Source organism: Dreissena polymorpha, chromosome 2, assembly GCF_020536995.1.
Source record: "Dreissena polymorpha isolate Duluth1 chromosome 2, UMN_Dpol_1.0, whole genome shotgun sequence".
Taxonomy (NCBI): Eukaryota; Metazoa; Mollusca; class Bivalvia; order Myida; family Dreissenidae; genus Dreissena; species Dreissena polymorpha.
The window spans coordinates 5,462,631-5,523,578 of NC_068356.1; the positions used below are offsets into that span (position 1 = coordinate 5,462,631).

The following is a 60,948-nucleotide window of genomic DNA, read 5'->3' on the forward strand; positions in this document are numbered from 1 at the left end:
AACACACTTTTCAATAAGTTGGTCTTTTGTTTATAAATAATACTTATCAATAAAACAATAATTCCTCAACTAGGTCTTTGTTTCATGTTTATAGCCATATATAATACAAGTCAATTGTAAAGGGGCTTTTTTACAGCTTGTTTGCCATTGTCCCTTTTGTAAATGTGTGTGCTCCCCATAATTTTTTAGTGAATATTGGATGAAAATGGCTCTTTCAGAACATCACAGGTTCACAGATGGACAACAAGTATGACACTGCCAAAAACTATAAAAATGATAAAACTTAGTTTTATACCTGAAAATGAAAGAGTTTGTGTTTCGCTTTAATTTTTTTCTTTATATTTGTTTTTATTATAAACAATATCTTATGATTGTTTTATGTCTTAATTTTTTTTAATTTTTTTAAATTTTAAACCAATCTTATATAATTGTTTATATTTGTTTAAAGGGGCCTTTTCACAGATTTTGGCATTTTTTAACTTATTCATTGAATGCTTTATATCGATAAATGTAAACATTGGATCGTGAAAGCTCCAGTAAAAAATCAAGAATAAAATTAAGAAAAGGAAAAGAACATTGCCCGGACCAGGTTTCGAACCAGTGACCCCTGGAGTCCTGCAAGAGTCCTGAAGTAAAAACGCTCTAGCCTACTGAGCTATTCCGCCGAGTATACATTCTCGACGTATTTTATACGTTATATAAGCAATCTTCGTAGTTTCACAAAATTTAACGACAAAAGCAGAACTTTCCAAATTATTCAATCGTTTCGCGTTGCAACGCTTTATAATTTTTAGGTTTTAAAATCGTCAAAAGATGCATATAATGGCTATATTAGACCATGGTAAATGTTCAGTATTACTGTTTCCTCACAAATATCATAACTAAAACGAAACTTTGCGAATCTGAAACAACTTTTTTCAATTTTGTCAATTTACCAAAGCGTGAAAAGATCCCTTTAAAACAGTATTTACTTGTTAAATCTGCATATTTAAATAATTATGGTATTGGAAACATTATTTTGGAAATAATCTATTAATTTGTGTACATAAGTTATGCAAGATTTTGATATTTTCATATGATACCATTATATCCATATTCTTAATTTGCAATAAAATAATAAGATGCCAAACATGACCTGTGTTACATTAAACAGTCAACAAAATAACAAGACAATACCTAAAAACACCCCTTTTCACACCACTAACAATAAACAGATAACAATCTGTCAGGCATTCAGAGCTAAACAGGGTACTGATTATCAGGGGCAGATAAGGCTACTGATAGGGTTTGCCCAGACATAAGGCTGGAATGAGGTATAAAACTTTTGATTGGTTCATTTTTTGCACAGGAAATTATTTGAAAACAACAACTTTTGAAAAACAAGCTGGTTTCAGCAATTGAATTGAGCTAAATTAAATTAACATTAAGACTCATAATTGTTCTGTAAAATGTATTGAAATACTGTCAGCATGAAGTATTGTGTGATGAAAACAATGTGTATTTTACTACAATTTGGAAATCAACAATAAGTTAGTTGGAAAAGAAGTTCAACTGTTTTTTTTTTTGGAATACTGAAGAACAGTTTTAACAGGTTTGTATTGTCATTTCTTCATCCTTTTTTTATATAGTTTACTGAATTAATTATGATCATTATTATATTTATGTATTGTCACTGGGAAATGTAAATTGATAAGTTAATGTATTGCAACTTAAAGGAAAATCAACACAATTTGAAGCAAAAATAGATGAACATACACATGACAAAGTGTAAATGTTGTGTACAGTGAATTATTGTGGTTGTGTTTTATGATTATTGTCATCTTTATTGTTATTTATAGATATTTCTGGTTATTACTGAACAGATTTCTTTCCCTCATATTTTAATTTTGAAGGTTAAACTCTTGCCCCAAGAGCAAAAGGGGTAATCATACTACCTGATGTATGGACTTTTACACCAGGCTTTTACCCTGCACGAGCTGGCCAACTTGAGGGGAACTGAAGTGGGCAAACCTCGCCCTGTCCTTGAACAAGAAAGCTGGATTTGTTGAGATGTAAAACTATACAGGTTATTGCATTTTAAAAGCGTCACAATTCTGAGCTCTTGCACTCCATCTAATCCTTTTTCAAAAGGAAATATCAGGGTTTTTGTCCATGTGTATTCTTTAATGAAATCTGAAAGTCAAAATAGCAGATTAAATACCCAAATCACTCAGAATCATAAAACTAGTATCATACCATCACATGCACATTGATAAAACAACACAGCTTGGGATAAATGTAAGCAATGTACAATTCAAACAAGTGTCATGACATTTGATTTGTAATGTAACAATTTCACGCTTTATTCATACAGATATTAAAAAGGGGTTTGTCAGGAGAGTTTTATAAAGTTACTTTTACCACAACATACAAGATCATCTCAGTGTCTCTCTATATATATATATAAATAACCTCTGAGTTTTCCCATTTAGGAATATCCTCAGGTCCCATCCCTACTTGCTTTGTGGGTACCACAAACTGATGGTTCTCAATATCAAACTTGGGGATCTCCTCCCTCGGAACTAAAAATAATACAAACACGATTAATCATCAATAGTGCTGCGTGAGCTTAAAGAAAAGTTACAGGGCTAAACATTTTCTTTTATAATAGCCAAAATACCTTAACACTTTCCCTCTCAGAGGCGACATGAAAATGGCTATGTGCAGACCACATAAAACCAGAACAGCCTGCGAGGAACTTCGCAGTATGTTCAAGTTTTATGCCGTTTGCTGATCATCAGTATCTAAGGGTTGGAAATGACCCCTTTACAACTTGAATCGAGTAAGACCAGTCTTTAATTAAATTTAACTTTCTATCGGACTACGAATGGGTCAAAATACGTATCTAAGTGGTAAAGGGTTAAAACAGTAATTATTTTTATTATGGCAGTAATGTATGTCAGAGGTTTTATAACAATAAGCTGTAGCTAAATACAATTTTCTAGAGTCAAATTTGCAAATTTGTAGCCATAGGCTAATTTGGTGAATGAAAATGCAATTTGATGAATGGCAACGCAAGTTCTGAGGAACAAAAAAAGCCCACAAATAGGTTTCATACTATGATGGTGAGACTAAGATAGATACAGTTAAGTCCGGTAATCTTGCGCGTCCGGTAAACTTGCGCACTCCGCAGTTGGCGAATTTCGCAGACGACGAATGGTTTTCTTTAGTAATGAAAGATGGAATTTCACATTTTTAAGAATTAACGGATTTAAAAAGTACGTATTCCATGCAAAATAAAATTTGATCAATACATTTTAACACCGGTTGTGTCATCCCTACAAATGTATTGTAAACACTGACCTACTCGGCCCTGTTTGTATATAAAGTTCATTGAACATTATGTAGATCTTAATAGTTAGTGCAGCCCAAAATGTCATATTTAGTTATTCTCATTATTTGCTACTTAATTGCTAGCATAAGAAACATACCATTGTAGTTATTTGAATATTTGTTTCGATTTAGTTGTTGCAGTTTCTTACCGCCTCACTGTCACAAGTACCAACACATGTACTCACAGATGTAAATAAGCAAACACATTTTCAACAAGTTGTTGGGTTATGTGTCCAGATTTTTATGGGGATCAATAATCTATTGAAATAAAAAAAAACACATTTAATTGTTTCTATAACAAAAAAGTGGTTTTAAATAATCTTTTTTTGATTTCAGGATCAGTGCTTGTGGAAAAACATGAGTTCCTGATTCAGAGTAGCTTTAAAGGCGAGCCCTTATGATACATGTCATTATCAAAAATGACAGTTGCCTTAAAAAATTGATGGAGAATAAATTGTTTTTAAAAAGCTTAAAACGTTTATTTACACATTTTGTGTCAAGACTTAATTAAACAATTAATATAGTTGACAGAAATAATTGTAACCAATATTATTGCTGTTAATTGGAACATCCTTATAGTGTAAGCAAACACACCTTTCTATATGGAGAGGAAATCCAGGTTCAAATCCTGGTGGGGATCCCATATTAGCAGCAACTTAGATTATGTTCATATTGATTATACAAACAATACTTTTTGTTGTCAAAGTGTGTTGTATTTAATATGCAAATAAAATTTTCATTGTTTTTTTTATAATTTTCTCTATCTCACACAAACTTACGCAGTAATTTTGTTTTGTTTTACTTCATGTTATGTATCATTCGTATTAGGGCACCATTATTAGGTTCACAAGATATCAGATGTCAAAAACAAAAGCCCATAATTACGTCCTGGCAATTAATCATAATTATAAAACTTTTACTTTAAAAAGAAAAGGGTTCTTCTTTGTTTCTACTACAGAATCAAATAAAAACGTTATTTTTCGTACGATATTACAAAATCAGGATATACGCCGAATATCTTTTTAGCTCCACTGGCCAAAGACCAGCAGGGCTTATGTCATGGTACTGTGTTCGCTGTGTGAGCGTGCATCCGTCTGCGCGTTAACTTTTCCTTTAAACATCTTTTATCTTTAACATGAAGTACAAAAAACAAGTACCAAATTTTAATTGTGTTTGTCCATAGTCTTAAACTAAAAATCCAGATTGAGAAAGAAATAGCCCTCAGTAATGACACATTACAAATCTTTGAACAAAAATGGAATCTGATAAAATTCTCATAATGTTTGTCCACTTATATACATTTTGCTCTAATGTTAGTTTATCTTTCTAAAATATTTGCGTATATTTTTTTTCAATCTTATAAGATCATTGTGAAAATACAACAAAAAACAAATGCATTATGCTTTCTTCCCACTTTATACAACTCATCATTTTTCATAACTGTTCTTCTGCTGTTCTTTTCTTTTGTCTTAAAAAAAAACAACACCTATCACAAACAACCAAAGAAAAAACATATTAACCCAGTTTTTTTTTTGTTTTTTTTTCTTAATCTTAAGGAAACCAAAAAAAGTATATATATTAGCATATCTTGTATAACATGTCTGAACTTTATTGCTTTGTACAATCACTTTGTTGTATGATCATATACATGTATACATTGGATGAACTATATTGAATAAAAAAAAATGTAAAAAAAATGTAAAAAAAAATAAAAAAATATAAAACTTTTACTTTGAAAAGAAAAGGGTTCTTCTTTGTTTCTACTACAGAATCAAATAAAATTGTTATTTTTCGTACTATATTACAAAATCAGGATATACGCCGAATATCTTTTAGGCTCCACTGGTCAAAGACAAGCGGGGCTTATGTCATAGTCCTGTGTTCGTCGCGCGTGCGTCCGTCCGCGCGTTAACTTTTCCTATAAACATCTTCTCCTAAACTACAGGTCCAATTCTGATGAAATTTCTCAGGAATGTTCCTGGGGTGAACCTCTTTCAAATTTGTTCAAATTATGCCCCTGGGGTCAAATTTGACCCTGCCCTAGGGGTCACAAAATTGAAAATTTGCTTATATAAGGCCTATTTTGTGAAAACTTTCAAAATCTTATTGTCCATAACCATTGAGCCTAGGGCTATCAAATTTTGTATGTAGAGACATCTAATAGTCCTCTACCAAATTTGTTCAAATTATGCCCCTGGGGTCAAATTTGACTCTGCCCCGGGGGTCACAAAATTGAACATATGCTTATATAAGGCCTATTTTGTGAAAACTTTAAAAAATCTTGTCCATAACCATTGGGCTTAGGGCTACCAAATTTGGTATGTAGTGACATCTAAAATAAACCTCTACCAAATTTGTTCAAATAATGCCTCTGGGGTCAACTTGGACCCTGCCCCGAGGGGTCACAAAATTGAATTAACGCTTATAAAGCATCTATTTTGTGATATCTTTAAAAATCTTCTTGTCGAAAACCATTCGACAATGGCTACCAAATTTGGTATGCAGTAGCATCTTATAGTCCTCTACCGAGTTTGTTCAAATAATGCCCTTTGGGTCAAATTTGACCCTTACCACCGGGTCACAAAAATGAACATTATATATGCTTATATCTTGCTTATTTTGTGAAAACTTTTAAAATATTCTTGTCCTTGACTCTAGGACCTAGGGCTACCACATTTTGTATGTAGTGAGATATAGTAGTCCTCTACAAAGTCTGCTCAAATTATGCCCCTGGGGTTACATGTGACCCAGCCCAGAGGGGTCACAAAAGTGTACATTTGCTTAAATAGGGCCTATATTTAAGTATTTGCACATGCCGAGAATACTTGTTTCAGCCTTTTTTTCAGCAGTGGAGCGATACAGGGCCATCATGGCCCTCTTGTTTAATAATTAAGACTATAAATGGTTTTAAGTTTGTGTTTGACGTCCTTGCTTCTGAAAAGCAGAACGGTTTAGGCATAAATGACTACCCTTTTTTGTTAGAATCAACATTGATGCATTATTACTTAAGCAAAGTTGAACTCTTTAAAAACTCGATGACTGGGGGACTGAATTTTTTATGTTTGTTGCTTACAATTTACTGAATATATAAATGTTTATGGCGAACAAATGCCATCTCTCTTTACAGGGAGATGGTGTTTTTTCATAAATATCCAGGTTATTTTGTATAAATAAGACCACATAACATATTTATATAGTATAAAATGAATTCTGAGCTATACATCTATGATGATGCCATTATGTGTTACGCTGTAAAAAAAATACAGAGAAAATAGACTACAGCTGCATGTCACAAGAGTTGTAAAAGGGCATTTTGACAGTATTGCCCCGGACTTTTGCCCATTTTGAAGGATAATCTTATAAAAAACTGATTTTGGTTTAGGGTGCATAGGGGATGGAGGAGCTTTTATTGGTGCCTTTTAAAAAAGTTGTTTCATATTGTGAAAAATTGAGTTTTAAAATGTATACACGATGCCTTAAATAAGTCAAATTCCAACAATGTCTTTGGTTTTTCAATTAAAAACAAGAGATGTGTTTGTCAGAAACACAATACCCCTTATTGCGCCGCTTTATAGCCATATATTTGACCTTTAAGGATGACCTTGACCTTTCACCACTCAAAATGTGCAGTTATTTGAGATGCACATGCATGCCAAATATCAAGTTGCTATCTTCAATATTGCAAAAGTTAGGGCAATGTTAAAATTTTCAGACGGACAGACTGACGGACAGTTCAAAAACTATATGCCACCCTACCGGGGGCATAAAAAACTGTATTCTTAATTTGTTTATAGGTGTTAATGGTGTCTCCACAGTATTGGAATAACCAATTTACACTTAAGGCTAAAACAGGGCTGATTCATTATATTCACCACGAGGTTCATTAAAATGCTTACTGGGTCAAACATGGGGCATTGGGATACGCGTCGGCCTCTGCCGCGACACTTCTAGTTACAATTGCTGCCTGCACAGCTGACCATATTTAGTGTTTGGGTTGCCCAGCTAAAGAGTATCTGCCTGGCCAGAATAACAGCATCTGGAATTAAGTTGCCTAGGCTAAAATATAAAAAATATCTGCCAGAAGTACTGTTTGGTTGCCATCATCAAATGCACAGAAAGAATTGTTTTTCAAATTCAATCAAGCTCTCCACTTATTCCATCCTGCGAAACCCTTAAGGTGTCTCAATACTGGTAATAGTAAACCCCACTGAGAGCCATATGGCTTTTGTCTGTATACAGTTTGTGATTGCCTGGCTTGTCAATATAATGTTGTTATTTTTTTTTGGGGGGGGATCTAAGTGGATTTTACTATTTCTTATATTACACTGAAGAGTTTTCCCCGTACCACTGTACAGTGTTGTACGATTGTTTATGGTATAGAACCTAAACATATGGATTAAATCTCAAAGTTTGTCGCCCTGCAGAACATCCGCAATGTTGTACCGATAATTAATGCAATTTAAGAAATACTGGTTCTTTAAGTTTGAATAATTGTGTTGTTTACACTTCAAGAAACAACTAATTGGCTTTCTAAACATTTAATTAACATTTGAATATTTTGTATGTAATGACAACTAATGTTTAACAATAACAGAAACAAATATTCTATTATATTACTCCTCAGAGATATTGGTCCTTCTATATATCTACATTATCAGTTAATTTAGTGCAAATTTAATGGTGTGTAACCCGAACTATATTTTCGGTGTAATATCTTCCGCCTAGAGGCGTTAGACATATCCTTCCACCAAATACACCCGAGAGACGATCGCCGTTATGGCGGAATTGTCCGAGGAGTCCCGATTGCTGCTGGTGGTTTCCTTCGGCTACAGACGCAACATAACTCACTAGGGTCATCCACATCAGACTCGCTGGATGAAGAGTTGTATATCCTTGTGGAGGTTGCAGCTTTAGAGGTATTATCAGATGCCTTTAGCGGACTTGTTGATTGTTTGGGGGCCTTTCCTTTACCCTTTTTTTTGACCTCTGGTTAACTTTGTTGATTTTTTACTGTACCCTACGTCTTCCTGATGTTTAAGCATCCGTGCTTCAGTATGGGGTTCAGTAATGGCCTGTCCTGATACAACAGCACTCATTGTGCGGCGTGTCTTCTTGGAAAGTACTCCCTCTCGTTTTACGTTGAATAATTTGGTAACACGACTGTCAAAGAATCTTTTAACAGTTCCTGGTGTGTGAGAAGTAGAAGCTGATGTGCCACCAACTAGGTCCACCACAGGTTCAATATGTGCATCATCCGTATGTAACGGTAAGTCTGTTCTAATACCCCCTTCCACAGTCTTCTGAGAATCAGTGTCTTCTTGCTTTTCTTTGTCAAGAGCATCAAACACTTCTGCTGGCTTCAAAATGTCTCTATTTATAATAGAAGCATTGAAAGGGAAAATACCTGACTTTTTGAAGGCTGAATGCAAATTTTCAGCTGAAAGGGCCTTGATATATACCTTTGAAGCAAGCTCACAAACATCATAACGAGTAACAGTACATGCAGATTGACGCGTAAACTTATGGCATTCCGCATTGTACATTCGCTGAAAGGGTCCGTAGATACCAACATCCATAGGTTGCAATATATGGCTTGTGTGGGCTGGTAGGATGAAAAGTATGATATTATGGGACTTAGCCCATTCCACCAAGCCAACAGACACATGTGATTTATGGCCATCGAGCAATAACAGGAGATGTTGGTTGTCGTTCCTTGAAGGAAGAAATTTCATGAGGTGGTTCGTGAGATATTTTCGAAAAATCTCTGCATTGGACCAGCCGCTGTCACTCATGGATGAATCTGCACCAGGTGCAGCCCCTTTCATCAGGTCTGGAGTAAGCCGCTTTCCTGCAAACACAAAATATGGGGGGACAGCCACGCCACTAGCACTTCCACAACCTATAATGGTAGTTGTGCAGGATTTCCCAGCTGTAACAGCAGGAGGATGGAGATTGTGTCCTGCAACTACTGAAGGTGGAGTGTGACACTGGGTAATGCCCTTTTCATCAATATTGAAGATTAGATGCGGCTTGTCTTTTAAGTCATACTTATCCATAATCTTATCTAGTTCAGCAAAGTAGTTGTGAACAACAGTGGCAGAAGCAGATTGAACCCTACACTGCTCAAGTCCTCTTGGTTTAATGACACGTAGCTCTGGCCACCTATTAAGAAAAGAGTAAAACCATGTCATGGAAAATGGATTTGATACAGTTCGTCTGTTTAGCTGTACTGCAAAATCAGATGCAATGCCAATGACTTCCTCACGTGTGTATCCATGCCCAGAGTGGCAACGGACTTGAGATGATCAACCAGCCTGGATTCTTCTTCACAGGACAAAATAGGAACACGTCCTGCAGCTACAGTGTCAATGTGGACTTTTCCCAGGACACGATCCCTCAAGGTCTGCATTGGTACATTGAACTGTATGGATGCTTTTCGGACAGAAACATTGTCCTCAATGACACGTTTAAAGGCATTCGTTAGTGTGGTAGGCGAATACAGCCTATATTTCTGCCTTATAGGCTGTGGATGAGCCTGAAAAAAGTGAGGTTATTTTAGCCATCAAATAGTAAATCCATCTCCTAATTAAACAATTTGAAGCTTTTGGTCAAACAATATATTTTGGACCAATTTATAGTAGTAAAAATCACAATGTTGTGTACAAAGCAACGACTATGTAAAATGTCCAATATGAAAATATTAAAAAAAAATCCTTAATATTTCGTGTTTTTTTTTAAACCTAAAGTTTAGTTGTACTTGGCCTTTTTCAAAAGGCGTTGTCACGTGATCACAAAAACCGAGCCTTCTGCTCGCAGACGGATATTTAGGTCACAGCTGTCATTCCTGTTTATTGATGAAAAACACATTTTTAAGACAGAAGGTCAGTGGTAATAGTGAAAAAGGGCTTTTTTGCTCTCATAATGCAAAAACCAATCGTAACTAACCTGTTTAAAGCGCATTCCGACAAAAAAATCGTTCCAATGCACGGCGAATGACAGTTAGTAAACAAATCGTCAGACGGCTTTCCCGGAAAACCCGGATGTTCACGTGATACACAAAAATACGCAACGTCACGAAATTGCAAGTCTAACGAATTTGGATAACCCGACGATAGCTGATTTGAACTTGTATATTTGTTACCTTATTACCTCACGCCGGGTATGCGAATACTTCGTTTACGGATGGCACTTCACTTACAGAGAACAACAAACGCCACGCGCGAGAGGTGAGTTCTTCAGCTTTTTTGTATTTATGTTCTGTTTATTTGGTTTTTAGACACAGAACATTGTTTGGGTGATTAATGGTATAGCACTTCGTATTGCGAAGAAAGAAATTCGCGCAAAAACGGTGAATTATTTAAAAAAAACGATAAAATTTCATCGATAATCAGCATGAATTAAATGATCAGTAGATATTTAAACAAAATAAACATACTTGGAAATAAATCAAGAACGTGCTTACTATTCGAAATAAAAGATCAATATATCCAGTAATGTTACAACATGTTACATTTTAGTTTACTAATGTATTTGAAAAAATTCAAATGTTTTAAGAGTCGCATGCACATTTTTCATCTGCACTTCGTTTACCGATCATCTAAAAAACAATGGCACTTCGTTTCCTGACATCTAGACACTTTTTTCCAGATATAACACACTCGTATTTTTTTAATCAAAAATGCAGAATTCGCTGTGGAATACTGTTAAAGTAAGCAGGCAATAAATAAAAATGTATGTACTTAGTACGCAAATAAAAAACGAATAACCGAAGCATGTTCTTATCCCTTTGAAATATGATTATGATTTGGTATAAATGTGAAAGATAAATGTTAAACAAATTGGATATGTCTAATGAGTAAAATCTATATGACCATATATTTTAAATTACGTTCTAAGCGGTTGATCTGAAGCATTTATCTGTATGTCCAAATGAAGGTACTAAGGCTATTTTCTTTTATATTAGATAGCATGTCATGAATAATCACTCTGCTTAAACTGCCTCTCAGAGATTAATATCAGCAGCGATGCAGGTTCGAAATTCTATTGGAACTTTTTGGCTCAATGCCAATAAACGAAAATAGCAATAACAGAACGGGCGGGGTTGATTTAATCACACGATAGTGGTGTAAAAATTATGCATATCCGTCTTTTTTTTAATATAAACACAACACATGCTGCATATGAAGTTCTATCCAATATAGCACCCTAAACTTCGTTTGTGTGGGTATACTAAGTACTGACTCCATAATATGACATTTAAACATTTTATGTACGCATTCCTTTTTTTCCAGAATCAGTTGATTTTACGATTTAATTTTAACCGTGATTCTTAAAACTCAACCAATACAGTGATTTAGGGTCAGGTGAATCGCACTTCGAGCAAACGTTAGCGTTGCGTAAAGGGAAGTGCTCCCTATAAGCAGGGCTCAAAATACAGGGAGTTTTACCATTCTCTTTTTAATTTTGTTGCTACGCATACGTATCGTCTTGATGATGCGATTCAAATAAGCACAACCGACATAGGATTTTATGAAGAACAAATGTGTATTTGCGTCATAAAGACCCCTACACTACCGTTATCTAGAGCCCTGCTATAAGTAAAATTAAACACGATTGTGTTGATTCGCATTATCCGTACACATTTATTTAATAATAAATATTATCTTATTTGAAAATTGCAATTATAATAAACATAGTATAAATTAATAGTCATGTGATTTTTGAAAAATATATTTTAAAAATGTTTCGTATGAATAGCCATAATATAAATAAATGCATTTGAGGTAGAAGATAAAACTCAGTTATTAGAGTGCCCGCTTTGTTGAAAGTCTCCGTAATCTGAAGTGCCCTTTATCGGTAAACAAAGTGGCTGCAACTTTATGTATGCCACCTATTACAAAATGTACTATCTTTGTTTATATTTCATTGAATGCTATCAAAATTTCAGTATTTGAAGCACAGTGATTACTCTACATGCTGGAATAGCAAAAAATTTCTTGCAATAATTCTAAGTAGTTTTATTTTGTTAAAATGTTTACTGTTCATCCAGTTTATGCTGTTTTCCGATCAAATTTTCTATTTTTTGGGCAAAACTGTTCCATTCTTCCGTGAAATTGTGTATTCCCAATACAAAAGGATACACCATTTATCAACTCGACCATGTGTCTTGTCTTAAAAACTAATCTTTAGGATATAACTTGAAATAAAACAGAGGAACTTACCTCTAGCGCATGGCGTTTGTTGTTCTCTGTTAGTGAAGTGCCATCCGTAAACGAAGTATTCGCATACCCGGCGTGTACCTTGTTATGTATTAAATAAATTCTCATGATAAATGTTATTGTTTTTATTTAATTCAAACCAATTTCGACACTTTTTGTTTCCGCATGTTAGGTATTTGAATGCCCCTTTCTTCAAGTACTGTAAACTTACCACTCGTTTCGTGAAGCAAAATAATTCCAGCTAGCGGCGATACTGAATTCAAGGGAACAAAACTTGCGGCGATACTGAATTTAAGGGAGAAAACTGCAGAAAAACTGCAGACGCTAAAAGAGTGCACAATAACCTAGAAGCAACGTTGTTGCAACATACTTCTCAAACGTTCGACCAACGTTTCGCATACAACGTTGCAGGGAGCCGTTTCATCAACGATTTACGACTAGTTGTAAATTACGATTTACATAAATTACGATGTTTCAATGAAATCGCGTTTCATCAAGCAAATCGTAAATTAAAATTACATAAATTTCATACATAAATATACGACTGGGTAAGGGCACCCGTAAATTAACGTAATGGCGGTCGTTTTTGTCATCCACGATGACAGGAGACGAAAAATAACCAATGCCAAGGCTTTTTATGGAGAGAATTGTTCTCGAAAACCTAAGAGATGAGGTGGCCCAGAGATGAGAACATTGCTTCGATATATCGTCTAAGTAAGGGCGGAATTGAGCGATTGTTGGTTTTGATCGGGGAAGACATAGCACCAACTTGCCGGCGATCTCATCCCTTTCATTCCGTCGCTTAGGTATGTAAATAAGGCAAAGAAATCATTGATTTAAACAAGTATAATTATAAAATTGTATTTATTTTCAAATAGCAAATAGGTAGAATTTAACCCAAAAACTTAAGAGTAGTTGCCCTTTGTTTACTTAGCATTTGACAACTCACTCTGGATCAGCAGACGATTTATTTCATAAATCAATCTCTGGGTTAATGGTCGCCATCTTTCGAACTACTTTCAAAAGTACAACAACAACAATAACAGTAGAAGACAAGTTTAATTGCGAAAAGTTGAAAAATTGAGTACATGTGTCACGGTTGTTGAGTGAAATAGTGTTATTTCCAACTGTGTATGAAGCATGTGAACTGGTAGTGGAATAACCGAATTGTTGGTGGAAATGGAATTTAGAAATACGTCTAATAATTCATCATCGTGTAGAATTATCATCAGCATCATTTCTGTGGAACATTGCACTATTCAAAATACAAGTGTTTCATAGATATGGTGCTTTTGACATAGTTCACTAACCATCAAGACTGGAATGATTCATGCACACAGGTAAAGTAAATAATTGAATTTGTGCAGAATGTTTATTTTTTACAAATTGTTTAATTTGACCAATTTATTTTAGATAGATTGCACTGAAACTCAAAGTCTAAAGTTTAGTAAGACACTTAAGTCAGTTTTCTGAGAAGAAACAATACTTATTCAGAGTATAGCAGGCTCATGCGGCCTCTGGTTTATTTATTTTGCCTCGGCCTTTAACCTGGGTCGCTTTGATTTCAGGTGTTTAGCCCCCATATCAACAAGGCTCTCGACCCTATATGTAGTTATTCATATTGTTTAAAGATTTTGAGAACACTCACTCGGTGCCAGTGGGGATAAAACAGGGACCTTCTTATAGCTAGATGAATGCATCAAATATGCCAGCAACACTTTATAATCAATAACTTTATAATTGATGATCCTGTTCTTTTAACTACATTACTAATATACCAAAACAATGTGAAACACATTTTTATGCCCCCAAAGGAGGGCATATAGTGATCGCACTGTCCGTCTGTCTATCCGTCACACTTTGCATTTAGGTTTCGAAAAAATGCTCATAACTTCTATGTCGCTTCAGATGTAACATTCATATTTGGTATGCATGTGTATATGGACAAGGCCTTCCCATAAACACACAAATTTTGACCCCTTTGACCATGAACTTAGGGTCGGCGTTTAGGTTTTGAAAAATGCTCATAACTTCTATTAAAGCGTTTATCGGGGGCGTATGTCATCCTACGGAGACAGCCATTGTTTTTGCTACTGTCCTCTGCACAAACCATGATATATCTGCATATATGCATCCAACCAAATCAGTAAAACTATTTGTCACTTAATTACAGTAAACTTATTGCATGTTAACTTTTCAACAATATATATATACATGTATGTATAATTATATATAACAGATCTTGAAGAAAACACACATCAAACTTCAAATTGTTTTAGTAAATTATAGGCTTTAATTGGTATTGTGACATTGACACCACTCATGCATGCGACTATACAACTATGGAACACATTATTTATGAGAAATTCCAATACATCAACATATCGTCTCAGATTTAAGGCAGATAATCTAGTGCTTTTTTGCTGCCATTTTTACTATTACACATATTTTCATTTTATGTTATGATGCATTGATCTTGTTTCTAAATTAACCAAGCAATCATGTTAAACTTTTGAAGAAAGATGTTGTCTGATAAATATAGAAAATATAATCACTACAAAGTGAACAAAATTCAGTTGAATACTGTGACCAACGAAGATTTGCCAAAGAGCAATTCAGATCATGATTTAAATAAAATACAAGTAATATGAAAGTCTGCCTATTGGATCCCAGTTAAGACTTATTTGTCAAATCTGAACATTAATTTTCCCTTAGCCATGTAGAATTGGGGACTAAATACCATCAAGTCATGTAAAAAGGAGCAGGGTATAGCACGCTGCTATTGATCTCTTGAGCTTTCACATGAATTTTACGGGCAATTTTCATACAACAAATGATATTATATAGTGTAATGATAAAGCATTATGAGCACAAATTATATCTCTTACTAGTGGTGCAAAAATCTGTTAAGTGTCACATTTCAAAAGAAAATTTATATAAAAAGGTATTATTAATTGTTAAAACGTTATAAAAGGTTAATTCAATTCACTAAAGCATTTAATTACAAGAACAAGTGCATTTTATGTCCATTACAATACATGTAACAGTATTGGCATTGTATTTATCTGCATTTGATGTATTTAATACACTTAAAAATGCAGACAAGACACACTTCTAACAGAAACAAATGTATTTTTTTCTGCATTTTTCCAGCATTAATACTCTTCAAGTGTATTTTTTATCATCCCAAATACACTTTACCAGGAAAAAGGTATGTTAAAATGCATTTTTAGTTTGTTTTAAGTATATTTTCAAATGCATTAAGACACTCTTTTCTTTTGCAAAAAATGTTGAACAAAAACTTGAAAATATTTAATATACTAAAGTGTTGTAATAATTAAAGTTTTGTATGAGCATCAAAAAACAGTGTCAAATTCATACCAATGCCTATTTAGTAGCAGTAGGCCTTATATGGTCTACTTGTGGTAGAAATAATGCATTTTGTATAATACAACATACATAAATTAAAAAATATAGCTGCCCATACAGTTCAATACAATGTTCAATTAACTACACTATGCAAAGTTGAAATATGACATCAAGCTTGGAATAATCTTTTCAATAATGAATAATATGCTGTTTTAATTTATAAGTGAAATAGACACTTGCATATAAAAACTGATTTTACATCAAAACTAAATGTTTAATTTGATTTTTAGCTCCACTGGCCAAAGGTCATGTGTCCATCGTGCATCCATGCATAAACTTTTCCTTTAAACATCTTCTCCTAAACTACTGGTCCAATTCTGATGAAATTTCTTAGGAATGTTCCTGGGGTGAACCTCTTTCAAATTTGTTCAAATTATGCCCTGGGGTCAAATTTGACTCTGCCCTGGGGGTCACAAAATTGAAAATTTGCTTAAATAAGGCCTATTTTGTGAAAACTTTCAAAATCTCCCGTCCATAACCATTGGGCCTAGGGCTATCAAATTTGGTATGTAGAGACATCTAATAGTCCTCTACCAAATTTGTTCAAATTATACCCCTGGGGTCAAATTTGACCCTGCCCCGGGGGTCACAAAATTGAACATATGCTTATATAGGGTATATTTTGTGAAAACTTTACAAATCTTCTCGTCCATAACCATTGGGCCTAGGGCTACCAAATTTGGTATGTAGTGGCATCTTATAATCCTCTACCAAGTTTGTTCAAATTATGCCCCTGGGGTCTAGTTTGACCCTTCCCCGAGGGTCACAAAATTGAACATATGCTTATATAAGGCCTATTTTGTGAAAACTTCAAAAAAAATCTTGTCCATAACAATCCGGCCTAGGGCTATCAAATTTGGTATATAGTGACATCTAATAGTCCTCTACCAAATTTGTTCAAAATTAATCCCTAGGGTCAAATTTTACCCTGCCCCGGGGGTCACAAAATTGAACATATGCTTATATAATACCTATTTTGTGATAACTTAAAAAAAATCTTGTCCATAACCATTAGGCCTAGGGCTACACAATTTGGTATGTAGAGACATTGTATAGTCCTCTACTTAGTTTGTTCAAATTACGCCCCAGGGGTCAAATTTGACCCTGCCCCGGGGGCCACAAAATCAATTATATGCTTATATAATGCCTATTTTGTGAAAATTTTAAAACTCTTCTTGTCCTTAACCATAAGGCATAGGGCTACCAAATTTGGTATGTAGTGACATGTTATAGTTCTCTACCAAGTTTGTTCAAATTATGCCCCTTGGGTCAAATTTGACCCTGACCGGAGTCACAAAACTGAACATACACTTATATGGGGCCTATTTTGTGAAAACTTTAAAAATCTTGTTGTCCATAACCATTGGGCCTAGGGCTACCAAATTTGGTATGTAGTGACATCTAATAAACCTCTACCAAATTTGTTCAAATAATGCCTCTGGGGTCAACTTTGACCCTGCCCCGGGGGGGGGTCACAACAATGAATAAACGCTTTTAAAGTGCCTATTTTGTGAAATCTTTAAAATCTTCTTGTCGAAAACCATTTGGACTATGGCTACCAAATTTGGTATGCAGTTACAACATCTTATAGTCCTCTACCAAGTTTGTTCAAATTATGCCTTTTGGGTCAAATTTGATCCTGAACCGCATGTCACAAAATTGAACATTATATACGCTTATATCTTGCTTATTTTGTGAAAACTTAAAAAATATTCTTGTCCTTAACTCTAGGACCTAGGGCTACCACATTTTGTATGTAGTGAGATATAGTAGTCCTCTACAAAGTTTTCTCAAATTATGCCCCTGGGGTTAAATTTGACCCAGCCCAGAAGGTCACAAAAGTGTACATGTGCTTAAATAGGGCCTATATTTAAGTATTTGCACATGCAGAGAAATTTGTTTCAATCTTTTTTCAGCAGTGGAGCGATACAGGGCCATCATGGCCCTCTTGTTTAAATACTCAAAAAATGAAACCGGTTTCATGCTTGCATGAACACAGTTTATAAATGCTGTCAGAATTATAAAATATGTAAGTACTATAAATACAAATGCCAGGGAAAAGTGCTTTTTGTACTAAACAATTTGAATGAATATTACAATAATACATTCTGAATACTTTAGTATGTAATAAACAGTTTTGTCTGAGAAAATCACTAAATTTTATATATTTATTCAAATTCACATAAATCATATTTCAAAAAAACATAATTACTTCAAATCCTTTCACACAATACTGAAAAAAATGCACAGTTTCTGATTGTTATTGTTTCTTTATTAATTTATACATGTACCATTTTTTAATCTTGATGCATCCTCAATTGTATAATGCTCTGGAGGTCACTGGTGTGATCCCCAGTGTGGGAGCATTCTTAAGAAATCTCCAAGAGACACCCAAGTACTGGTTCTAGGCCCAGAAAACGAACTCAATAGCATTTTACATACATGTACGTAGTTAGTACTTTAAATTTAATCGAACTAAAAATGGGTTAAAACTAACAACTGAAACCCTTATTAATACATTTTATTTTGAATCAAGCAAATGTGCAAATTCATTAAAAATAATGAGTAAAATTTAAAAATTCTACTTTAAAGTAATCATGATAATTTAGATCTTCAGAATATTTAATGATGATAATGATACAATTATATATTCCCTAAGTGATAAAAATAAAACATGTAATGTTAATTTATGAAAAAAACGTTTTAATTTTATCAATATCATGGTAATTACAACTAGATACAGGCAATTAGATCAGAAACGTGCATTAATTATATTAATGAACAACCCAGACATTTGTAGTGATTTATGGTCACTATTTGATTAACGTTCTATACATGACCTGTCATAAAAGGTATTTTTTAGCCAGTATTACAATCGGCAATGATAGTCTGTATTGCATACATATTCCAACGTCTATTATCGATTCGCTTCCTCAAACTGAACAAATATTTAATGTTTACATCGCGAAACGTAATGCATCCAGTTTTACTTTCGGTTTGGTTGGTTTTGTAAACACCGTAATTTCATCTTAAAAATTGGATGATAGGGTGATTAAATAATAATGGAAAAGTAAATCACTTGGATAATAGGTCAAAATGCAACACAAATGAACGTTAATAGTGCTATTAATATCAAAGTTTCGGTAAAAAGTTTGGCGCTAGTTCAACGCGCATCGTATACAGCCTCATAACAATAGACTGACAACCTTTTGGGTAGTAAAGTAGTAATACAAGGCAATATGGCGACCGTTAGCCACGAGGCCTATCTTACGGAGGAATCCGAGATAGCCGATGTATCACGATTGTTGACAACTCGGATTTTGCAAAATGGTTGAAGAATAAGTCATTGTTGTATCTTTTCTTAATAAAAGCATTCGATGATTAACGGTATTAGTTTAATCATTTATTGTTGTGTTTCTTTACAAATGACTTTATGTAAAACTCATTCTATTTTGTGTCGACGTGTACTTATCGATGACATTAAGTGCAGACTGATTTACCCCACCCGCTAATGTTGAACTTGTAGTTGTTCTACTTCTAAATGTTGTGATTGAACAATACTTTACCTCGAAATTGTTGATTATAACATCATGATCATGAACATGAATATGACATCATGCTACTGTTTGTGTTTGCTATTTTTAAACAAGTTTATTGTATTGGTGAGTTAAGTAGATGCTGATGGTATCCCGGTGTGACCCAAATTCGACGATATAACGGTTTCATAAAGCAATATTTCGCAAATAATGAAAGAAATTATATAGAAAAAAAAATAATTTTTAACTCGGCTGTAATACTTTGAAATGATTCCAAGACATTAATCATCCATTTAAATTTAAATCGATAAAAATAGAACATCGTCGAATTTAGATGTCGTCGAATTTAGGTTACGGTAGGATACCTTATGTATTTAATAATTGTAGAAAAATCACCATAATTGTTTCTATATTGTTCTCATTTGATTACAATTATGTTCGATTGGTCATTGTCAGCTCGGATACTACTAACCTGTACCCCGGGTACTCTTTAAGTATACTTACATGTAGAGCTAACCCTGTGACAGTTAATATACCTTAACATAGTCGGAAATTTAATGCTAAATGGGTTGTTGTAGGTTTAATTTTTTTTAAATATGTTCACATTTATGTCAATTTTTTTCTCAAATAGTCTTTATATCATCGAAATTTATACTCAAAAAGCATGTTGATGCAGTTTTTTCAAAAGGTAAGTTTTATTTAGATAAACAATATCGCTTTACATTAATCTGTAGTGCACTGTACCACATCGGATTTTGGGCAGGAATACAACTCGGGTACAGTCTAATAAGGACCGGGTACGTTTAAGTATATTAACCTTACCCGAGGTACATGCAAGTATGCTTAATGGTACCAGGGATACATGTAAGTAGTACCCAAGCTGTGAATAACCAATCGAGCGTGAGTAAAGTACATTGTACCTTATGTCTTTAATAATTGCAGAACAATTACCTTAATTATTTCTTTATTGTTTTCATTTGATTACAATGTATTTATTTGTCAAATTCAATTCTGCAGTGCTATAAATATACACCCCCCATCCAAAAATTGTATTTCGTGCATATTGATGGGGCTTTTTTTTACTCCTTTGCTGCATTCCTCCCTTTTGTGTTGGTAATGTGAACATGAAATGATGAGCACTCTCATGTTAATGAATAACTTTTATTTTGTATAGATTTTGGCATATTGCATTACGCCAAGGGAGATGTTTACTTAGGATTCCATGCCATTAATGTGCAGGCTGTTGCTGACGCCAGCATGAGGTAAATGTAAATACAGTATTATGATTCATTACCTTATCATTAAATTTGGTATAAAAGCAGATGAATACCATAAAAGGTTGAAATAAGCGTAATGCTTATCATCTTTGACATCTAATAATAATTAGTTACGTACATGCGCAAAAATCATTAACTACCACAATAAGCACCATTAGCACTGTGTGATCAAGCTTTTGTTCTTTTATGTCTTAGCCAATGCAGCTATCAGTATTATCTTTAAATATTGTCTTAAGTTACATTATTTAATCTAGGTAACTAAAATATAGTGATTTGATAATACTTAAGCTAGTTTTGTGAAACTTATTGAGATGCTTTCCTACCTTAATCTAACAATATTTACTGTGGACTGCTGTTTTATCAAAGACAAAGCAACTGCCCAATAAAATATTTCAATTTACAGCAATATCTGAGCACCAATGATGAGGGTCATCTGCTGGGAGATAGTGGGTATCCGTTAAGGACTAACCTGATGACCCCTTAACCTCATCCCTTCCATGCTGCGGAACAGGCCTACAATGACCATCTATGTAGAGGGTGGGTAGTAGAAAGGGCATTTGGAGTGTTGAAATCACGAGATTGGTAACGTATTATATAGGTTGTGAAATATAAGTCTTATTAGTGCGAGATCAACTTACCACAAAGTATTTAAATGAAGTATTAGTGCCAATCTCTTTCTTGTGCTTCACAGTGTCTTAAATCAAACGTAACTCTTAAAGCTTGATAACGTACAACTTTAATTATCAAATTTTAGAATTTATATGCAAATTAACTTTTATTATAACTGAGGGTTGTTTGCATGTGTGAATATGATGTTTCATAAAAAAAATGTCCGTTTAAATAAACTGATGTTTTATTCATTTTATTTTAAATCTTAAAAATTCATTTTGCTTATCCTCAGACTCTTTGTATGAAAAATTGTTTACTAGTGCATTTAAATGATATTGTGCATTAATAGTGAATACAGGCACAAATAAAGTGTTTTGTAGGCTATATATTATATATAATTAATATTGAAATTAAATTAATGTCAATGGTATCAGGACAATTTAGTCACTTAGACAAATGTCTATGTTAAAGAAATACTTCTGATATTTGTTTAGATATCTGCATGCCACTGGTGAATGTTGGCCTTTCAAGTCCAATAAGTGCTGTGAAATATCAACTGTGTACATGCCCCTGCATAACCTGTGTTTGGATTCAAACGTTCCACTGACAGAGGAATTGGTTGGAAACGTGATGGAACCGGAAGTTATGAACAACACACCAGTACATCGAGCAGCATGTGATAAGAGGCAGCAGCTGATCAAACTGTTTCATAAAAATGTTTAAAAAGTTTAGTTATAAATGTTATAAAGTGATAGATGGCTTGGGTCTTCTCTGAATAGGCAGAGCTACACTACTCAGCCAAATGGCGTAAAGTTGTGTCATAGCTGATTTGGAAGGATTGGTATTCCTGGTCGTCTAGACACAATAGTTACAACAGCCGATGTTTGCATGTTTTATAATTGTGTATGCATAATTTGTCTAATATTTACTTCAAGGTTATAGGTTTGTGAAAGAAAAAAATGCCAATGTTCTGAGGACCAACAAGATGCGTTTGTGAAACACAATGTCCCCCTATATGACGTTTGACCTTGAAGGATGACCTTGACCTTGACCCTTCACCACTCAAAATGTGCAGCTCCATGAGATGCACATGCATTTCAAATATAAAATTGCTAGCTTCAATATTGCAGAAGTGACATTACATGAGCAATTTTGACCCATTTATTTGACCTTGAAGGATGACCTTGACCTTTCACCACTCAAAATGTGCAGCTCCATGAGATACACATGCATGCCAAATATCAAGTTGCTATCTTCAATATTGCAAAAGTATTTATAAAATAAGCGATTTGGGCCACATATATTTGACCTCTGACCTTGAAGGATGACCTTGACCTTTCACCACTCAAATTGTGCAGCTCCATGAGATACACATGCATGCCAAATATCAAGTTGCTATCTTCAATATTTCAAAAGTATTCATAAAATAAGGGGCCACATATATTTGACCTCTGACCTTGAATGATGACCTTGACCTTTCACCACTAAAAATGTGCAGCTCAATGAGATACACATGCATGCCAAATATCAAGTTGATATCTTCAATATTGCAAAAGTATTCATAAAATGAGCGATTTTGGCCACATATATTTGACCTCTGACCTTGAAGGATGACCTTGACCTTTCACCACTCAAAATGTGCAGCTCCATGAGATATACATGCATGCCAAATATCACGTTGCTATATTCAATATAGCAAAAGTTATTGCAAAATGTTAAAGTTGGCGCAAACCAACCAACCAACCAACAGACCAACCAACCAACAGACCAACAGACAGCGCAAAAACAATATGTCCCCCACTACTATAGTGGGGGACATAATAAAAAAAGTTATGTGTTAGATATTACCAAGTGCTTGATTTAATATTTATTTTAAAGGGAACTTTTCCTAAATTTTGGCAGATATTTAAGTTTTTCATTAAACGCTTTTATATTGATACATGTAAACACTGGATCTAAAAAGCTCGTAAAACGTTTGATGCCCACTGGGAAGCTTGTACGGGTCATAATTTTGTCGTTCATTATGAGATATTAAAATCATTTGGCACATTTGTTCACCATCATTAGACGGTGTGTTTCGCGAAAGAATTACGTCGATATCTCCAAGGTCAAGGTCACACTTTGAGTTCAAAAGTCAAAAATGGCCATAAATGAGCTTGTCCGGGTCATAACTATGTCATTCATTGTGAGATTTTCAAATCATTTGGCACATGTGTTCACCATCATTGGGCGGTGTGTCTCGCGAAAGAATAACATCAATATCTCCAAGGTCAAGGTCGCCACGACTAAAAATAGATTTATCTCGAAACAAGGGGGGTAACTGAACAATCAGTAACAATGTACATTTTGAGTTGTCTCCCTTTATCATTTTTTCCAATTTGAAATCAAGGTCGCCACGAATAAAAATAGATTGAATTTTACACAAGGGGGTAACAATGCACATTCTGAATTGTCTCCCTTTATCAGAATTTTTTTTTCAAATTGAAAACCTGATTTTGTGACAATTTTGTTCCTTGTTCTATTTTCAATCTACGCTATTTGTATCATTTGTCCCTTGGTGCAAGGCAAGTTATGACTCCACGGGCATTATTTGAATGTGAACAATATTTGTTCGGTTTTGCCGTGTCTGATATGTTTTTACATTTCACCATAGAGATTTACGGAAAACAAGTTACCACCTTGGGCGGGTAAGCTACAGTATTTTAACACACTTAAAATGATGGATTAATTAAAAATGAAACGATATTTAATTACAACTAACAGGTTTTGAATGTTTGAGTTGCTACCGCCATGCACAAATAATATCGTTAAAACTTGGTCAGAAGATTTATCTCAATAATATCTTGGATGAGTTCAGAAATGATGCCCTTTGGTTGAAAAACATGGCCGCCAGGGGGCGGGGTATTTTTTCTTATATGGCTATAGAAAAACATTGTTAACACTTTAGAGGCCACATTTATTGTCCAATCTTCATGAAATATGGTCAGAAGATTTGTCTTATTGATATTATGGATGAGTTCAAAAATGGTTACCATTGCTTGAAAAACAAGGCTGCCAAGGGGCGGGGCATTTTTCCTTATAAGGCTATATATGGCTTTTGTAAAACCTTGTTAACACTCTATAGGCCACATTTAATGTCAAATCTTCATGAAATATGATCAGAAGATTTGTCTTATTGATATCTTGGATGAGTTCGAAAATGATTACATTTGCTTGAAAAATATGGCTCCCAAGGGGCGGGGCATTTTTCATTGTACGGCTATATATGGCTATAGTAAAATCTTTTTAACACTCTAGAGGCCACATTTATAGTCCGATCTTCATGAAACTCGGTCAGAAGATTCATCCCAATAATATTGGACGTGTTCAAAAATGATGCCGGTTGGTTGAAAAACATGGCCACCACGGGGGCGGGGCATTTTTCCTTATATGGCTATTGTAAAACCTTGTTTACACTCTAGAGGTCACATTTATTTTTCGATCATCATGAAACTTAGTCAGAAGATCTGTCCCAATGATATCTTGGATGAGTTCGAAAATGGTTTTGGTTGCTTTTAAAACATGGCCACCAGGGACGGGGCATTTTTCCTTATACGGCTATATAGGGCTATAGTAAAACCTTGTTAACACTCTCACATTCATAGTCCAGTCTTCATGAAATTTGGTCAGAAGATTGGTCTCAATGATATCTTGGATTAGTTCGAAAATAATTATCTTTGCTTGAAAAACATGGCTTCCAAGTGGCGGGGCATTTTTCCTTTTATGGCTATAGTAAAATCTTGTTAACACTCTAGAGACCACCTTTACTGTCTATCTTCATGAAACTTGGTCAAAAGATTCATCCCGATAATATCTTGGAGGAGTTCAAAAATGATGCCGGTTGGTTGAAAAACATGGCTGCCAGGGGGCGGGGCATTTTTCCTTATATGGCTATAGTAAAACCTTGTTAACACTCTAGAGGCCACATTTTTTTCCGATATTCATGAAACTTGGTCAGAAGCTTTGTCCCAAAAATATCTTGTTATCTCAGGTGAGCGACTTTGGGCCTTTCATGCCCTCTTGTTAAACATTTATTACCAATATGGCTGTCCTCGACACACTAATAAAAAGATTATTTTTTTGAACACGCGAGAGTCGACAGGCGATATTATTACAGCGGAATTTGAACAGTACAAATATCGCGTGTCGCTTCGTGTATCGCGTATAATATCGAGTATCGCTTCGTGTGTCGTGTGTCGCAGTCTGAAATTAGAGCTCATTGGGTAATTGTCGACCTGAAATGGCTTGAAGTCACCCTGGGGTGACTAGAAGCCGATTCATGTCACCCTGGGGTAACTTTAAGCCGATTCTAGTCACCCGGTCGGCTTGAAGTCACCCAGGGTGACATGAATCGGCTTGAAGTCATCCTAGGGTGACAAGAATCGGCCTCTAGTTACCCCCGGGTGACTTCAAGCCATTTCAGGTCGACAATGACCCAATGCGCTATGCTCATCCCATGGTGACATAAATCGGCTTGAAGTCACCCTAGGGTGACAAGAATCGGCTTCTAGTCACCACCGGGTGACTTCAAGCCATTTCAGGTCGACAATGACCCAATGAGCGAAATTAGACCGCGATACACGAGATTCGGATAATATGGGCGATATTTGAATAATAAAATATCGTGTATCGCTTCGTGTGTTGCGCAAAATATCTTGTGTCGCTTCGTGTTTCGTGTGTCGCCCTTTGAACGAGAGACACGATATTTTGCGCGATACACGAAGCCACACAGATTTAATAGTTTACTTACATCTCATCAACACAATATTACACATTACAGGGCATTACAATATTATCGTAAAACACATGTATTGCCTCTCAGCATTCTGAGCTATAAGAGATGGTAGTGTTGTACAAATTATGTCATCCACTAAGCAGCCCCGACACAAGTGCTCAAAGAGCCAGACACACAAACACAGAGAGCTGTTTACTGTTTGATACAACTTGCACAAAATATATCATAATATATGTATAAAACACAGCCATGAAATATTTACACATATTGCTAGGAGTATTACTTCAATTTCTTTGTGTGAAGAACGATGACTTGAGACAATCCAACAATCCTCACATAGATAATGAGTTTGTTCAAACAGCATTGCCGTAAGATCCGGCAGGTTAAATCGAGCAGATCGTATACTAGATATGGCACTAGGATCTACATAGGATCCAAAACACCATTTACCAAAAAAGACATGGTAAAAAGGAACTCTAATCGTTGTGATTTGAAATCTGAGTGAAATTACAGCAAACCAAATATAGGTGTGGACTATGCCTTGTCATTGTTCTCCACTATATTACAAAAAATTGGGTCTTATTTACAATAGTATCACAAAACACATGTATTGCTGCTCATCATTCTGAGCTAAAAGAGATCATAGTATTGTATAAATTATGTCATCCATTAAACAGCCCCAGCACAAGCGCTTAAAAAGCCAGACCCACCAACACAGAGAGCTGTTTACTGCTTGACACAACATTGCACAAAATACATCATAATATAAGTATAAAACATATGTATATATGTATGTTTATATAGCTGTGGACTATGCCATGTCATCGTTCTCCACTATATTAAAACTTTAGGTCTTATTTACATGTGTCTATTGAATTATAGTAATATCAAATGTAAAGTAATGGCACTTTACCATGCCATAACTCGCAATAAAATAAAACCAATTAAGATCTTATTTACATATATAAAAATTTCTCCTTTGTAAAATCAAATAGCAGGTTTTGGCACAACTTCTTATTAGTGACAAATTAGTGAATAAAACTGACATTTTATCAACAGAATGCAAACCCTGAAACTCAGGCACCATAGAAATTGCCTTATCAATCAAATCAGATCTTATATCATCACATAATGAACACTCTAATATGACATTTTTTTCATCTTCTAAAACATTACAAAAAGGGCATAAACGTTGATCTGTTGGTAGCCCTTCATATCTACCAGTCTGAATTCTAATAGGAGCAACTCCACATCTAAATTCACAAAATGCTGAACGATGTTTTACGGGCATTATCATGGTGCAATAGTGTTCAACATTAAAATCTCTTTTAAATATACAAAAAGTTCGGAGTTTGTTACCTCCTCTTTGTGAGGGCCCAGTTACAGAATTAATATTTAAAAACCAATCATTCTTATACTTATTAAACATACTTTGCTCTAAATTTTTAACAAGTAACAACTTCGAAATAGGTACATCTATATTACAATAGCAATCTAAATTGTTATCTTTCAGCTGTTTACGAACCTTGAAATACCAGTTTTTCAGTCTATCAGGTCTACTTGCTGTCCAGAGTGCTATTCGATTGTTAAGCCTAGATGTGTTGGTACATGCTATTCTCGCCCAAGAATTTGCAATTACTTTCCATTGTCGGACAAATGGGGGAATCCATCTCATCTCACCATACAAAGCTGAAACAGGCGTATACCTTCCGACACCCAAGAAAAATCTCATGGCTCTGTTTTGAACAGCCTCAATGCAAGCAAAACTTGTATCACCCCAAATAGTCGCGCCGTATGCTATACAGGCCAAACTACTGAATCATACAACTTTGTATAAACAAGGGAACATCCCCAATTTGCTTGCATTTGGCAATTACTAAACCTAACGCACGGCTAGCACTCTGAGCAACCATTTTTGCAGTTACAGAAAAATCCAAGTGTTCATGTAAAACTAAACCTAGGTACTTGTATCTGTCGGTATAATTTAAGATGTGATCACCACAAGTAAAAACAAAATCAGATTTAGCAAAAGATTGTGGACGAAAATGAACAATATTGCTCTTGTCAATATTAACAGACATATTATTTTGTGAACACCAATCATTGAGAGCACTCAATAGAGTTTGTAGATTCTGTTCACTCTCTGCTACTAAAATTATATCGTCTGCATATAAAAGGCTACATTTCTTATCATTGCCTATTTCAATACCAATATCCAATGACTTTAGTTATATTGCTAAAATAAATGAAATAAAATGCAGCCCTGTCTTAGACCTGAATGTACAGAGAACCAATCTGTTTTGTGCTCATTTATTCTCAAACAGGATGAAACTGAGTGGTACAGGGACCGTAGCGCCACCAACATTTTTCCTGAGATACCATTGGATTGCAAGCGTTCCCAAAGTTTGGAACGGTTTATATAATCGTACGCTTTACTGAAATCAATAAAAGATATGAAAGTAGATAGTTTTTGCTCCTTTCGCGTGTCAACAATGTTGACTAAAGATGTTTTATGGTGCTACGTTTTTTCCTGAACCCATTCTGTTCATCAACTAACAAATTTTCACACTCTGCCCAGCTTGATAGTCTATTGTACAAAATGCGACAGTAAATTATATATACAGCTGAAGCCAAAGCTATACCCCTATAAGCTAACGGATCTCGTGCATCAGACATAGACGATTTGGGAATAGGGTTTATGACACATTTACCCCAAATAGTTGGTACTATACCATTGTCAAAACATAAATTATGTAAGACATGAAGGGAGAATATTACTGTATCATTTTTCAAAACCTCTGCAGGAATCTCATCCACTCCAACCGCCTTCACACGATATTTCGCACGATACACGAAGCGACACGCGATATTTACGACGATATATCGCCTTTTTGGCTACCTACACTAGGGCGATATTTCGTGGTACATTCTCGCGCGTCGCTTCGTGTATCGCGCAAAATATCGTGTGTCGCGCAAAATATTGTGTATCGCTTCGTGTGTCGTGTGTCGCCCTTGATGAAAGAAGGGCGAGCTTATAGACGGCACTATCCGAATTCCGTACAGAAAAGAAGCTGAAACAATAGTATAAATTATTGATATACTTAACATTTATTATATTCTCAGTTATAATACTAACAATATATACGAAATGAAAATAACACCAATACCAACGTTAACTGGGCGAGTAAGAATTATTTATGCGATAGTGCACATACTGGCCCCGTGTTCACAAAACAGTTTTTGCAATCGGAAATCGATTTTGCTTGTTTACCCTAACAAGTAGATTACTATCGATATATCGTTACACATTATGAAATCGTTATATCTAACGATTGGTAATTGGTTTTCCCAACTTCAATGAAACTGAAGAACGTATCTTCAAAACAGCGGAGTATTTATTAAAAAACGGTATAATTGTGATATCTTCTTGTTGTGATATGTAATGTAAAATGTTAAAAAAAAATACGAATACAATCACCACTTGAATATATAGATAATTTTCGTTTTTTGTGTGTGTATTTTTAACGTGCAAAATGTTACGTTTCTTAAGTTTAAAAACGAAAGTTGCAGTGTTTGTTATTGTTTGCTAAATTAACGGTTTGTATTGAAACGTAATTTATGTACAACTAAATAAAGTTCTTTTGGTAGAAATTTAAAATAGAACTAAAATCAACAGGTGTTTGTATACCTAATACTTAACACGAGTCTATATTAGACGCACATTCTATGTCATTGTAATTCGGGTATTTCTAACTCTTGTATGTGATAAATTTAATAAATCCACAGAATTAAAACATACAGTGTATTCTATTTTGAATAATCAATGATATTCAACAAATCCAGCAAATCGATCGGTCAAAACAAACATTTCATTATCTGTATTCAATTTCAGCCATGAAGTCGTATACAGTCATACATGAGCGTCGTGTTTGTTGCAGTTTTATTAAGCTGATGGTGAGTCGCTATTTCAAGTCGCTTCATCAACAGTACTCGAAATATTCTAAGTGTGCTTATGACAAGCTTACGTGTTTCCTCGTTCTTGCGGATATATTTATGCCCCCCTTCGAAAAAGAGGGGGTATATTGCTTTGCTCATGTCGGTCGGTCGGTCGGTCGGTCGGTCGGTCTGTCGGTCTGTCGGTCCGTCCACCAGGTGGTTGTCAGACGATAAATCAAGAACGCTTAGGCCTAGGATCATAAAACTTCATAGGTACATTGATCATGATTCGCAGATGACCCCTATTAATTTTGAGGTCACTAGGTCAAAGGTCAAGGTCACGGTGACCCTAAATAGTAAAATGGTTTCCGGATGATAACTCAAAAACGCTTAGGCCTAGGATCATGAAACTTGATAGGTAGATTGATCATGACTCGCACATGAACCCTATTGATTTTCAGGTCACTAGGTCAAAGGTCAAGGTCACAGTGACCCGAAATAGTAAAATGGATTCCGGATGATAACTCAAGAACGCTTCGGCCTAGGATCATGAAACTTAATAGGTAGATTGATCATTACTCGCAGATAACCCCTATTGATTTTCAGGTCACTAGGTCAAAGGTCAAGGTCACAGTGACCCGAAATAGTAAAATGGTTTCCGGATGATAACTCAAGAACGCTTAGGACTAGGATCATGAAACTTAATAGGTAGATTGATCATGACTCGCAGATGACCTCTATTGATTTTCAGGTCACTAGGTCAAAGGTCAAGGTCACGATGACCCGAAATAGTAAAATGGTTTCCGGATGATAACTGAAGAAAGCTTATTCCTTGGATCATGAAACTTGATATGTAGATTGATCATGACTCGCAGATGACCCCTATTGATTTTCAGGTCACTAGGTCAAAGGTCAAGGTCACGGTGACCCGAAATAGTAAAATGGTGTCCGGATGATAACTCAAGAACGCTTATGGCTATGATCATGAAACTTCATAGGTACATTGATCATGACTGGCAGATGACCCCTATTGATTTTCAGGTCACTAGGTCAAAGGTCAAGGTCACAGTGACAAATAAAATATATTCACACAATGGCTGTCACTACAACGGAGAGCCCATATGGGGGGCATGTATGTTTTACAAACAGCCCTTGTTTTCGTTTGTTTTCCACGTTAACGTGTTGACGTGTATGAATTTCGCCAACAAGACAACACGCAAAAATGACACATATACCACACAGACGGGTCTATTTGTAGTTCTTTTTCGTTTTATTTTATACTATCATGAAGTTTGAATATATATATATATATATATATATATATATATATATATATATATATATATATATATATATATATATATATATATATATATATATATATATATATAATAAAACGCTTTTATTAAATTTGCCGTAGCTTTCGACCTCTCGGTCTTCTTCAGCGGCGTTTATTTGTGAATAAGCATATCATCTTTAGCGGAAGTGACGTTATATTATCGCACGTTACATTGCGCGCCAATTTTAGTCTTTTGTGTTTAGTCCATATGGTTTGAACGTCCTCAGTTTGCGCTTCCAAAGTTGTTCGATGGTCTTCCGGTACTCGTCGGTTCCAGTTAATTTTTCGAGTCCCATGACCAGGAAGTCTGCGACGCTGTGGCCATTTGTGTAGAAGTGCTCGGCTACCGGGTCGTTGTGTCGAGTCCGTATGCGGGACAGGTTAAGAAGATGTCGCTGGTACAGGGTATCTCCCGTTTCTCCTACGTATACGGACTCGACACAACGACCCGGTAGCCGAGCACTTCTACACAAACGGCCACAGCGTCGCAGACTTCCGGGTCATGGGACTCGAAAAATTAAATGGAACCGACGAGTACCGGAAGACCATCGAACAACTTTGGAAGCGCAAACTGAGGACGTTCAAACCATATGGACTAAACACAAAAGACTAAAATTGGCGCGCAATGTAACGTGCGAGAATATAACGACACTTCCGCTAAAGATGATATGCTTATTTACAAATAAACGCCGCTGAAGAAGACCGAGAGGTCGAAAGCTACGGCAAATTTAATAAAAGCGTTTTATTTTATATAAACGGCTAAAAGCGACTTTATTATATATATATATATATATATATATATATATATATATATATGGCAATCTTATTACAGATATAAGATAATTTCGAAAAAATTTACACACAAAGTTTGGATCGATACATTCATTAATAATGATCTTCAATAAACTAGATTTAAATTTAGTTTATTGAAGCTCATTATTAATGAATGTATCGATCCAAACTTTGTGCGTAAAATTTGTCGAAAGGTAGAATTTTATTCCGAACAAGTAGTACACACGAAAGCATTACATTTTGAATAAATTATTCTTAAATCTAATTATTTTACATTTCAGGCTGTCGTTTGTCTGTGTTCACGGGTAACCGATTGCAAAGGTAATATTATGTGTTCCTGTCACACAATATTTTATTGCAATGTGAAGTTTAAAATAGCACGAAACACATGTACGCATTGGTAAAGCAAAGTACGGTGGCATAAAAGGGACATAGGCAATATTTTATTTAACAGTCTCTATGACGTGCGCACGTCATAGTTATGACGTGCGCACGTCATAACTATGGCGTTCGCACGTCATAACTATGACGTGCGCACGTAAAAGCTATGACGTGCGCACGTCATAGCCTTGACGTGCGCATGTCATTGAAATAGTTAAATAAAATATTTCCTATGTCCCATTTATGCCGCCGTAGTAAAGCGATCGTTTTAACCGTGTACATATGTTCGCAGAACACCCATAATCTCATAATAGTGCATTGCCATATAAAGCTTAATAGACATTATTTGGTTATACCTTTGGCGTTAGGTATATGCTGCCATACAGCTTAACTATATTATACAAAGACATGTACTTCTGACAGCAACTATATTTATTTTAAGTTAAACCGAAACCAACTGATTAAAAGCTTGGTATTTCGGAATATTGTGTGTGTGAAAATAATACAGTATAATAAAATAATGATGCAAATGAGTTGAGTTGATGCAAATCATGAGGATTTTTAATAATGATAAAAACTAATAATAATAATAAACAGCATACGATGCGATTATTATCATTATTATTATTAAACACATGCTTCATGTTAGAAGTCAAGATGTATACAGCGCCCAAAATGAATCAATAGACAATTTGTAGCGTGTATGCTATTTTGCTCACACCATGCATGCATTTATATTCATTGAAAGGACTGCATTTTTTTAATAAACGGTTCGTATAACATAGTCAAAATAATTAAGCCTATGACCTGGAAGATTAAAATATTTAAAACAAAATTGAAACAATGTGTGTTTTATAAAACTTTATTAACGAAGTTATACTAAAACTTTTTATTAGCTCGACTGTTTTCGGAGAAAACCCGAGGTATTGTCGTAGCCAGCTCTTCGTCCGCCGTCCGACGTCCGCCGTCAGCCGTCCGCCGTAGGCGTCGTGCTAAAGCCTTAACATTGGCTCTAAAATCAAAGTGCTTCCACATACAACTTTAAAACTTCATATGTAGATGCACCTTGATAAATTCTACACGCCACACCCATTTTTTGGTCACTAGGTCAAAGGTCAAGGTCACTGTGACCTCTAATATAAAACTTTAACATAGGCTCTAAAATCAAAGTGCTTCCACTTACAACTTTGAAACTTCATATGTAGATGCACCTTGATAAGTTCTACACGCCACACCAATTTTTGGGTCACTAGGTCAAAGGTCAAGGTCACTGTGACCTCTAATATAAAACTTTAAAATAAACCTTTACATTCGCTCTAAACTCGAAGTGCTTCCACCTACAACTTTGAAACTTCATATGTACATGCACATTGATGAGTTCTACACGCCACACCCATTTTTGGGTAGTGACCTAGTGAGGTCAAAGGTCAAGGTCTCTGTGACCTCTAATATAAAACTTTAACATAGCCTCTACAATAACAGTGCTTCATCCTACAACTTTTAAACTTCATATGTACATTCACCTTCCTCATTTCTACACGCCACACCCATTTTAAGCTTGGCTGTTTTCGGAGAAAACCCGAGGTATTGTCATAGCCAGATCGTCGTCCGCGGTCCGCGGTCCGCCGTCCGCCGTAGGCGTCGTGCTAAAACCTTAACATTGGCTCTAAAATCAAAGTGCTTCCACCTACAACTTTGAAACTTCATAAGTAGATGCCCCTTGATGAGTTCTACACGCCACGCCCAATTTTGGGTCATAAGGTCAAAGGTCAAGGTCACCGTGACCTCTAAAAAAAAATCTGACAAGCTTTCGCAGCCGAGCGTTGGCACCCGTTATGCGGTGCTCTTGTAGTTTTATATTTAATGTTTGGCGGTATGATTTAAAAATAGAAAGTGAAAAAAAAACAATTACGATTTCGTGTAAATAATAAACAGTGTATGTATATTTAATTAAAACAATATTTTCTTACATCGCAGAAAATGACAGGTCACTAAATATTATATATATTTTTACGGTTATTTCAGTTACCAAAGAAGAAGAACCAGAAATCCGAATACGAAAAATCGAATGGGGTTCCACGGCAGCCATAGAATGCTCTGGAAATACTGAACTCACTTTTCAATTTAAGAGAGCTGATTCTAATATAACAATGAACATAGCCGAGTGTGAATCAAAGGTTCAGTCATGTAATCTACTGGATAAGAAGTATAAGGAGTATTACACTGTTGCGCACACAGGTTCGGGAGGTATCATGTTTGTGATCAGACTAAACGAAGACACATACGGGACATACACTTGTGTTGCAACGTACAAATCCAGCATATCAGCAAGCGTGGATGTGTTGAAAGGTACGGATTGAGTATATATTCGATTCAAAACCCTTTTGTTGAGATTGTGTTTTATCAGTGTCTGATTAAACTTGTTAAGTTAGAAGAATATTTTTGATTTAAACGTATATGATTCGTGAATAATTGTGGGATAATTATTTGTTTAGGCTTTCGCATACAGTTTTATACCACAATGGGTTGTAATAATGGCCCATTTTAGGATGTCACCTATGTTTATCTTTTAAATGTATTTGTGATTGCGGTATGCATATCATAGTGTCATTAAATTGTCTCAGGTAAATACAAAAATACTACGAGTGTATCAAGCGTTGTTAAAATGAAACTGGTTTATACAAACAACCATTTACTTAGACACTACGACGACAATTACCAATTAACATTCACGAGTCCTTATGTGGTATTGTATTAGCATTTATGTCCATGAAATCATCATTTTAAACGGTATACATTGGGCTTGAGCAACTGTGGTTGCACCTTTTTAAGTACGTGCATTCGTATTTATTACTCGATATTAAAATTGGTACGATAGGATAATACCATAACGGATGATAAAATAAGTAAATATTTGACTCGTTAATTTTAAATGTATATCTTAAACAGTACCAGCGTGTTGGTCATTTCGGTCTTCGTCAGGTTTGCTATTATAAGCACGACATGCGTTTAGTTGACCAAACTCCGGAGGCAAAATCAAAATATTTCATTATAATTTGAACTTGTTTCAAATACACTCATGTACAAATATTACTATATATATATATGGTTACCCCAAAACTATCGTTACTTATATTTTTAAAATTATACAGTACTAGCAAAAAACGTTTTCTTTTTCTTAACACTTTTTTAAAGACAAAATTTTCATCATTTTAATACCAAATATCTATCTTTTACATATGAAATAGTAAAATCTAACTTATTTACATAATTATGTATATTTTGATTTATGTGTGTGAGTTAATATACTATTAAAGGGAAAACGCTACATTTTTCTAGATTTTTTTCCACAACAGAAGTTACGATAGTTTTGCATATAAAATACTATTCAAATGGTAGGAATGTTAAGTTGAACAACTATCGCATATAATATATTTTTAATTCTCAGCTGATATATATGTTAGAAAGATTCATACTCTTTAATTTTTGACAACCTTAATAATAATTTCTAATGACAAGATTATATTCATTACTGCAAGTTCGGAAAAATCTAAACAGATAGTGTTAGTATCTTGACGCTTTTTGTTAATAACTCTTTGAACAGTATGAACCATTTAATCATACAATATGGCTTGTTAAAAACATTGTTTTAACTTAACGATTGAAACATGTAAAGAAATAATAGACATTTTTCGAAATTAATCAGTAATTTAATTGATCATCAAATGTTCTGGTCTCATTTAGTTGATGTTGTACGATCATACTTGTGATTTTATGAATTTACTTTGAACATGTATTTCTGAAGATAATAATGTTATAATATTCACAGAAACCTAAAACAAAAATGGCATTATTAAAAAAAAAAGTTTTTAAACCTCAAATCAAAAATAATTATTAACATACAATTTGTCACGGCTGTTATCATAATGATTTCATCATTAAAATGATAAATTTCTGTTGATGACTAAAATCTGACTTATTTAAGAAGAATAAGGAAATAATAGCCTTTGGAAATCCTATTAAGTCGATGTGTATTTCCGTGCTATTCAGCCACTTTTACAATGCCTTCAACTAATGCTTACCTAAAGTTCATGACTACCCTTGTTTACACAGTCATACTTCATTAGTCTCTGCCTTCAGCATTAAACAACACTATTCCCCTTTTCACATACCTCAACGTTAGTATTTCCTAGTTTACAAATATTTTGTCGCTATACTCTTTATCGCCTTTACTTTACCCTCTTTTACCTTTCTCTTCAGTCTTCATGTTTCCGCAAACTTCATCTGTACTTTTTTTATTTCCATGTTTACCTACCTCAACTTCACTTTATCTAAGCGTACACATGTCAACTTGACTATTGTCTTGGCTGCCTCCCTCAATCTACGTTTTTTAGTTTACGTACCTCAACTTAACGACCAGTATACATTAGATTACAATTGTCAACTTCACTATACATGTATGCAATAATTTACAACCATCAACAGTACTGCACTATTCCCGGTGTGAAAAAAACACCATCATTTCTATTTCAACTTGCTTGCAAGTTTTTATATAAATTGAAATAAATTTCTGATTGATGGGAATTTGAGAAGTCAAAAGTCACTGCTTAGAATAAATTACCAAAAAAGACGGTTATTTAATCAATTACAAATATTAAATTATCCCTACTATGTTACCCTACTCATGAGAAAAAAGTAGAAGCCATTCATGGTGCACTCTTTCAATGACTTAGTCTGTACAAAGAAATATTAAGTCTCAAAATGTTGGGTCTCGGTGTGTCTCTTGATTATGTAAAGCCACATAGATTTCAAGTAAATGGCTCACCTGTATGAACACAACTGCTACTTGAATTGATTTGCATAATCGATCTCCATTTTTATAGTTTTAAATCCAAATCAATCTACGTTTTCCCGCTCTGTTGTAAGATTGACATTTTTGATAAACAAGCAACTGCTTCACAACTTTCCTCACCATTCCATAGACTATCAACCTCAACCTAGGTATTCTTTTGTCATCCTGTCTCACAATTTTCTAGACTTCTGACATAAACTTCACAGTTCTTTTGTCTACCTGCCTCACTATATTTTAAACTACTAACCCCAAACTTCACTTTTACCTAGACTATTGATTTCAACATCACTATTTCATTGACAAGCTGCCTCATTATTCATTAGACCACTGACCTCAGCTTCACTATTCCATAGACCACTGACCCCAACTTAACTATTCCTCTGTCTACCTGCCTCTCTTTTCCCTAAACTTTTGACATCAGCTTCACCTTTCCCTAGACACCTTGCCACTCCATTCCCTAGACTGACCTCAACTTCATTTTTCCCTAGACATCTTGCCTTAGCATTCCATTGACTTTCAACCTCGACTTCACTATTCTTTTAAATACCTCGTTTTTAATAACACTTCTGACCTCCACTTCACTATTGCCGAGACAACTGTCCTCAATATTCGATAGATTTTCATCTCAACTGTACTATTCTTGTCCCTATCTACCTCGCTATTCACTTGATTACCAACTCCTTTTTAACTATTCACTAAATTACCAACCTCCACTTCACTATTCCATTGTCCAACACCCTCATGTGTCAATCTCTAATCTACTTACTTCCTGTTCACTGTTCCCTAGACTAATCCTCCTCCACCTCCTCCTCCTCCTCCTTTTCCTCCTCCTCCTCAACATCATCATCATCATCATCATGATCATAATCATCATCATGATCATCATTATCATCATCATCGTTATCATCATCATCATCAGCAGCAGCAGCAGCAGCAGCAGCAGCATCATCATCATCATTATCATCATCATCACACATTATCTGGATTATTTGAATCATCGCTATCAAAACAATCTTCTTGATCATCATCCTCATCATCATGATCATCTTGATCATTAGCATTAGCATAAGCATTATCTTTTAAATTTTAAATTTAAGCGTAATAGTTATCAACAACTCTATAATTCTTGGCATGATCAGAAAATTGACAGCTACATTCTTTGCACATGCATGTATTAAATTCATCTAAGTTTTCTAGGTCTGAATCCTGGTAATGATACATTTCTGATACATCCGAAACATCTGAAACGTCTGGTTAATAGTAACATGCATTTTGTACCAAACAAATTTAGCAGGCATATTCACCCCCACTAACGTCATACTTAAGGCTTTGTAAATGGTAACCGTTAATGGCATGAAAACCAAGTAAAAAGAAACAACAATCTACTCTGTAAATCAACAAAGCTCTTGGCTCAAAAAGTGATAATTGATTTAATTTAACACTTGATAGTCCAGTTAATACATAATGAAAATATCTTACATACAATTGCAGTAATATTTTACAATGAGTTTACACACCCAGCCTTTTTTGTCAGCTTTTACAAATTGATTTCAATCTTGAAAAGTGAGAATTTAAAATGGAGTAAAGCTAAGATTTAAAAATAACATGATTAACAAATATGTTAATACTTATCATAATATGAATACATTATTAATTTATTAGTTATTTACATGTTTTGAAAGGCTACAAAAGTATCAATATACTAACTTTTTATTCAAAATAGTCTAAGCATAGGTCCTCTTTAATGAAAACAATTAATATCGTTTAGCAATGATGTACAGCCTTTTATGTTAATTTGTTCTTGTTGTTGAAAATAACAATCCTCTTTAAAATCGACAAATATTAACTCATATTGAAGAGTTTTTTTAAACAATGCTTTGCCTAATATAATCAACATACATTTCAATGATTAATAACAGAGTTTACAATCTTATCGGAGACGTATGACAGAGTTTACCGATCAACATAATACATCCTTATATGGCCTTTATGTCGTATGCTTGTTTCAAATGTGGATTTTATTTTAAAGGGGCCTTTTCACGTTTTGGTAAATTGACAAAATTTAAAAAAGTTGTTTCAGATTCGCAAACTTTAGATTTAGTTATGATATTTGTGAGGAAACAGTAATACTGAACATTTACCATGCTCTAATATAGACATTATATGCATCTTTTGACGATTTAAAAACCTGAAAATTATAAAACGTTGCAACGCGAAACGATTGAATAATTTGGAGAGTTCTGTTGTTGTCGCTATATTTTGTGAAACTACGATGATTGCTTATATATAGTATAAAATACATCTCGCTTTGTATGCGGAAGAATGGTCGAGGGGTCTAAGTTGGAGACTTTTTACGCCAGGACTCCAGGGGTCAGTGGTTCGAGCCCTGTTGAGGGTTACTTTTTTATTCTTGATTTTTTACTGGAGCTTTTTAGAGAAATGTTTACATTTATCAATAGAAAGCATTTAATGACAAACTTCAAAACATGCCAGAATCTGTGAAAAGACCCCTTTAATAATGAATACTTTTAATTTGATTAGTTTCTTGAAGAACTTAATACATTTGTTTTGCAAAATGGCAGTAGAACTAAGTAAGGATCCGATGTTTAATTTTTCACAATATTACCGTAGGTTGCAGGAAACACAAAGCCCCATACCAACACATTAACTCGTATAAGTCGCAAAACTTAAAATATGACTTTGTGTCGGAAAAAAGAAAACAATACATCAAAATAGGTATATAATCTCAATAACAATGATCAGAACAATAAAGAAAAACACATTAATTTAACTCCTGATTGTTATGTTGTTTGAGCTCACTTCTTATTTTGAGATTGAAAAATAAACGTCATACAAAATAATGCCTCATTCAGCTTGCATAAAGAACGTTCTTTACGCGTGATGAAAGCAATTATCCAGTCATATACCGATAACGATGGACCGTGTTCTGTGAAAAGAGTGGTTAACCCATGTGCGTAAAGTGTCGTCCCAGATTAGCCTGTGCACTTTAATATTCTACTTCTTTTTTCTTTCAGCAATCAAAGAAGAAGAACCAGAAATCCGAATACGAAAAATCGAATGGGGTTCCACGGCAGCCATAGAATGCTCTGGAAATACTGAACTCACTTTTCAATTTAAGAGAGCTGATTCTAATATAACAATGAACATAGCCGAGTGTGAATCAAAGGTTCAGTCATGTAATCTACTGGACAATAAGAAGTATACCGAGTATTACACTGTTGCCCACACAGGTTCGGGAGGTATCATATTTGTGATCAGACTAAACGAGGACACATACGGGACATACAGTTGTGTTGCAACGTTCAATTCCAGTATATCAGCAAGCGTGGATGTGTTGAAAGGTACGGCTTGAGCATATATTCGATTCAAAACCCGTTTGTTGAGATTTTCTTAAACTACTGTCTGAGTTTAATTGTGATGACAAGAGGAAAATGTTTGTCTACACATGCACATACATTGTTCGTGAATAATTCTGGAAACATTATGTACTTCGAAGACAGTTAAAGATCACAATGGGTTGCAAAAAAGGTCATTGTAGGACATTTTTTTTCTAACTTAATTCATTGTGCGTGTAATATTATTATAAAAATTCTCCTAAGTAAATACTTAAGGGCGTCATCGGTCTTTCTGACAATGAACATGTTTTAAACACAAAACATAAAATCTTTGTTCTGAATATACGACGGCAAAATAAATAGAGCAATTTATTAGTCCTCATGGTTTTATGGTATAGGCACGTTATCAATGGATTCGTCCTGATTAACATTTTCCATTTTGTTAGAGTAATTTAAATGTCACCTTTTTAACTAAGTGAAGACCTATGTATTACAATATACATACACGTTTATGTTAGGATAGTTGTATTACGGATGGTAAAATGAGTTAATAATATTAACTTAATATTAAACTTGACAATTTTTTATGTATAGCTTTAGCTTGAAAACGTTTCGGCCATATTGGCCTTCATCAGGTTTGCTATTATTACCACAACATGCTTCGACGTCATCAAACGTAAAAAAATGCTATGATGCAACTACACACATAAATTATTATAATGGGGCAGCATTGCGTGCAGTTACCGGTGTAAAACCGAAGATGTACAATTGAAAATTACAGGAAATAAAAAGAGCCCTAAATGAATCATAATGAGTTGTGTATGGATAACGAGCACAAGAATCACAATACTGAGTGTTTTTTATACTCATTTAAATGTCTTTACAAGTTGTATTAAACGGTATCTTTGTTATAACAAATACAATCAAGTCTATGACAAGCGCCATTAAAATATTCCAAATTAACTGTACACATTATGTTTAATATAGATGACTATACGATCGTTTATTAATTATTTTATTGTTTCATGCACACTATTTCGTGATTAGTTTAAACATTGAAAAAAAAAGTCAACTCTATATATGCAAAACGATTTTGTCTGAATAATGTAGCAATACTTTGTATATATATATATATATATATATATATATATATATATATATATATATATATATATATATATATATATATATAATTGCTTAACTATTAGACAAAATCGTTTTTATCCCCGCCGAAAAATTTTCGGAGGGGATATAGTAATTGGTCCTGTCCGTCTGTCCGTCCGTCTGTCCGTCCGGCTGAAACTTTGTCCGGAGCATAACTCCAAATCTATTCAATGGATTTACTTTAAACTTAGAATATAAACAGATGGCAACTAGGAGAAGTGCAGTGACCAAGAACCATAACTCTATCTACCTTAGTTTTTGAATTATCTCCCCTTTTATATGATTTTAAAGTACATTTTTGTCCGGAGCATAACTCTAAATCTACTGAAGGGATTTACTTGAAACTTAAAATATACACAGATGGCAACTAGGAAAAGTGCAGTGACCAAGAACCACAACTCCATCTACCTTAGTTTTTGAATTATCTCCCCTTTTATATGATTTTAATGCAATTTTTTGTCCGGAGCATAACTCTAAATGTACTAAAGGGATTTACTTGAAACTTGAAATATTAGCAGATGGCAACTAGGAGAAGTGCAGTGACCAAGAACCATAACTCTATCTACCTTAGATTTTGAATTATCTCCACTTTTATATAATTTTAAAGTATTTTTTTGTCCGGAGCATAACTCTAAATCTACTGAAGGGATTTACTTGAAACTTGAAATATAAACAGATGGCAACTAGGAGAAGTGCAATGACTAAGAACCATAACTCTATCTACCTTAGTTTTTGAATTATCTCCCCTTTTATATAACTTTAAAGTAAATTTTGTGCGGAGCATAACTCTAAATGTACTAAAGCGATTTACTTGAAACTTGAAATATAAACATATGGCAACTAGGAGAAGTGCAGTGACCAAGAACCATAACTCTTTCTTCCTTAGTTTTTTAATTATCTCCCCTTTTATATAATTTTAAAGTAATTTTTTGTCCGGAGCATAACTCTAAATCTACTGAAGGGATTTACTTGAAACTTCAAACTTAAACAGATGGCAACTAGGAGAAGTGCAGTGACTAAGAACCATAACTCAACCTACCTTAGCGTTTGAATTATATCCCTTTATTTAATTTAAAAGTAAATTTTTGTCCGGAGCATAATGAATTATCTCCCTTTATTTGTTTTTACAAATATTATTCTACTCTCTCAAACAAATATTGTCATACAAGCAAACACATTTCGGCGGGGATTTGGCACTACTGTGACAAGCTCTTGTTCATTTAGAGTTTGCTCTAATTACCACAACATGCGTCGACGTCATCAAACGTAAAAAATGCTATGATGCAAGTACAAACACAAACAATCATAATGGAGCAGCATTGCGTGCAGCTACCGGTGTGAAACAAAGATTTAGAATGTAAAATTACAGGAAATAAACAGGCGCATAATGAATCATAATTAAATGTGAACTGAAAACGAACACAAGAATCACAATTCAATGTTTTTACAAGTTGTATTTAACTTTATCGTTGGTTTAACAAATATAATCCAGTCTATGACAAGCGACATTAAATTATTCAAAATTAATTGTAAAACGTGTGTGTCATATAGATGAATCTACGATGATTTATTAATTATTTTATTGTTGTATGCTAATACGCATACATATAATAATATATGCTACTTTGGTTCTTTTAGAGATCAAGGAGGAACAACCCGAAATCCGAATACGAAAAATGGAATTTGGTTCAACGGCAGCCATAGAATGCATCGGAAATACTGATATAACTTTTCAATTTAAAAGTGATTATTTTACTACAACGATAAACATAGCGGAATGTGGATCAAAGGTTCAGTTATGTAGTCTAATTGATGAGAAGTATGCCAAGTATTACAGTGTCTCACATACAGGTTCTGGAGGTATTCTGTCCATACACAGTCTGAACGAGGACACATATGGGACATACACGTGTGTTGCAAAATACTATTCGAATATGTCAGCAAGTACACAAATATATCCACCGAGAAGTGTCGTTTCACCAGGACTGAAAGGTATGCGTTTTCGCTTATGGCAACGTTAACGGCAAATATTTGCTAATTAACTTATATTTAATTAAACATAAACCATTCCAACGCTAGCAGTATTCAATATGCGTTTCCAGTACAACAAAAAAGATTTTTTTGTCTGTTTTTACAGGGGCTGTAACGACCTTTCGGACTTTCAATGATGTGACCAATAACTACACGAACGTACGATACGCATATGCATTTGTTATATTGTTATGTATAGGGGTTGCATTAGTTTTAGCTAAATTTTGCACATGCAAACTGCCTCGATTCCTTCCCGGAACCGACGCTGGTAAAATTTAACATACCATATGTGGTATAAGACTTCAGTAATTGAAATTTCATTTTTGTGTGTTTAATGATCAAGCTTAATGTTTCTTGAGCAATGCCTTGTATGTTTATGTCAAAATGTTGTAAATACATTTTTGGATTCTAACGTTTCGGTTTTATCTCCTTGTAGGGTCTCTTTATAGTGTAAAAGTTACCGTTTAACTACCATTACAATAATTATTAATGGTTACTCCATCGTATAACTCTATAATCTAATAGACTTTTGCAATGTTTCACCTTAATTTGATGTAAACTTGTATTGCATGTGTGTGCGTGTGTGCTTATGTGGTGCTTGTGCATGTGCAGACGTGTGATTGCACAACTAAAAAGCAGTGATATTTGCCCACCATAAATGTTAAAACGCTGCGTGAGTTTATTAGGTTATGAAACATGAGTAAAGTGTGGACTACAATGTACAATCGTTGTTAATATCAAACTGTACTTTGCCTTAGTGTGTATGTTTGAGATGTCACTTAAGTTGTTGTTGCATTAATTATTAATTAATTAATTACAATATTTATGCATTTTGTGCAATTCTAACGCATTTGTATATATGTAAGTGTGTACGTTTTCGTAAATTATCATCGTTCAACTGACGTTTACTTTTATCATTTTCATACAATTTCTACTGTATTTTTCAATAGTATATTATTTGCAAAAATGCGCGGATTCTAAGCTAACTGTTCAGTGTAGGTTATTATAATGCTCTCGTTTATACATCCAATATAACTTCACATACTTTTGATAAAGTATGGCACAAAAGCGTATTACACAAACTTAAACAAGCTGGCATTCGATGGAATCTATTATCTTTCTTGTCTAATTTTCTGATCATAAACAAAAAGTTAAGTTACTTGGAGCGAAGTCCTATTGAAATTCTCGCCGGTGAACCCCTTTGATTTAATTTCCCGGTGTATGTAAATAACATTTACACATACATTTGTTTCCTGATGATTCCATTCTTTCATGGTCGTTAACTCGCCACACGAAACCTCGGCCGTATTGCAATCAGACATAAATAACATTTCCAGCTGGTTAGTAACTTTTATCCCCTCAAATTCCGCTTCAATGCTTATATCTCGCATTATAAATAAATCATCTCATTCACCATGTACCATGCAGAACATTATAAACGGAGTGTTCATGTTCATTAACCTTTAGATGTATTAATGTTCAATTACTGTACTTGTGGAGCAAATATCTTTTATAAAGGAAAACGCACGGAAACGAGTTTTTATAATACGTCAACTTAACAGGAAAACTCTCGTGAAAATATACTTAACGATAATAAGACCAATTGTCAAAATTCAGTTTATGATTTTGATAAATGTACGCAATGTATAAAAAAGACGAACTAGATAAAATCCAAACCGAAGCCGCGCGAATATAGTCTGGTTGCACACGATTAGATTCATTAGAAGATATTCGCTGCGAACTCAAAAATTCCATATCTACATAGTCCGTCCTCTGCATCCAAACAATATTATATATGGAGATGACACTCGTAACTTCTTAACCAATAGAAAAATACCTGATGCAATTCATAAATTTAGTATAAAAAGTAAGCGATTTGGTGCGTAAACATGCTACAGAACGAATCCCAAACGCTTTTTGTTCTTTCAAGTCATTCAAAACCTCCTTCCTTTTCCCCATACTTCTGCCACTTTATCTCCTACAACTTTCAAATGTTATCCTATTACCTATAGCAAATTAAATTCTATCATCTGAGTTTCCCTTTTAACCTAGAGTTATTACGACCTAATTATTTAACTTCCGATTATGTTCGTACCAAAACATGGAGAAATGCCATTTGATCTTTTATGTAAAAAGCAGCATGCCTCTGTGCACAGGTCATTTGAAGGATGTTTTACCATTATCGTCTTAATCAAACGAATATAACATCCAATGGTGTCATATACTATGCGACCTACCTAACACCGATGCACACATTAAGGTCACATTGTCTGTCTATGTTATATTTTGGTCCAGAAGGTAATTCTCGCAAAGCTATTATAGGAAGCAAACATTTGAGAGATTATTTGAATTTATTGTTGATATTGCATCCAAAATCGGGAAAGAGATAAATTAAATTTGTGGGTAGTGACTTTAACTCTCATACTTAAGATTTGCCTGATTTTGTTAAAAATTAAAATACTAGTAATATGTATGTTTTGCCAAACGACTACATCCTAACGTGTGTATGCCGCGCTACTCGCAAGATTAAGGGCGGATTAACAATAATGGTTTTATTCTTCTGCTTATGTAATTGATCAAATGAATGCATGGCAAAATGCTGTTAGTGGTTGAAGTTCTGCAAATAATATATAGATTTGTGTATTTCACAATTTAGTGATATTATTGACGAAGTTGTTTCCACTTTATTCAAGCGCAAACTGAAAACTAAAAAATGCAAATTGTGTTGGTTCAGGTTCTAGCAATGTATGGTTTACTTCTGAGTGTCCGAAAATAAGATCGAATTTATGAAAACATTTAAATGTATTTAGGAAAAATAAAACAGATGCATATCGGTCATTATTAACTAACAGTAGAACTGAATATAGAACTTGTTTTAAGCAAGCTTATCTCAAATTTGATAATAATCAAATCGAAAAATTATTAGATGCAATATTTAAAAATATTTAAAAATACCAAATTGTTCTGGAAAATGTTTAAACAGTATGTTGGCTTACGAACATCAAACATAACCATGAGAGAATTTGCGAATTACTTCAAAAGTATTAAAGCCTGGATAACTTGTTTTTTCTCCTGATGAAGACATTGTACACTTTGTTGAAAGGTAAGAACAAATGAGTTTAATGTTATGTTTGAGGAATCAAATATCCCTATATCAGATCAGAAAATTAACAAAGCTATAACCGAAATAAGCTCAAGAGTGCAGGCCCTGATGTTGATTTAAATGCATTTTTATACCAGAAAAAGTATATTCATGCCGTATTTGCATGCTCTATAAAATATTTCCGTTAGGGTATTTTCCAACAAACACCATGGTCAGATGGCCTCGTGATTTCTTTACACAAGAAAGGCAGTGTTAACAAAGTAGGTATTACATTGCTAAGCACTGTAGGAAAATCGTTCACCAAAATAGTTAAAAAATATTGTCCAATTGGGCAGAAATTTACTGTGTATTTATAGAGGTACAGGCCGAATTCAGGCCTCTTATGAGTACAGTGGAAACTATTTTTTGTGTTTCATGGACTCCTAGCTCACATTTTAAATCATGGGAAGCAGTTGTATTGTGATTTTATAGATTTAAGGCATTTGACTATGTTGTCCGGGATAATTTATGGAAGACCTATATAAAATTCTGTATATGTGTTCAATACTGGATATAATACGGTCGATGTATACCGCAATTAAGTCCAAAGTTGAACATTGTAACGAATTAAGTGATAGATACGAATTCATGCTTGGAGTGAGACAAGGTGAATGTTTACTCCATTTTCATTTTCCATGTACTTAAATGATTTAGAGTCATAATCTTCTACTTAAGGAATAGAAGGTATGTTAATGCTTTTAAAATGTTTCTTTTACTTAATGCTGATTGTATGATTATTTTCGGCAACAAGGCAGAAGACTTACAAAAAGGCTTAAATTTTACTTCAAAATTATTGTTAGCGCTGGAAACTTACTGTTAACACTGATAAAACTAAAACTATAATTTTCAGAAAAGCAAGACGAACAATTTCTAAACACCTTTATGATAACGGTAAACAGATTGATATTGAAAGTAAATTTTATTTCCTCGGAATCGTTTTTTTACGTCCGGAAGTTTCTTCCCGGAAGCACAAACTACGCTTTCATGACAGACATTAAAAGCAATTTTTAAAATCAATAAAAAATCATATAAATTAAATGATATTTCTTTGAGCCACATATTAAATCTCGTTGATAGACTTGATATAACTCCAACTTTGACAATGGCAGTGAAGTTTGGGGCTTTGCTAATGGTATGTCCGCTAAGCGTGTTCATATGCAATTTTGGAAACAAATCCTTGGTGTCAAAAGATGTACTCAAAATAACTTTGCTTATGGTGAACTTGGTCATATTAATTGTCAATTTGCCAGATAAATAAACATGATTAAATATTGGATTAAATTGATAAGAACATCAGAAAACAAGTTTATTAAAAAAGTTTATTTAATGTTGGTTAATGATTGCAATATTCTTCTTAATACAATCAACCGGTGTTCATTACTTAAGGACTTGCTATATAACTGTGGGTTTTACGATGTATTGCTCTTTCAAGACGTCGGAAATAATCACATAGGTTGTATGTAGATAGTGGAAGATGAACCAAACTTTCTCCCGTTCCTATAGGCGAAAGAAACGTGTTATATATTGGAAGATGAATTTCACTTTGTTTTAGAGTGTATAATGTATTCAGAATAAAGATCACAGTTTATACCATTTTATTACAGACACCGACCTAACATTAACACGTTTATTTAATTACTAACAACTGAAAATAAAACGTTGCTACACAAACTATGCTGTTACATATACAAATAATATTTATTATTGGATATAAATACATATGTTCCGTGCTGACCTATGTATTTGTTAAACGGTCGCTTTAAATTTACCGTAAAAACTGTATTTGAATGTGTGCTTTTTGTTTTATCAATTGAAAGCATTATCTTTTCTATAAAGGCATTGTTATAAAATCTTGCTTGTTCCTCAATACTTATACGACATAACGACTTTATTATAATATTTGTATTGCATTGTATAACAGCTATTTAAAAAGATTCAACTATTTAACTGAGAACTGATATATTGTTAATTATTTATTTTGTATGGCATATTACATGACGTTTTGACCATGTTGCGTATTTGTTTATCTACACACACCATGTTATATTATCAGTTTTGTTGTAACTATTGTACTGTTACTAGAGCCTTTGTGCTTCCTTTTTTTCGTTGCGTATGTAGCCAGCAAGGACAAATGCTATGCTATTTTTACATGCATGGGCTATTATTGACATGCATTTTAATGCAGGTAACTGTAATGTAGATTAATGTACGAAAGCAATTCTATTATTGTCATATTATTCTCAACATGTACATACCATACGTATATATATATTATGCATTTGCCTAGTGCAACGGAAGTTGTGACTTGAGGTTAGTTCAAAGTATTACTATATTATTTCACATTTAGACCTAACATATGTACATAATAATATAGTTCACATATGGTTGCAATTAATAAGCCCCATTACAATTTGAATTTAATTCACGTTTCTAATTACATATATGCTATCTATAGTTGTTAATATAAGAACCTAGTATTTAATAATACTTGTGTGTATTGTGTGTATAGTTGCAATAACATGTACTATTACTTTGTTAAATCAAAAACTATTTACTTTGTAAATTTTGAATGCTTACTATGTCCACTTGGGCTTTTGGCCTTCTTTATGTATTGTTTTATAAACTTGTTAAACTCGTTAAACGTGTTTGAAACCAATAAACGCGTACATTTTTTAACTTACTTCAGACAATCTACTGAACGACTGTTTAAATTTCAAGGAAATGGCCTTAAAATGACTCTTCGTGTGGTAAGGTTTCTCCTATTGAAACAAAAAATTCCTGTTTCACATCTTACAATAAAATATAGTTTAATTTACTGGTTCAGAAGACTTATATTTATGTCAGGCAGTAGATGCGTACCCTCTTTATTTCTATTTAATCATTAGTACAAAGTAACCAGATATGGAAATTGTGTTGTTTTCTTTTTTGATGGTTATTCCATGGTCTTCTTGTAAGTACATTCTTGTTGTACGTTTATATTTAAACTGCAATGTCAAAGTATACTCACATTTCAAAGTTTCGACCTTATGCAAATATAGTAAAATTAACAATGATGGGAGTACTAATGGAGACAAAATATTTGTAATATTTTTATGTTTAATTTGTATCCTTGAACAAACCAGACTGAATATTTTGCATTTTATGTGTACTGTTTGAGGCGTAAACATAACCAAAGTTCAACACGCATCCGTACTCAAATAAAGTTGCCCTTTCAGCCAATCAGAATCCGAAGATAACTGCTACAAGATTGAATGAATATACAGCGCAGGTTTCATGCACGAGAGGCGTCCATAACATGCCGATTAATATATATAGAAAGAGATCGGAAAAAGAAGGTTTTATAAATGTGGTTCAAGTCTCGCACACTGAGGAAGGTTGTATCGAAAAAACGCAGGAAAATGTCAAATGCATGTGCATCAGTAAAAATGGTGTGGTATGTAATATATCGGAGAATGAACCTTTTGCTGATGGATACGTGTGGAGATGCTCAACGTTCCGTGCTGAAAAGCAAGTTAACAGCAAAGCTGTCAATACCTCTAGTATTGGTATGTGTAAAATTATTTTGAAGTTAATATTGTTCATTCAACAAACCGGTTTCGTTTTGGTTTAAAGTTCTGTTTTGAAACACACATATACAATAACGGATTCTATTTGACATTTAATATTAATTGTAAATATATAATTTTCTGCAGATTAGCCTGTGCAGTCCGCAAAGACTACTTTTTCCGCTTAGATCTGGATTTCGTCAATGAGATATTTCCTATAAACAAAAAATCCCATAAAAGCGAACAGCATAGTCTTATCTGGAACGATAGTTTCTGCACATGCATTAACCCGGTTTTCACAGAGCGCCGCTGGAATACACGCTGAGTGATCATTGCGTTTACCGAGAATATTCCTCCTTCTTAAATGAAATATCAATCATCAGTTTTTACTATACCCAAATCAAAGTGATAAATGTCTCCATGCAGTCAAATAAAAAGTACTCCTGATCGCGTCGATTTACATTTTTAATAGAACAATGTTTAAACGTTGGTATACATACACACACACATATATATATATATATTTGTAATTCATCAAAGAATTTATATAAATAGTTATTGGTTCAACTTTAAATCATTTTGCGGACGCTCATTCAAACCCTCATGGGGCACGAATTATTTCGCGGAGACTTACGGTGGTAACAGGGCGCTATAAAATATAAACACTGTTGATAAGCTGACGTGTAGTGAGGGTATGAAAGGTTATAACCTGCTACCCATCTAGTACATTAAAACACCGAAATTGCTTTTATATATACAGTGTCGTTTATGTATAGTAATCGAAATATGCAGCGGTTTATTATTTTGCATTCTATAATTTAAAAAAAAAAACGTGTTGACAATTCAATTAGCCGTAATTTTCCCGCTGCATAATTACAACAAGGAATCTTTGTTAATATTGACACAAGTTAGAAACGTTGTACTACTGTGAGATTTAATGTACAAGAAATCTGTGTCAATAATTAGTATAGCCAGTTCCAACGGAAAATAATATCAACATGTATGTGCATTAATAGAATAATTTATATTGAAACATGTTTAAAAAAATAATATTATACATCGACTTTTTCACATTCAAAATTCAAAATAACATGTTATACTTCATTGAAGAAAAACACGTATAATTGGATTTTTTAAAATAATTATTCTTATCAAATTAAAGACAATATATTTGAAAATGAGATGTTAACATTTATTCATTAGGCTAGTGGGTTTCTGTTGAAATAAGGACTATATACATTTATAGTATAAAAAGACTAATATCAAGCTTATGCGTTTGCATTGTGTACTTGATCTACCTTGCTTCAGCACGCAAATTATTACCATGTGTTCTTAACACAATGGTAATCAAGAGTGTAATACACCCTGTCATATTTAATTAACATTGTTGTATATTTTAGCCATTTTAGCTAACAGCTTGGCGTTGAGCACGATTGAGGTCCCTTCGTCCACAAGACGATACATATCAACTGACCCCAGCCCAATGGCTCCAAGATGGAACGACCTGGGTAACGAGTTTAACAATAAGACTGTTGTACAATACTTGAATGTGACTTTTCAATGCGACATAATTCAGAATAGTACATCTCACATATTTAATTTTCCAGAAAACATATCATATCGTGGATGTTATAATCAGTACGATAGTTACTCGGTTATCGATTGGAGGTATTTTCCCGTTTAGTAATATTGTGGTGTTGTTGCAAAGTGGCCTCCCCCCTAAAAACAACAACAACAACAACAAGATCGTACAGTTTTCACAGTATGCCACCACGGTAACCGTAATAATGGCATAGTTACCAAATTTATAATGCCAAATCTGTTCTAAAATATCGGACTTCAGAACTGCCCAAAAAGAAATCTTTAATCTTCCCACATCTAGGTATATATCCGCATTTTCAGGAAACGATGGACATACATTTGCATCACATAACGACAATTTCTCAACGAAGTTATCATTCTTAAGTACATATAGCGACGAGGAAACGTATCGCAACCAGGACCATGGTAAATATTCACGCAATTATTTGCATCTTACAATTAAAACATATATTTTATCCATCTATCAGGAATAAATCAATAATATATGCATGTGTTTAGTTCTTTAGATACAGCAACTACGGATGCACCAATTACTTTTACCCTGGGTTCGATCGGTTGGCTTCTAATGTTGGCTGGCATTGTATCGTTCTGTGTGTATAGGAGACGCATCGTAGGTTCGTCCGGTATGTAAATATGTATAATGTTTCAATACACTAGGTGAACTCAAGTCAAGTTATTGGACGGTGCTAACTATACCAATACACGTGAATAATGTTTTGATATATGTGATTTCTTTGAAATTCCTATATAATTATTTTTCAATACACAGACCGTGAAACGCATGCTGCTTATACTGAGAACGTGTTCAATTTCGATAAATTATTCTTTATTTACATCTTTGATACAATACGTAATCGAGGTATTCAATGTTTTATGCAGATTGTATAACACATGATTTATATCTTTACGGTTAGTTTCAGAGCAAAACGCCAATACATATTACATACAACCAATATTCAACAATTTAAGACGTTTCAAAGCACAACATGAAGATGCAAACGAGTTAACAAATGTAAACGGCTTGATGGCGCCGCCGATTTGTACACAGTCAGATATTTTAGAAGTACCTCAGGAAGGAACCAACACTTATTCGCAACAATACGAAAGTATCCCATTCTATCACTTCTCGGCTATAATGGAAACTGATGATCAAATACCAATCAATACCAGTGTTTCTAAAAGTGCGCATGTTTGTATTACGAATTTGGAAGTTGAATGCGAATGGGATGATCAAATATCAACAGATGGAACTTCATCAAGTTTTGGGCATGGCCAAAGCAGTGTAAGGAGCTTGCGTAACTGTGTGTCGATACCAACGGCAATATCAGATGTCTCGTTTGTCATTGGTAAATAAACCATTTTATACAAAAAGATAAACGTTTGAACAACAAAAACCATTCCCTTTACCAATCTCACCAGCCCAGCCTTACTAAAGACTACGTATTGAAAATTCAAATTATTTTTTAATATCCATTTAATGCATGTCATTTTTCTGTTCATCACTGCTCATCATGACTAATCATTAAAAAAAACAAGTAGCTTAATTGAAGTACATTTCAAACACACAGTTACATGACGTAAATACTTGTTAACACTATATATTGAATTCGAAATTATTGAAATGCTCAGTCACATTTGTTACCAAAGTGATTGCAAGACAATTTCTGAAGGGTTTCGATTTAACATAACAGCGATAGGAGGTGGTTATCTTGATAAATGTAATGTTTAAATCTATATTATCTAATTACCAATGCATGACTCAGAGCTCAACTATCAGCAAGGGATTTTCAAGCTATCTTTCAAAAGCAATTAGGTCGACGTTTCAAAATAAAAAGAGAGGCAAAAAAGTTAACACAGTATGAAATTACTTTCCGAACACCTTTCATCTTCGAAACCTGTGCATTTCAATAAGCATAAATGCGTTTGCCTTGCTTACAAAAATACTTTGACGTTTTTTATTTTGTATTAACGTAATGTTTGGTGGCTGTGGTAGAATTTTTACATTTCTCTGCTCGGGTGAAAACGACTGAAACCATTACGGTAATAGTCATTTCGCCTATTGGAAGAGCCAGAAGCAGTCTTAATAAATAACGTCTGCAATCCGCGGCAAATATTTGGCGCTGGACTGTTTATTTCTGTATCCAATTAATACAGTTTATATTAATTAGAAAATATTGCGGTAGTTCGACATTTAAATGTTACTTAAATTAAAAACGAAAATAAAACACGTTTGATTTCGGAGTGCTATGGTTAAAAAATGTCAGTTTAATAAGAAAAAAATAACAAATTTCCAGTCGTGATCCATGTTACCAGGCATTATGCATTATAGTCTGTTTTGCATTTGAAATTTTTAATATGTTCGAAATGACTTTTTAAATGCACAAAAGCGCACCCATGTAAAGTATTTTGAATGATCATTATTTACAGATAGTAAAGAAACACCAGACACCAAAACGTGAGTATCCTAAGACGTTGATTTAGCACGAAAGAAAGTATAAACAAGTATTAGAGGCGTTGGGCATACTTTTTGTGAATGAATACTGATTTTATAGGAACATTCTATCCATACAAACATAGTTTAATCTGTAAATACTTTACGCTTAATCAGTCATACAATAAAGTTTATCTGTTTGATCAATTGTTTGTTTCTTTCAAACATGCGATGTATACTTAATACTATAAACAGGGAGTCCTAGTTAATATATATATATATTTATCGGTATGAAATCATTTATTATTTAAGACAAAACAGAATACGACGATAAAATGTCGCAGAAAAGTGCTATTGCGGTTAGAAACAAGTAAGACGCCATGTAACGTGCACAACTTTTCAGACTTTCATGTGGAGAAGCTGCCAAATATTAGTTGTGACTCATGTGTTAAAAACAAACACGAATGTCATTGAGATTGCTCAATCAGATACCTTAATAAACTAACTGGCTCATAATGATTGCAAGTAAATACATTGTTTGGAAGACATATATATTATCAAATTAAGTATCCATTCACTGAATGGACTAAGTGTTATTATCTTGCCGCGAATTGGCTTTTACTTAAACATGTGAAAGTGTATACGAAATGCTTAAAGTTTTCAGGAACTCGAATATGTGCTAAAATTATTCAAATGGTTCTTCTTCATTTCATTGCAGGAATTCAGAAGCTATGACACGTTTACAGTAATTTTAAGTCAAACAACATTGGATTCACGAACTCGGCAAAAAGACAAGGAGTTGTTTATGGAATCTGTTGCTGATTCATAATTTATTGGTACCGTTTCAATACTGATTCTATTGCGTTTTGATAAACAACTATTGTGTTTAGAATTTTCGTCGGATTATGACTAATACGGTTTTCATCAGCTGCATATTATTCCTTTAGAACTATTTTCTTGGAACATCCTTGAGAGTGTCATCTTTAGTTATGAAAAGAGAGGTAATTTGAAAAGGAAGAAGTAGGCACGAATTTTATCGAACTTTCAAGGGACGACAAGTTCTCCCAAATAGCATGTGCACATGTAACAAATGAATTTACTCATTGTGTCGGCTGCTACGCACGAATACTTGAATTATTATTCCATTTTAAAATATAATGATAACAAGGAAAGCCGACATACTCAAACTGGCGGCTACATTTAAAATTATGCAATAACGAAAGCATTGCTAACATGTGCTTCCAACAAAGTATGGCATAATTCAACCTGTTCAAATGTTTGTGCTTTTGAGTTTTGGGATGTTTCGCTCTTTCAACATATGCATAAAACGTTTCCATTTATTGATAACATGTATTCCAGACATTTACTTGTGTACGCTAATTGACAACGGAATTTATGTGTTTCATATATATAAATATTCATGCTACTGTACTTTATGCGGTTCTGTTTAAAAGACTAACTTTAAATTATTGTTCCGATTAATGATGTCACCCTTAAGAGCCACTGTATCAGTTTTCCGCTCTACCCATTATTACTCACTTTTAACAATTACATAGTCATGACCGCTTAAGTGCAACTATCGTATACACATTGTTCATTGTATAATGAGATTAAATTCACTGCTGTCGATTGAAATGTCGCTGCCAAGTTGGCTTCTTCTGAGTATCGAGCGTGATTAACACACCTTAAAAACCCGGACATAATTTAGTATCACTAGGGTTTGTGTTCATGGACGTTTTGACTTGGTGCAGAAAAGTCACAATTATAATTGTTCATCCCATTTATCCTTATCAACCATCACTATCACAAGAAGCAGTAACAGCAACACATACAGCAACAATTTCCGGCTTTTTTATTATAAGTTATACGCTATATAATATTTCTACTATGAAAATCTAGCATGTTATTTATCATGTAATTCAAAATCATCTCATGGATATTTTATCAGCATACATGAAACGATTTGTATTAAAACTAAGTTTACAATTGTTGTTTATTGTGTTCTATAATTTGAATTTATTTATTTATTTCAATATGGACATATTGTCATTTTCGACAAGTGAAGCTAGACCTTTTACTTTTAAGTGCATTTATATATCGCACTTAAGAGAAATCTAGCGAATTAAATACCATTGCATCGTGATTGATAATGACTTACAATGTAAAAATTTAAACTGTATATATATATATATATATATATATATATATATATATATATATATATATATATATATATATATATATATATATATATATATATATATATATATATATATATACAGTTTAAATTTTTACATATTTTATATATATATATTATGCAGTTTATTACGTGGCGAATATGGCAAGTCAGTCCCGTTCCCCTAAAGTCAATTCATCCGTATAATAACGTTACGTGAAATATATTACAACAGAGCCATAGATGAATTCCAGTCCAATTAAATATCTATTTCTTTACATATAGTTCATTTATCCAAATGTATACTATTCTACATTTGCAAATTCATCCGTGATTAAGTAAAATAAATACAGTTTCAATGCTACATGATTTGACCTTTCACTTTCCGTTCACATCTAAATCCATGCGAAGAGATTCTTAAAGCCACACACATTGACTCTGACTTTGAAATGAAATACATGTTAATTAATATATATAGATGCAATTTGAAAGTGTGCAGAATTGTCATTAAATCTATAGCCTAAATAGCAAGTAATATATTATTTTTCAAACGGTACCGCTTTTAAAACCGAAAGTATGATTTCTAGACGTAAACGTCCATTTATTTCGACAAATGCGATTATTTTTAATTTTTAAAGCGCAAACAATACGAATTTGTACCGTGTAACCATCAGATATATTCTAATTGGCATATATAAAATTTAATCTATAGCCTAGTTAGCAAGTAATTTATTATATTTCAAACGGTACCGCTTAATTAACCGAAAGTAGGATTTCTAGACATATACGTCCATTCATTCCGACAAACGCGATTATTTTTAAGTTTTAAAGCGCAAATAAGACGGATTTCAACCTTGTAACCACCAGATATATTTTAATTGGCAAAGATTCAATTAAATGTATAGCCTAGTTAGCAAGTAATTTCATTATTTTTCAAACGGTACCGCTTTTAAAACCGAAAATAGGATTTCTAGACGATTACGTTCATTTCGACAAACGCGATTATTTTTAAGTTTTATTATACAGAAGTGAAACTCGAGCTGCTGAAGCAGTTTTGAATTCTTATTACATACAATAAGTTGGTCCTTTATTTAAGGCAAGTGACCGATTGCCTAAACAGTACAAAACAGCACAAAACAGCACAATACAAGACATCATGAACACATATTAGAATAAAGCTGGGGTCACCGCCTTTGAACGGTCAATGCAAAGCATTGGGGGTTTAAACCGGTTTTAGAGCGCTCAACCTCACACTTAAGTTTTAAAGCACAAAATGACGGATTTCTACCCTGTAACCACCAGATATTTTCTAATTGGCATAGATCAAATATGTTTCTTATTTATACTTAAATTTACTATGCAAAATAAGGTGTGGGGCTTTAAACGGTGAGAAGAAGGTACGGTTCCATTGAAACAAACTCGGCTTTCTGTGTGATACGTAATCCTGTAATGCCGCATTAAAATAAGCACAATATGTCTGTCAAACAGTTTATTATATTAATGAAAATAACGAATACCCATGCTACATAAAGATGATAAATTAAGAAAAAGTTCAATAGAGCTATATATTCTTAATTGTATACATTGAATTTTACCATAAGTGTACCACTAAAATAATCGCATCAACTATTTTATGTGATACTATTTAGTCATTAAAGTATATGATTAAAAACTATATGGTCAATATTTGAATTAATGTGCCCCCTTTTACCTTTTTTGAAGGAGAACAAGATCCCATGGACAGTTACCCCAACAAATATCTATTTTTCACACGACATATAAAATATTAGTAGACGCCATTGCTACCCATGCATCGGAAAATCACCATAATTATTAACATTATTAAAACAGCGGCTGTCATATTAACTTTATTGGCTTCAGTAGTTCATTCAAGTGATATTTAACATAAAATAATGTTGTTGTTTTTTTGTAGTGTGAATAATCATCGAAGGCTATTTGTAATCCCAATTTCGCCAAGTCCCTACAGAAAAAACGTTGTAACAAAAGAAAAGCTTGGCAATTATCCAACGCCAACAGTCCTTTCATTGATTTAAAGGTTGTTTTAAGCTGCATTGTGTATCATTATAATCCACTGTCTACCGCATATATACCTATGTCGTTACCCCCCATTCACACATAGACGCCGCTTTTACTACGATCACACCTCGGCCGAAAACGTGACAAATCGCAGGAGAAACGTAGTGGAGTCTTCATAAGCGCAGTATGATCGCGGTAGAGTCTTCATGATCGGAGAGCTCTACGCTCTCGCCACGCTTATTTTGAACATGCTCAGACCTCTTTGCGAATAAGGTTTCATCAAATATGTCCTCAACCCAAATGCATCATCTCCCAGAATAAAGTAGGGCATCGGCTCATTGTCATGAGGAAGTGGGTCTGGTGCTGAAAATCTAATTACTCTCTCTTCGAGGCACTGTTTCAGCTCAGATTCGTTAAAAATTTGAGCATCAGACATAGAACCAAGACCTCCGAAGTCAATCCATAGAAATTTGTAATCAGCATCTGCCAATGCTAGTAGCACTACAGAAAAGAAGTGCTTGTAATTGTGGTAAAGCGAGCCACTGTTAGGGGGATATCTGATGGCCACGTGTTTACCATCTAGGGCACCGCCTGCATGTGGGACATTCCATCTGTTCTTGAACTTGTCTGTTATGAGAGACCATTTATCTGGAGTTGTTGGACATTTTATCACTTCATCTTTAAATTCCTCACAATAAGCCTGACAAACCTCAGGAATGAGACACGCTATCGTATTCTTAGCCACTCTGCAGTTATACATTAGACTAGGGTACTTATCTCCTGAAGCGAGATGTCTGATAGAAATGGCAAGTTTGACACCTGGTTCTAGCGCATAACTCCAGCCTGTATCTTTCTTCTGAATCCTAGGTCCAACTCTCTGGAGCAGCTCATCGAACATCGCTGGTTCCATCCTCAAAACGTTGAAGAAGGAATTGGTATCTTCCATTCGAAGTTCTCGCAGGATTGTGTCATACTGTCCAAACTGGAGCCTCCTATCTGCAGATAGCCATGGCCGTACCCAGTATCTTCTTGGCCTTCTTCTGCGCCTCCGCCTATTAACTATCGGTGAAATTCAAGTTCAACTAACATTTGGTCTTGCTGAAGTAAAGCCGGATGAATCAGATCAGCATTAATACGTCCGTTCATATTTGAAGTTTGGAAAGAAATGAAAAATATGTTTTAAACCAAAGATATATATATATATATATATATATATATATATATATATATATATATATATATACATCATCGTCAAAATCGTAATAGAAGCGTAATACAATCGTAATATGATCGGAGACATGTTAGCGATATCGTCGTACAGTCCTTTAGGTCTGCGTTGCGTCGTAGTATGATCTTGAATGTCGCGGCAGTAAACGCAGTAAACGCGGCCGCTGGTCGGCAACGGTCTGCGTAACATCGTAGTAGAAGCGTGTTAGCAGCGCGTTTGACGTAGGGGCATCGTAGTACGGTCGAAATGAAGATTATAATTTGCCAAATTGCTCGATTTGGACTCCGATCGGCCTCGATCCGCCCCGATTCTAACCTTTTTCAGATCGTGGCTTGATCGGGATGATCGTCGTAACTTCGCAGCTCTGTGTGAACGGGGGGGTTAGTTAGCTCTACCTCACAATATTTTAACAGCTCATGTAACGAAGTCTTTATAAGATGAATTCAATAAAAGTCGTAACTGGATCAGTTTACTTCATGTAATCCTTTCTTGTTTGTGCTTAAGTTAATGTTTTCTAATTGTCTATGGCAAGGCCATTTCAAAACTGCAATTTAATTAAAATTTACACCTTGAATTAAATTTAATTTGCAACACATTAAACACAATTGTATTGTATCTTCTGCTAAATAATCAACATGATTGTTAAATAAAAAGAAGGAAACATGAACATTAAATACAAACATGTATATATTATAGTTCATGCTTATTGGTAAATGTTAAA

General features: G+C 34.1%; 1 protein-coding gene and 2 long non-coding RNA genes across 3 annotated transcripts; all 3 read left to right on the top strand.

Moving 5' to 3' along the window:
- The first annotated feature begins 19,091 nt into the window (after positions 1–19,091).
- LOC127865727 (uncharacterized) lies at positions 19,092–22,131 on the top strand. The gene is made up of 4 exons (XR_008042751.1): positions 19,092–19,406; positions 20,730–20,817; positions 21,236–21,369; positions 21,936–22,131. It is a non-coding gene; the product is annotated as an uncharacterized LOC127865727 (long non-coding RNA).
- Positions 22,132–29,551: 7,420 nt separating this feature from the next.
- LOC127865695 (uncharacterized) lies at positions 29,552–44,968 on the top strand. Its single transcript, XM_052405641.1, has 7 exons — positions 29,552–29,623; positions 30,108–30,169; positions 32,564–32,603; positions 34,689–35,012; positions 40,551–40,877; positions 43,674–44,027; positions 44,173–44,968. Exons 2-7 carry the CDS (start codon positions 30,110–30,112, stop codon positions 44,343–44,345), a joined length of 1,278 nt encoding a protein of 425 aa, XP_052261601.1. The 5' UTR covers positions 29,552–29,623; positions 30,108–30,109; the 3' UTR covers positions 44,346–44,968.
- An 8,637-nt stretch (positions 44,969–53,605) lies between these two features.
- LOC127865730 (uncharacterized) lies at positions 53,606–56,400 on the top strand. Its single transcript, XR_008042754.1, has 3 exons — positions 53,606–53,701; positions 54,783–54,810; positions 55,505–56,400. It is a non-coding gene; the product is annotated as an uncharacterized LOC127865730 (long non-coding RNA).
- The last annotated feature ends 4,548 nt before the right edge of the window (positions 56,401–60,948 follow it).

Coding starts and splice junctions, on each gene's coding strand:
- LOC127865695 (XM_052405641.1), top strand. CDS start 30,110: ATGAAGTCGTATACAGTCATACATGAGCGTCGTGTTTGTTGCAGTTTT. Junction 30,170..32,563: donor GCAGTTTTATTAAGCTGATG/GTGAGTCGCTAT, acceptor TTTACATTTCAG/GCTGTCGTTTGTCTGTGTTC. Junction 32,604..34,688: donor ACGGGTAACCGATTGCAAAG/GTAATATTATGT, acceptor CGGTTATTTCAG/TTACCAAAGAAGAAGAACCA.